The sequence below is a fragment of the Euprymna scolopes genome, chromosome 3 (assembly GCF_053919585.1).
Source record: "Euprymna scolopes isolate OS-2025 chromosome 3, ASM5391958v1, whole genome shotgun sequence".
Taxonomy (NCBI): Eukaryota; Metazoa; Mollusca; class Cephalopoda; order Sepiida; family Sepiolidae; genus Euprymna; species Euprymna scolopes.
This window is the reverse complement of record NC_136484.1, coordinates 122,643,575-122,715,663: the sequence shown is the minus strand read 5'-3', so window position 1 is coordinate 122,715,663 and position 72,089 is coordinate 122,643,575.

Genomic DNA, 72,089 nt, shown 5'->3' with positions numbered 1-72,089 from the left:
GGGAGCGGTATATATATATTATTTTTAAAATGTAATTATCCACTGACACGTGTTTCGTCGTTCACAACTCATCAGAGTGGCTGTATCAAGCGAGATTCGAAATTGGGACCCAATGGTAATGAGCCTGAACCCTTACCTCTGGACTATCTCGCCAGCTGTCTGGATATATCGCGATTTACTTAGGTGTTGTTTTGTTTTGGTTTTAGCGATATGTTTTGAATGAATTCAATTATTTACGAAAGTGCACTTTTAACGCGCGCACGCACACACACACACACACACACACACACACACACACACACACACATATATATATATATATATATAGCTTGAGTTCCTTCAGCTATAATTGAAACTGAAACCAAAACTTATGAAGAATTCTTGATTAAATTATTTATAAAATAATAGATTATTGGGGTGCCATAGGCTATAATCGAAACCGAAACGAAAACTTATGAACAATTCTTGGTAAAATTATTATAAAAAATAAATGGCTTAAGTGCCATCAGCTTTAATCTAAACCGAAACTAAAACTTATGAAGAATTCTTGACAAAATTATTTTTTACACGAAATAGAAGTCCATAACAATTAAACGACAGTCACTCGGATGTACGCGTGACACACACAAAAATGGATAACACACACGCTTTCCTATTAATATATAGATTAGCATGCCTGTTTTGTTAGTAAGAAAGTTTATGCTTAAACTTGTGTGCAAGAGAGTTTGGTTAGCAGCGTGCATATGTTATTGCTATGCTTAGTATTGTGTGCGTGCTTTCATCATGTGTATGCTAAGTGTTGATGGTTATTCGACCCCAAAAGATATAGACAGAACGCGTTGTAGGCACGTCTGCTGTCTCTGATACAAAAAGGATAGGAACAGACAGGGAGAAAGCTGTGTGTTTGGATTTTTATAGTACGCGTTATTTTTTTGGCAGGGAAAGTCCCGTTCCTTTAGTTAGCAGAAAGGGATTCTTGATTGGATATTTCGTTTAATCGATGGTCAATACTTAGGAACAACATTTACTTTCGGCATTGCTTCTAATAGAGTCGCCAGTTTCCTAATTAGTAAAAAACGCATTTTAATTCTGCTCAAATAAAAGGACGTGTAATAAAATAAAGTTAACATTGATTCATGGCATTGTGGAAAGCATTGTTATATAAAAACCAGACTTGATGGACATTTCTTGCTTGAAAGTAAAAACCCTAAATCGGAAACAATCACGTAAAAATCATTTTAACAAAAATTACGCAAACGACATGTACTCACATAGTTATTCTAAAAGACAGTCTATCTTGTAGGTATGCAGATATCTTTATATATTTGGTACCTATTTTACATCCGGATTATCGCCATATAATAACATTTTATCCTTGGAACTCTTTTACCCACGTCACGTAGTCACGTTAGTCAAGTCACATGAAAATTCAACCTGTTCTATTACCTGTAAATTTAAAACGATGATCAATGAGATTAATATAAAATATATGTGCTTTTATTCACTGCATACTTGGCGGCCACTTGAAACTGCAACCTGTTTTTACAAGGGAGTCGCCACTTATCAAGGCCCGAAGACCAGATAGTATAAGAGTTAATTAGTTGTCACTGAGACAAAAATGATCATTAGTGGTAGAAATTTGGTAGAATTTTATTAGTGAAGAAGGCGGGATATCGAGAACCTGATTACATTTAATTGGAAGACGACCATGTTGTAGTAAGCTGGGAAGCAAGCTAGCGGAACAGAGTTCCACAGGTATGTAGTTCTAGAAAATAATCTTTGTTCATGAAATTTGCGTTTAGATTAAGGCACATGTAGGGAGTGGAGAGAATTGTTGGTAGTGGTTGTAGAAAGATAGGTATCGTTTGTGGAAGTTTTGTAGGGACATAGATTCAACATCAGACGAGCAGTTACCATGAAAATAACGATAGAGCAGAGAGAGGCTAGCAACGTTTCTTTTCTACGAAAGAGGTCATAGGAAGGAGAAAATGGCATCACCTACTAGATTTCGAAGCCGGTTTTGAACTCTGTCAAGCCATGATAAGGCCCCAAGCAGCTTTTGCCTAGATGTGGCAACAGTATTTGATTTTAGAGCGTATTTGGCTTTTATACATGTAGAGGGGGTTACGTCGGGGGTGAGTTTCGACATCTAGATCGATGGTTTGCGTTCTTCCTACTTTTGTAAGCAACATTGTCTCACAACGAACATTCCAGCGCTGCTAAGTCTCAATTTCGTTATCATTTTTTTCTTAAAACATCAGATTCAGCAAAAATTGGTTACAAATCCCGTACATCATCATCATCATCATCATCATCATCATCATCATCATCATCATCATCATCATCATCATCATCATCATCATCATCATCATCATCATCATCATCATCATCATCATCATCATCATCATCATCATCATCATCATCATCATCATCATCATCATCATCATCATCATCATCATCATCATCATCATCATCATCATCATCATCATCATCATCATCATCAAAAAATGTCTGTGAACAAATAACGCACGTGTATTCCTTCAAGTACAACATTCTTCAAAGTTTTTGATCGAAACATGGTATATAAAAAATTATCGATAGTTCATAAAGAGTGAAGACGCGTTTTCACTCTTCTATTTGTATATACATTTTGACTTCGTAAAAGAAAAAAAAAAGAAGAAAATTTCAGTTACCTTTGCTGTAGTAAACCGCGCGCTTGAGAGAAAGAAAAGAAAACAGTAAAATCCTTTTTACACGAACCCGTTACCGAACGCTCGTACCAAAAATATTCTCGACACTTAAGATAATCCTTCCAATTCCCTAGTAACCCTTGCCAATAAAAAAGTACTTCCTTGAAGATGATTCGAATAAATATCGTAAACAAGACAATTTAAAAGAAAACTCACTACCTTCACCCAACAACGACACACATCAATTGACGACTTGAAATCTCAAAGAATTAACAATTCAAATTTTGAGAGATTGATTACAACGGTTCTAAAAATATAAATTTGTATACGGTCAGCTTATATTCACTCAACCGAAATTTTCCCCCTATAAATCAAGAAAAAACCCCCAAATAAACAAACTAACAAACAAATAAGAACAGTCACTAACGGATATATTTAAGAAATAAAATCATTTCTCTTTTATTTTGATAAGCTTTTGAATTTTCAAACGAAAACAACAACCACAAAATAACGATGTTAAAAATATTTCGTTGAATTGAATGCTTGGTAATGATTGGAGCGAATATTAAATTTCGATTGGTTTGCTACATCAGGGTTTTAACAATTCCTCCTGTGAACCGAGCATCTGTCCGAGAATATTATTTAGACAATGCATCCTTTCTGTTCAATAAGTTGGCCAAGAAAAGGCCAAGTTGACTAGCTGACTCACGCCACGAATAACTTCCAAAGTTTTTATTAGCACACAAACGAAACCTGCCTTTAGCCTCTTGCTATTAGTATGTACACCTGGGCTTACTTTCTATAAATGGCAACTGTTAGGAACTGCGACTTACTACCTGATGATGATGATGATGATGATGATGATGCGAACTCTGCCAGCCCCAGGAACTAACTCAGTACCAGCTGCTTACACAGGCTTATAATACCCTCCTCTGATGGATTCTTAATATCATTTCCATTGTTCTGACTCCAGGATTCCTGGTAACCTTTTCCTAGTTCACATTTATGGATGTAAAAGAACATTTTCTTCGTCTTGACTTTCGAACTTTTAACATACACTTCCTCACAGGAACATTTAACCTCCTCATCACAGACACCTTTCTATTATTTACTGAACGAAAACTGCAAATAAAGTTGATAGATGTGGTCCCGTCAGAATAGTACAATACTAAGCGCCATTAAAAAAACAAAAAACACACACAAAAAAAAAAAAACGTCGGAAAACGAGTTGAAAGTTTTGCGACATTGGTACCTGTGTATCTCACAAACTAATAGAGGTATTCGTTTGGGGTTTATTTTAAAATGAGATGAAACACAGGCTATCACATCATATCATGTTCATTTCAACAATGACGATAGTTGTGATGTAATGATGATTATTGTCAGAACGGTGACAATAAAATGCGTTATTATTGCCTGTAAACAGTATAAAGTTTAACCCGATCAGGTCTTTAGGCCAAGATGAAAGTGAAATATAGTTCTATCCTAGATCGAAGAAGTAATCCTTCTGAATTAGAGTAATTTATTATTTTTGTCCCACCCAATAGTTTTATTCTTCGACGTTAATCTAAACGTGTGTTAACACCACCCCATCATAAGCAGACAGTAAATAGCGATCTACGAGACGTCCCGATGCCTCAGTCTATAAAAACAAAGAATACCCCTGTAGGTGCAGCTGCCTGTGTAATCCCCAACACCTCTCCTGAATCGACACTGTTTGAGTTCAGTGGCAAGGAGAAGTCCAGGACGACTGGAAACAATGTTGAAATAAGCGGAGAGCACATACAGCACCTGGAAGTCTTAAATGGTCACCCATTTAGTACTGGCCAGGTTCAACGTTGCTTAACTTCGGTGATCCAGCGGGAACCGGTGTGTCAACGTGATTATGCCGGAGGCACATAATCACATAATCCTGAGACGTCCAGGCTGATAAATAGACTACAACTACTACTGCTGCTACTACTACTACTACTACTACTACTACTACTACTAGTAGTAGTAGTAGTACATATTTTATTTATCTCTTCCACAGGAGGTTAGACCCTAAGTCAAGTGTTTGTTTGATGAAGTGTTTCTGTAGAACGAACTGGATTCGAGCTTAGTATACCAAATTTTGAGTTCATGTTGTTAATCACTGGGCCACCATTACTCCTCCGTAAACTATACATAAAAAATAATACCGGATGTCACACCTATCGAAAGGTTGCAGAAGTATGAATATAAATATTGATTAAGATAATCGTTCGAAGAAAAACACTGTAAACATATGAGAAGTTATTTATCTCTCTTTCACGGCGGGATGATGTAACACAAGGGTCAACCAGTGGCCTAAAGGAAGAGCACTTTGGCGTGCAAAAAATGCCTGGACAGTCCCCATTCGCCAATAGAGACGCCTCAAGCGATTAGAAATAAACTAATCCCTTCCCAAAGAGAGAAGGTAAAGCGTGGGAGGTCAACAGCGAAGTTGAGAGAGAAGTCATCTCAAGTATAGCTTAGACCCTACTGACTTTGGTGCTGAGTGACCCTCCCACCGGCTTATGGCAAGTGTACATTCATAAAGCGCGATCAATTCGTCAAGTAATTCAAACAGTTCGTCCTTCAAAATCAATACATAAAAAAAAAAACGAATATGATCTATCCGTCTATCTGTCTATCCACATTTCAAGCTTTTCATCATCCAAAGCAGATCTAAACCCCATAATAAGTACAAATTACTTTAGCCTGAGGATACTTTATGTAAATTTCTTTCCGTTGTGACCTCGATTGATTTTTCTACTATCCTGTGAGATCAGACTAATAATAAATAAGGGAGATAATTCTTCCTTTAGACTCTTTCCTTTCAGTTATTATTTAGTAAATATTTATTTCTCAAATCAAAATTTGTAAATTTACCTTACAGTTCAATGGAATAAGTTTTCGAAAAAATCACGTTTGTTTCATATTAAATATATTTGACAACCGGATAACGCTGGGTAAAAAAGTAAAGAAATGTATCATTTCGCTAATTTGAATTACAGATGTAATAGAGTTAAATTGATTAAACGTCTACGAAATTAAATCCATCAGAATGCATTTCGGCTTATTCATTAACAAGTCAGCAATTTTAATCGTTGTTTAATAGATTAATTATAAATCACTGTGTCTAGTTTATACTATAAATCTCACCTTTCTGTTTAAATGTATGTATGTTTGTATGTCTGCCTAAAACTTTCGACAGAGGCGACGGATTTTCACGTGATTGGAGTCGTTTTGAAGGTAGATCCTTCGGACGACAAATATCGGAAAATTGTCTAAAAATATTAATTTTTTAATCCTCAACTAGGCAATTTTCTACAAGGAGGGGTCGCTTTTTTCGCCGATATTTTTTTCAAAAGTCACCCCTTCTTTTTCATTGACTAGCCTTAATTTAAACCTTCGCCAATTCCGGTTTTATGATGACGCAACGGCAAAGACGTCACGTTTTTTATAACGTTCTTTCCCTCCTTTGCGGTACGGGTCCGAACCTGCCTACTACCACTTTTTTTTTGCTCAACAGACACCTCTAAACACTCGGCCAACGCCGAGCACCTAGGCTAGTCTATAATACAAATCTCACTGTCTGCTTAAATGAATGTATGTTTGTATGTCTGCCTAAAACTTTCGACAGAGGAGACAGATTTTTACAAGATTTGTTACGTTTTGTAAGCTCGACTCTTCAGATGACAAATATCGAAAAATTGGCTGAAAACATTCAACTGGGCACTTTTCTACAGGTAGGGGTCGCTTTTTTCGCCGATATTTTCGAAAGTCATCCCCTTTTTCGATTGACTAGCCTTAATTTAAACCTTCACCACTTCCGGTTTGGCGATGAGCGCAACAACAAAGGCGTCAAGTTTTTTTCCTACTTCACCGTATGGGTTCGAGCCTGCCTGACTTTTACAACTTATTTTTGCTCAACACGCATATCTAAACGCCTGGGCAACGCCGGGCACTCAGGCTAGTGTGTAATATAAATCTAACCTGCCTGTTTAAATGCATGTATGTATGTTTGTATGTCTGCCTAAAACTTTCAACAGAGGTGACGGATTTTCAGGAGATTGGTATCGTTTTGAAGCTCGTCCCTTCTGACGACAATATCGAAAAACTGGCTAAAAACATTAATTCTTTCACTCTAAATTTAGCACTTTTCTACAGGAAGGGGTCTTTTTTCCCCCGATATTTTCGAAAGTCATCCCCTCTTTGTGATTGACTATCCTTAATTTAAACCATTGTCATTTCCGATTTTTCACGTTTTTTCCTCTTTCGCGGTACGGGTTCGAGCCTTCCTGCCTAATACCACTTTTTTTTTTGCTCAAAACACACATCCAAGCACCCGGGCAACGCCAGGCACCTAGGCTAATATACAAAGAAAACATTGAGACTAGCATGCTAGCCGTTGTGATATTGATCCATTTTTAATCTGGCTTTAGTATTAATTCCGAGTAAGGAAGATACTTCTCTCTTTTACACTTTCCGCTAGAAATGCATTTTCTTTTTGTTTTCTTTTTCATGGCAAATATTTGATTTTTCGTTTCTGATATGAAAAATCAAATATTTGCTATGCAAAAATTTTGATACGAAAAATCAAATATTTGCTACAAAAAAAATGCTAAGAAACTACATTTCTACTGCAAAGTGTAAAAGAGAAGTACGTCCCTTACTCGTAATTAATTATTTAATACTCCTATAAATTATTGAACAATGGATTATTCAATCCGCGGGGCTGGAAATATTATCCGCGCAAAAATAATAGCATAAACAGAAATCAGTATGAGAAAAACAGCTTAACACATAACATATTGTATATTGTTGGAAATTAATTCCCAATGCTAAAAAACAGCAAAATTTGTCGATTTATTTTACGATCTAATTTAATATAGGAATAAGTTTCTGTTGCTTTATATTTGTGGCGCTGGCCTTGGTAGAGTAATTTTGAACGTCAATAATGTCTTTGCGCATTGTCGAGAACAACACTAACAATTAAGTTATGTTAAAACGAAGCAAAAACATGAAGAATATCTACGGCTGTGCATGCATATTAAAAATGGAAATAAACGAAACATCATTAGAGTAAATAGTTAGCAAGTGTTAATTAAAACGTAAACAAAGTTTTGTAAATAAAGATTAAGAATAAACCATAGATTATACGAGAACATTTTTATATCTAAATTTTATAAGAATATAAAAGTTATTTTCAGTCAGCAAGTGTTCATTTGTAACGTAATGCACACAGTTACATAAAAGATCCACACGTTTCATGCAGCCTACGTCGCAAAAGAGACCAAGACAATGAATAGCTCTAACTCACTTTTTCGTGTTGTAACAACGGCATTTATTTCCGAGTACATTCCCGAATAAACTTGTTCTATCGAACATCCTAACGTACTCTCGGACATACTCTAGAACACGATCCATGTCTCTAACGTGATCGTCCTCTCTAACATGCTATCTCTACTTTTTGTAGTCTTTCTTTTTCCTTACCGTGACGTCACTTTACACACGGCTCCATATTTGCATACGCGTGTCCGCTCTGTTACATACAAACTCATATTTGGTAAAGAAAGTTGAGTAAGTAGTCACAACACTTAGCGATGTGTATGTCGGTATGTTCATAGTATGAATAATATGCGCATTTAAGTAATAGGTAGTATGGAACTGTGTATGTGTGTTGGTTTATCTTGTTCTTGTTAGTGTGTATGTGTATATATATATATGTGTAGAGCTGAGAGTAGCAATTCCTTTTTGTTTGCCCGACCCTCACTAACGAGTAAGAGTGTGTGCGCAAGATGAAGAAGGCTTGTATGTGTGTCATTGAAGATTACTATTCCGTGCTGCTCTATCCCCGGCTAAAAGCATGAGAAGAGGGAAACTTGTTGAACATACAGTCTTGAGTTCTGTTCGATGTGCAGCCGGTTTGGAAACTCTGATTCCACTGACCAGGTTACTATTTTTATAGGGTGGGTTAATTTGACGTGTGCCTCTTAATTTTGGTCTGGAGACAATTTCCATTTATTGAAAATGTTTTGAGCTAAAACCTTGTGTGTAAACTAATTTTTATTTCGAATTGAAATGGAGAGTGAATACATATGAAGTAGAGAAAGAAAGTGGGTAGCTATTTGAGACAGTCGTATTTTAGCGTCAGTTCGAATCATCTCGATTCAGTCACTACATAGTTACCATATTTGACAGTCGGATAATGCCTGAAAGTCAGCTAGTATTGCTACAAGAATAATAAAGAATTAAGTAAACTTGTTATTTTGCTATCTGTTATATATTCATTATTTAAATAACAATAACGAAAGAAATCAGAGTTTCATTTTTTATTTATTTTTTTATTAGTTTTTGTTTGATTTTTTTAAACAAATCATTTTTAAAGTTTTTCGTATGGATTATTATTACATCTAACCATAAGTCACAGAGTGCAATCTACAAAATTAAGACAACTTAATACGGTACATTATTCTGCCCAATCGCCGTATTATTGTTAGTTTTATTGTATCATCATTAACATTAAAAATATTCAATAGTTTCAGGTTGGGGAATGAGATTTTTTCAGTTAATCTTATTTCCCGAACAACGCCAGGACACGGATCAACTAGTAAAGAAATAAATAGACAATATTTTGCTATCTATTTCATATCAATCTTTTGAATAACTAAAACGATGAAAGAAATAATGAATCTGAAAATAATACGCAATGACGAAAAGAAAAAAAGAAAGTTTTTTTTATATTATTTTTTATATTTGCTTTGAATTAAAATCCTTTCTGTTGTATTTTTTTGAATTGATTAAATAAAGTTGTGCGATTGTGATCAACGAGTGAGGTTCAAATAAAACAGACGCCATGATAGTTGACTATTTGGGTTAGCATTCTCAGGAGATAGAGACGATTGAGATACAGATTTGTTGACTGAAGAAATCGTTGGTTGTTGGCCTGTGCCAACGATAAACAATAAGGCAGGCATAACCCATCTAAATATATAACACTAGCAGGGAGACTCGACATTGTTCGGAGATTGAGGGAGGATCGACGAATCTTTCGCACTCTCAATTGTCATCGAAATCGGCGAAATCGGCCATTCGTCAATCAAATCGATTGATTGACTGCTTTAGATGAGAACTTGAATTCAAGTTTAAAATAGAAATAGTCAAGTATCATGGTTCCACGGTGCTCTAAACAGAATCATTCATTTCGAACGCGCCTCTATTCTATCAAAGAACCTACTGTTGATTTTATACACCAGGCCTTTCTGCTTGTGTGGTGATAAAATTTCTCAAGTTCATTTGTGATGTTAGCCTGCATAAAACTGATGACTAAGCGAGCACATGTCCGTTTCATGATGTTTGAAAATGATTGCAGTTGACAAAAGGAGTAAAAGTTGTGTTTACGGGTATTAAAGTAATACCAGTTTGATTCTGGCTGACAAAAAATTAGTTTTGAATAGCCATGAGGGAACGTGATTCGATTTCAAACCTGAGGTAGATGGGCCTCAGCGAAATCAGTGCCGCTCTGCTTTGTTATCTACGCCCCATGAATCTACATCGTTATATGATCTACAGCTCATACCGCAATAAACATGATACAAGAACAAGGAAAACACTTCTAATTGGTTTCGAAAGCATGGATGGTTAGAAAGCCCGGAACCCTACCCCAAACTCTAACTCCTAACCTTAATCTTCATTTTCCCGCAAATCATTAACAAAATTTCATATGGATATAGTTTCCTTGTAAATATTAAGTCAAAGTAGCACCGCAAACTCTATGGAAACCCATCTAGAAGAAGGAAACTGATGTAAAACATATATTTTTACCTTGTACGATCAATGGGTTATGGTTATTGGAGCTGAACAAGTGGTACTTTTATTGTACAAGCGTTTGTTTTTATAGTTAAATGATGTACAGATGTTTCTTTGCGACTTCATTTATCAAGCGAACGTATTAACAGTTGTATTGCGATGGATAAACGAGGAAATGTGCAGATATAACACATTGGAAGCACAAAGTCACATTTTCGAATATAATGTTTGCTCAAAACAACAAGCTACTGCAACAGGGCTGACTGGGAAGCCATTAGAGAACACATCCGAGATGCCCCATGGACCGATATCTTCTCTCTTCCTGCTGAACAGTGTGTAAATGAGACAACTGAATGGTGCAAAGTGAGCATTGATACACACGTTCTCACACGGAAGTAATATACCAAGCCGCACTCACCCCCATGGCTCACTGCAGATTGTGCAGCTGCCATTGCACAAAGACAGCATGCATTCTGCCAGTTTGTACATCATAAGTCAAATACAAATAGGCGAAAATTCATAGATGCTAGAAATCATTGTAAGAAAGAAATAGCGACAATCAAAAGAAAGCATGCTGAAATAATCAGGGAACGCATTGAATCACAAAAGATAGGAACTCGTGATTTCTGAAAAATCTATAATAGTGTTGTGATTAAAGGACAATCAGTAATTCCTCCACTGAGCAACAACCAGAAGGTTGTATGCACGACAATGGATAAGGCGGAACTGCTTGCTCGGCGATTTGCCTCCAACTCCACCTTAGAGCCAACAAACAACTCCCTCCCAAATTTCCCTATGCGGACTGAAACCACATTAGATGATGTAAAAATCACCCCTTCTCATGTCCGCAATATCATAAAAAAATTACACGCCTCAAAAGCGTGTGGGCCTGATCTCATCTCTGCATTACTAATTAAGAAATGTTCAGCCGAGCTAGCCCTCTTACTTTCCAAGCTCTACAATAAATGCCTTGCTGAATCTTGCTTCCCTAATAGCTGGAAGATGGCCTCTGTGGTACCAGTGTACAAGAATTCTGGTGAAAGAACAGACCTTCTCAATTATCGCCCCATTAGTCTCCTCCCACTTTTCGCTAAAATTTTGAGACCTTAATTAATCAAGCACTAATTCACCACCTCGTAAAAACAAATCTTCTCTCTGACAAACAGTATGGGTTCCAGCAATGTCGTTTTACTGCAGATATTTTAACAGTCATCTCTGAACGCATTTACCATGTACTGGATAAGGCGGGCGACACCAGGGTTGTAACCCTCGATATATCCAAGACCTTTGACAAAGTCTGGCATAAAGGGCTGCTGATGAAATTTAAATCGTACGGTATAACTGAACTTATACTAAATATAATTAGATCCTTCTTAGACAATAGAAGCATACAGGTTGTCATTGACGGACCTACATCAAAGCAGCATAACATTAATGCGAGAGTGTCTCAGGGATCGATCCGTGGACCATTATTATTCCTGATATTTATAAACGACCTCCCTGATAATATTGTCTCCGAGATGGGTATATTTGCTGATAATACAACGCTCTATAACATGCATGAGGGAAGAACAGATGTAGACAAATCTAAGACAATGGCAGAATTGTTAGAAAATGACCTCCAGACTATAGTGGAATGGAGCCGTAAATGGATGGTAACATTTAATGCTAGTAAAACTAAGCTGCTCTCCTTTAACAATTACAAGTTGCCTCTCCAACCACCTATATCCATGACAAATAGCACTCTACCTGAGAATTCTACCTTCAAACTCCTCGGTCTAACATTTGCGGGCAATATGAACTGAAAAAAATACATAGAGGACATTACAAATGCTGCTGCAAAGAAGGTGGGTTCCCTCTATCGAGCTAGAAGATTACTCACGTCTGAGAGTATCCCGTACCTTTACAAGACCCCCATTCGCCCATGCATGGGAAATTTTTGTCACATCTGGGCTGGCCCATCTTCCACTAGTCTCTCCCTCTTAGAGTCCATAAAAGAGTTGCTAATTTAATCGGCCCCACTTGATCAACTAAGCTCCAGCCCCTGTCGTATCGCTGCAATGTTGCATCACTGTGCCTGTTTTACAAATATTTTAATAGAATGTGTTCTAATGAGCTTGTTTCACTTTTACACCCCTTTACGCACATATCTCCGACAAACCCGCTTAGCAGTAACTGTTGTTGTCCCTAAATGCCAGAAAGCTTTCTATTCTAATAGTTTCTTCCCTCGAACAGCTAGCCTTTGAAATTCCCTTCCTACTGCCTGCTTCCCTGGCTGTACTGATATGCAGAAGTTTAAATGTAACATAAACAAATATCTTGTTAATCTTTCCTAGAAATGGCCCCAAATAGTAGCCCCTTACGCCCAAGTGATGATATGCTTTGTAAGGAGTGAACATGAGGAAAAAAATTATTTTAGTTAGTCTTAAAACTTACTTAGGAAGTAACTAACGCGAAAGAGATGACCGTGGAGAAACGTTATAGTAAACATCTTTGAAAATGTAGGAGGGTTGGCATACTCCCGTAATCCACCTATTCTAAGGCTCGTACGACTAAGCGATATGAATTCTGGAACCTTGGTGTGCGTTCCATAACGATAATCGGTGGTTCGCACTAAACTTGGCATTAATATAGATTGTCATATAGAGCCCAGAGAGGACAGGCCAGCTAAGGCGGAAACACAGCAGAGAAAAGAAACCATGTGGGGCTCTTCAATAATAGGTGTAAACCACCTCGTTAACCATTATCATCATCATCATCGTCATCGTCATCGTCATCATCTTCGTCATCGTCATCATCATCATCATCATCATCATCATCATCATCATCATCATCATCATCATCATCATCATCATCGTCATCATCATCATCGTCATCATCATGATGTCCACCTATGACTTTTACAGCTGAGCAACTACAGAATTGAAATTTGATTTACCGATGAGCCTCATTAAGGTGTACAAAGATATGCAATTGGGGACGTCGGCAGTGGCCAAAATACTGTGTGAGAAGGGCTTGCAGTGTTTATTGACCAGTTCTATTCAAGCCAGTAGAAACAATTGCGGCGAATCTAACCTCCATGTAGCAAGCAAGCATGATGTTTGTGGGTTTGATCTCAATTCTATGAGTTTTCTAAACATTAAGTCCTACTATTATTCGGACTAACTTTATACACCACATGGTCACGCGCAAGCTACTAATGTAAGTGACTATCGACTTCGAAATCCATTTCTATACGAGTCCTTCTAACACAAAAAAAAACAAAAAACATTCTTCTGTGACTTCGTGTGTCTAACATCAAAGGAAATTTTCATGCACAGAGTTTAACTAGAAGGACTTTTTATATGTGGAATACGTTTCCACAATATTGCTTCCCTGGAGGCCACTACGTGGTTATTTCAAAACCTTACATAAGTTAACACCTGTCATAAACAATTCTGATAAGTTATCAGTTATCAAGTTTTATTTAGTCCAATAATTATTTTCAATCCGTTTATAATATTCATCATCATTCAAATATCAGTTGTTTAAGATAAATAAAGAAGCATAAAGAAACAATAATATAAACTTAAAAAAATTATTAAAGTAAAATAAATATATTAGTGAACATTAAAATTTTTTTTTTTATCCGTTTTTAATAAAAAAAGGTGATAAATAAGTGCTCTGTGCGGCACCTCTCCAAATGTATCAGTGGTATAATCCTCCATAGAGATACCTGTTTCTAATATCAATTTATTAAGCACAAATCAACAATATTTGGTTGTTCTTTCCTTTCTCGGGAGTTTTAAAATCTTTCTTAGCGGTTTCGTGACACTCCCAATCGAGTTAACAACAAACTATTTCAAAATGCCACTCTCGCCTAAACATGTGATATTTTTCGACCAATCAGAACCCTTTTTTTTAATTTAAACCTTTCTGTACACTAACAGCTTTTATACTGGAATTTCAGCTGGAGAGGTAGTTATGAAGTTGTGCTTCGATAGGTAAGGAGTATATATTGTATGCTTCTATTTATTTGCCAACATACGGAGAGTGCTAGACGCAATGTTATATTTGAAGGATACTCGGTTGATTTCGACGTATAAAGTCCCCCACAATAACTTATTTGTTTTAAAATCAGGCCAGATGATTTGTTTAAAGTGGTAAAGGATTTGTGTATGAACCCTTCATACTTTTTGCTGCAACTGCTAATCTCTGTTGTAATGGCTGCCACAAGGCAGAGTATACTTCAGGTTTTTTCATCAAAGTTTTCCTTCTCCGAGATGCATTTCTTAACGAAAATTTAGGGCGCATCTCTCCCAGTGGATTAAACGCGCCGCCAGATATTAACCTGGAAATTTTTACGTCCCGGCGTGGTACATACAGCGCCTAGCATTCCCAAATGGTCACCTATTTAGTACTTGCCAGACTCATCCTTGCTTAACTCCATGGTCTGGCGAAAACCAGTGTGTCAACGTAATTATGACATACATTTTTAATATCTTATTTTGGTTATATTTAATGTGTAGAAAACCCGGGTCCCAAAAAGGGGAACGGGAGATCAGGACAGAAATAAATAAGACGAATACTACCCTTTGTTCTTAGCCAAAAGGCCAACGTAAGATGTGGTTACAGCTTTTGAAAGGTAACTAAATTATCACGTGGAAAGTTTTTCTCATGTTTCCAATAGGATCTTTAAGTCTCAACATCTTCTTTCACTTAGCTCCCCACAAAGGCAAATTCTCAAATAAGGAGACTGTGGATCAGGAACAAAAATAACCTCTATGGTCCCATGGACACGTCCTCAAATAGTTGAGAGCAAATTATCACACATACTACTTTTTTAAAACTACTAAAAAATGCACAATTCAAACCCAGCAGACATGAATGATCCAGGCTATGAAATAATTCGACAAAAATACGTCTTGCATTATCCGAAAGATAAAAAGATCCAGAAAAGACGAATCAAATAAAAATGTGCCATGCTATTCAATAATGTTTGTCTTATATATATACTAGCAGTTCAACCCGGCTTTGCTCGGGTCCAATACATACTGTTCATAACTTTATTTGCATATGTATATGTATATATTTAAAAGTTTGACTCATGTTCAGGCAACCTACATCTAAATTTTCAAGTGTTTGGACCCCAAAATGGCGGAGGAGTTTTATAGAGTTTGAAAAGGTCAACTCTTTTGAACTTTGACCCCTTTGTCGCAAAATGTACGGTCAAAAACTGATTAAAAAGCTTGCACTATGTCTGAAGACATTTTATGTAAAATTTCAAATGTTTAGACTAAAAATTGGCTGAGTAGTTTTGTAAGGACCGCGAAGGTCGATTTTTTTCAACTTTGACTCCAATTTTGATCCCTTAACATTTATTGTTTTGGGCTCAAATCAAATTATAAAGTTAGATCCATGTGCAAGTAACGTATATATATATATATATATATATATATATATATATATATATATATATAATTTCAAGTGTTTAGACCCAAATTTGGCGGAGAAGTTTGGTAGAGTTTTCAAAGGACAAATCGTTGAACTTTGACCCCTTGATAGCCAAAGTTCTTGCCAAAAACGGATTAAAATATTTTCCCAAATCTCAATACCCTTTATATCAAATCTCGAGTCTGTAGACTGAAAGTTGACAGAGTAATTTGGTAGGGAAATGTACACACACAAACAATTTCACTTTTAGAGATATATAGAAATATACTGCAAAATTTGAATTAAACTTGAAAATCCTATTTAAAAAATATGGCACGGATGCACAAGTACCAGATTCCTCACTTTAAAAGCTAACCGTGTGTCTAACCCAGCCCTCGTGGAGATAATAGAAAAGAATATGGGCGCTAACCCATACGGCTACCTCATACAATAAAGCCCCCCTCCCCACAAAAAATGGAGGAGGTAATTTTCGGGTGAATGGCTTCCGAAACTGAACTAATGCACTAGAAAAAAAATGTGATCATCAAAAAAAAAAAAAAAAATGCTTGTAAGGGGAAGGGCAAATCTTACGTAACCATTTGCCCACTGCTTGATAATTGGATGAAATTGCTGACGTTGTTTTTCATACATGATAAAAAACGTAGTCTTTACTTTTCATCGTGTATTTGTTCATTTCATGTTGTTTGTGTTTTTAAAAAAATTTTTTTGACGCCATCTTTTATTTTATGAGAGAACGGCGTCTGCCATTTTGCATGGAATCTCTTGCATTTGTAAAAGGGCCCAAAGGAAATCTAGCAAGCATGATTTAATTGCTTATTTATGATCTTTTTTTTACAAAAAAATTTTACACTTGTCTGAATGGATTTCACGTAGTTGTGGCGAAATGACATAGTCAATAAAAATGAGCATAAAAAGAACGAAAAAAATAATAAGTAAAAATATAAATAAAACAAATAGAAACATAAGACACAAAAGATACACACACACACACACACACACACACACACACACACACACACACACACACACACACACACACACACACATATATGTTTTAAGGAGTGGCGCGACTAACTGTTACTATTTTTAAGCTTTGGTAATTTTAATATCTTGTATTTTAGTATTTTTCATATTTGATATTGTATCTTTTATGTTTGATATTTCAGTATTTTTAATTATAAATATAAAAAAGTAGAAAATAATGAAATATGAAAATGAAATATACTAAAATATCAAACAATAAACAAACCATAAAAATATAATAATTGTTGGTAGCCCTACTTTTAAAAAAATAATATACGCTTTTATCTCATTAGAACCATACTGCCCTGTACCTTTTAAATACGTATGCATGTATCTACTAGGAGGGCCCGTGGGATACTCGACATTAGCAAGGTAAACGTAAGGGAAACAATAAACTTCTGTTCCTAACCCCGAACATCATATTACTATTATTGTTTTGTAATTTCTGTAACTATTAATTTTCATCTTATAAAGAAAATAAAGGAAAACGTTATCTTTGCTGCTTATATCCGGTGTAAATGCAAACCATAATATATTATTGTTAGACACCCAATAATTCTTGTTACTGTGTTCGAGGGAATAAACAATTTTATTATCTTAAAAAGGCTTATCGAATAACCTGTTATTATTCTATAAAGGCATTAATCGTAGTAGTTCGGTTCGTTGGAGTAACTGTTCTTTTTTTTTAATAATTTACAGTACTGAAATAGAGTTTACATGCTCTGCAGTAACTCCATCACAAATCCTAACTCTAGGATGGAATAAGAAAAAGAAAGATTGAAAGAGTGTGCATGATGTTTGCAAGACGAAACTCTTCCAAAATTTTTATTTCTAGCCTAAGGAAAAGTCAATTTAACTCCAAAGTTGGTTCTTTTGACACCCTGACAAGGATGAGATCACATCGGACGTCAGGAAGTGAGCTCATCCTGGTTTTATGATCGGTCAAGTTGGTAATACCCGGGAAGAATGCACCTCGCTTGCATTTGAACGTTGTGATGTATTATAAGCAACACAAACGTGCGGTTCTTTGTATTCTAGCCATAGTGTACGCCTAGGAGAGTAATTATCTCACGAAGCAGCAACTTTATGGCAACCTACCTGCCATATCTAATACCATCAGGGAGAGACGCCTGCGATTTGCCGGTCACTGTGCCGGGGGGGGAGCAGGCATGAATTGGTGAGTGATGTGTTGCTGTGGACTCCACGACACGGACGCGCGGACAGGGGACAACCTGGATCAACGTGCGTCCGGCAAGTGACACGCGACGCCAACTGTGAGCATTGGGGTCAGGAGCGGCTGGTGGGGGAGAGGGGGACTCTAGAGAGAAAGAGTCACATTGGTCCAGGCAAGAAGCCCGTCCAGATGATGATAATGATGATGATGATGACGGGAGAGTAATTATGGCTAGTCCGCATCGTGAAGACATTTCTGGAAGGGCTGTTACGTCCTGACACGACAACCAAGATAACATGATCATTTACCGGGGTGAGTAACTTGGTTAGTCCGCACCGTGGAGACATTTCTGGAAAGGTTGTAACGCCCTCGATACGGCAATCAGATCACCGCGTGTTAAACGCATTAAATCGATAGGCATATCCTCTTTAGATCAAGATGTTGATATTACGTTTGTTACATCCGGTCGATAGGTTTCTCTACAAGGTCTCGGTATCAATAGGTGTAATTAATTTTATCCTGAGAATTAATCAGTTGGGCAGGAATCTTTGGCGCTGGAATTGAACACTGTATTAAATAAGTGAACAACGCGTATTTTTATAAAAAATATTTTTTTATTTTTATATTTGAAGACGCATTTTAAGAATTCAAAAGTTGATCTAGCATGCGACTATCCGCAACGAGTCGCACTTTCAAATCTTTTATAACCGATTCAAACGGATTCCAAGCGTCAACTGCTTAGGATTAACCGTCGATCCAATACTAGCTGATTATCTCTTTACCTCGTAATGACAAAAATAAGAGAAAGAGAGATGGAGAGAAAGAGAGAGAGAGAAAGAAAGAAAGAAAGAGAGAAAGAGAGAAAGAAAGAAAAAGATAGAGATAGAGAGAGAAACGGAAGATAGATAGATATATAGATAACACTAAAAACAAAGTAAATTATTATCATTGTTTAACAAATGCTAGCGTCAGACAAGAAAGTCTGGACTTTTGGCTTTATCAACTCTGATTGCTTTTACATGGCTGAGATTTTATAAACATATGTTTATCTGAATCGAACTAAAGATTGCTGTCTTCGCCATGTTTTCCACAACACATTTTTCAACTATACTAAAAACCCGTTATTATTGTGTCACAGCTGAACTGGAAATAAATAAGTAAATTTGTACATTGAGAAAACAATAAAAGTGCATTTTGACCGCAAATTCCTGCTCACATCTGTTGGCATTTCGTTAATGAATGATAACGATTTGGGCGTAAGCAATAAGTCCACCTCCCGCCTTCAAAAGGAAGTAATAACGCCTTAAACGAAAATCTGCCTTCTATTGTCGTTATTTAAAAGTACAAGATATATTTAACAAAAGAATCCATTGAAGTGCTGCACATGTTTTCAAACTACTGAAACAAAAGGATGATATAAGTATTAAATATAGATACTTGAAACAGCTCACTCTTTATAAATATGATGATAATCTAGGGACTTTAACATAACATCCCGCAAGGAAATTATAATGCACTTTACAATATAATATAAAACATTCCAGGTTAAGAATAAACTGCTACATTAATCCTTAAATAAACGTAGTTTTTTTTTACTAGAGGGTGACTGCTTATCAAAGCCGTTAATAAGCTTGTGAGACAACAACATGACCAGTAATAATGGAACTTAGGTAGGAATTCATTATTTAAGAGGACAGCTCAGCAAGAACTCTCGTAATGCCAAAATCAAGAGAGAAAGAAAGAAATTTGAAAACGACCATGCCATAGTCAGCTGGGAAGCAGCTACCTGCTATTGAGTTCCAGAGACGGACAGTTCTAGACAAAAAAAAAAAATCTTTGTGTCATGGAAATTTTGATAATTTTAGACATTGATAAAAAGTATAGGAAAATATCGACAGTTGTTATAGCTAAACGAGTATTTGTGCAAATGTTTTGGAGGGAGACCGCAGTCAAGGATTTGCCATTAAAATATCGAGACAACAGAGACAGGCTAGCAACATCTGTTCTGTGATAAAAAGTAAGTAGGTATTTATTTGCTTCCTCACTGAGCAAATTAGGCACAAGGCCATTTTTTTAATGTGGAAAGTGAAGGAAGGGGGACCCTTTCCTACGAGAGGGAACTGAATAGTGACAATTGGTATGGAGGATTTTCCCTAGATTGACCAAAACTGATTGCTACAAGAGCAATGGTCTGATATGTGGGGTTGCCCCTACATATGGTCTTTAGTGCAGCATCTGTCTGAACAGATACTACACCTTTGATCTTTGATCCCGGGCCAAGAAGGCCCGGGCGTTACCTGATGGCAGGTAAGTCTGAGAAAGAGTGAGTAAGGAGGCGAAAAGACTTCGCTAACTAAATTTCGAAGACAGTTTTGTACCTGTCAAGGTAGGAAAGAGTACTCTTAGCGGCTCCTCCCCAGATGTGGCAACATTAATCCATGGTTAAATTAGGAGTTAAACTAACTAATAAATAGGTAATTTTATTTTATAAACCACAGTGGAAGTGACGTGGACTATGAAATTTAGTAGCTTCATCGGGTTAGATTATATTTAGTAATCAATATTATAAATGAATTGCGAATAATGAACAATAGACTGAATAATATCTAGCTCGTTTCTACTATTTTAACACGGTAATGCATTAAAACGTGTTAGATTTCAAATTTTAACATTAATTTGTATATTCGTGTAATCATGATATAGTTGTGTAGCATGTAATTGCTATGTTTAAAAATGATCAAACTTTTAGGATTATTATTTATTGAAACAAGAGTTTTTGGAATATTCATTTATGTTTTTATTTTTCTTAGCATGAGATTAATAAGTTTAGTTAATATCGATTATAGTTTCTAATTGGCAGATATTAAAACTGTCAAATATTGTAAGAACTATTTTTTCCTTAAACTTACTTATAATCTTCTTCTTCTTCTTCGTCTTCTTCTTATTATTATTTGTTTCACACAGGTCATCAAATATCTCTATATGAAGACAACCTGTGGTGTTCCCTGAAAGCTGAGTGACAACAAAAGTCTCCACCTCTTTCGATAACATTTGCAAATGAATTTGCTTACTAGTGATTACTCGCTAGCAGCGGCCATTGGTCTACACTGAAATTTCAGTGGCAATAAGCCTCCACAAGATCTCAGTTCTCTTCGCACTTGCCCAGCAGAGGTCTGGTCAGTGCTCTCGGTCTTTCCATCCTCCTTGACCCTTCTCGTCGGGGTTGTTTCTAGTGCTCCTACTATTATATATATTATTTTGATTTTCTTCAACTTCCATTTCTTTTCAGCTCTCCGGTTAACTCTGTGTATTTATCCGTTTCTCCTTTTCTTTGATATTCACCCTGTGGTCATCTGTAACAGCAAAGTCTACGAATTGACAGGACTTTTCTTTCTTGTTCATTATTACATCTGATCTTCTTGCTTGGATGGGTTTATCAGTTTGTATGTCCATATCCCATAGGATTTTGTAATTCTCGTTTTATAGTACTGTTGCCGGCTTATGTTTGTACCACTTGTCCGTGCGTTCGAGATGCAGGTGTTTGCATAATTCCCAGTGTACTGCCCTTCCCAGTTGGTCGTGCCTGTTCTTGTATTCCTTTTGGCCTAGTTTGCTGCATTCATTTACTATATAGTTTATCATTTCACCTTTTGTCCACAGAGTCTGCATTTGCTGTTTTATTGTTTTGTTGATCTTTGCTTTGATGTGGTTGGTTCTTATCGAGTTATCTTGTACTGCGGTTATTAGGGATTCAATTTCTCGGCTTATGTGTCCTTTTCGCATCCATGTCCAAGTGTTTTGGTTATTTTCATCTTTTGTCATTCTTCCGTGTAGTTATTTTTCTTCCTATTTGCCTTTTCTCTTCTTATCCTTTATCTCTCTGTTTTCTGTTTTGTCGATTTTTTCAGTCTCCCGCTGCCACGATTATCCTTTTTTTCCTCCTGTGTTGCGTTATGCATTTTTCAAATTCTTTTTACGTCATGCACACAGTGTTCTATACAAACTAGTCCTCTCCCGCTTTCTTTCCTTTTCACGTAGAGTCGGTCAACATCTTCCTTTTGGAGTATTATTATTATTATTATTATTATTATTATGATTATTATGATTATTATTATTATTATTATTATTATTATTATTATTATTATTATTATTATTACTAATTTGCATATACGTGTTATCATGGTGAGGCTTTGACGAATGTAAGTACCAGATATAGATTTTACTGATTTTAACTTGATAAAATTATCATTTTATAACTAAAAATTTTTAAATAAGTATATAAAACAAAGCCATTTTTTTCTTTCTTAGTATAAAATTAATAGATTTAGTAAAAATGATTAAATCTTATAATTATCAAGTCTAAGTATAAATTTGCCTATTAATAAATTTAATTTGAGATGGATGTTTCCTTTAAGTTTTCTATAGTTATACTAACTCAATAATATACATGCAAGTAAAATGGTCGAATTAACGAGTACATACTATTTCTCTATAATAGATGTATGCAAGTATTTAATATATGGTGGGATGTATATACATGGTGTCCAAAAAGTAGCTGAAGAGTTTTGAACTTAAATAGAAACTTTATGATAATATCTTTCTGTAATTTTAACACAATCTGATTAAGATATTGGGAAAATTTAAAAAATGCAAAATCCAAGCAATCTTTATTTATGAAAAAAAAATGTCTTTTAAATGTTGTCCATTTTTTTTTTTTTTTTTTTTTTTTTTATTACATATTCACCCCAAACAAGGCACATTGCCACTTTAATGTAGGGGGCTACTATCAAGGGAAACATCTACTGGGGTACTATGTAGGGATTAGGGCAGCGAGATGTTGGTTCACGTTGCACTTGAACTTATGCATGTCAGTACAGTTGGGGAAGCTTCGCATATTTGTGCTCTTTCCAAAACATTATTCATGACAGATTACAGAATCTCTGGATTACGATTGAACTTCCTTATTTCGTTCCTTATGTTTTCCTTCAATTTTTGCAGCGGTTGGTGTTTGTTAACATAGACTCTTTCTTTAAGATATCCACACAGGAAAAAATTGGGGCTAGTCAAGTCTGGGGAACATGGTGGCAATTTGATATTGCCATAGCGAGAGATAATGTTATCGTCAGAAAATTGCCTGTAAAGTTTCATGGTGTCTCTCGCCACATGCGAATGTCGTTTAATGGTATACTTATCAATAATTTATTTCCAAAATATTATCTGTAAAATATTTGAAATAGGGAATAAATATTCATTAATGATAAAATGACAACGATTTTTAAACCCTTCAGTGACATTTTGGACACTCTGTAGAATAGGTAGTTTACATATGTCTAGATGATATGCGTGTACACATTTCGAGTTGATTTGAATTACTGGTAGTAGATTTGAGTATATGCATTTTCTGAGCATTTTAAGGTGAAAGGAAGAGGGTGTAAGAAAATCTCATACGTCTCGCGTTGCTTAGGTGCTCGTCAAAGTACTTTGTCTACTCGTGGGATAAAATGAATAACATGTTTAATGAGGTTAATTTCTGATTAACCGATTTTATTCTGTATAATTTCTTTTATTTGATGAATTAGTTTATTTTTATTTTAATTTATTATTTTATGTTTTCCCTAGTAGGAGTGGCCGAACAATAATTTGCTACAAAAAGAGGTCCGAATAAAATCCGGTAAAGTATCTTCTTTACAAGGGAGTCACCTCTTATCAAGGTCAAAAGGCCCTAGAGGATAATGGTTAAGGAGTGTACGGATGTTACGGAGATAGCAGCGTAGTGATCATTAGTGATGTAGATTGAGTCGAATTTAATTATTTAAGGAGATGGCTCAACAAGAACTTGTTTACATTAGACTTGAGGACGATCATATTGTAGTGAGATGAAAAGTAGGCCAGTGAAACAGTTTCACCTTTTTTACATGCGGGTCACCACTTATCAAGGCCCAGGGGCCACACGAGGATAAGGGTTAATAGTTATACATTTGTCATTGTGATTTTAGCGTAGTAAACATTAGTAGGGATTTTATAGCTTGGATTACTTAGGGGGACAGTTCAATAAGAACTTGTTCACGTTGGACTTGAAGACAATCAGATTGTAATCAGTTGGAAAGCAGGCAAACAGAATAGAGTTCCACAGGCGAGCAGTTCTAAGAAAGAAGCCCTGTTCATGGAATCTACGTTTAGGTGTAGGCACAGATAAAGAGTGTGGGAAATTGTTGATAGTGATTTTTGCTAGACGAGTGTTTTTCATGAAAGTCTAGCGAGAGGGGACCATAGATTGAAGTTCAGATGAGCATTTGCCATGAAAATAACGATAAAGCAAAGACAGACTCGTTACTTCTCTTCTGTGGGAAAGAGGCCGCAGGGAAGAGAAAAGGGCATCCCCCTACTAAGCCACGAAGTCTATTTTGAACTCTGTCAAGACAGGATAAGCTGCTTCTAGCAGTTCCTGCCCAGATGTAGCAACAGCACCCCAGCATTGGCCGAACTTGGCTTTTATATAGGTAGAGAATTACATCAGGAGTAAGATATCTACTGGAGCGATAGAAGGATCCCAAGCTTTGGTTGTGGAGTTTGTTTAGATTTAGCTACAGATATAGAGTGGGGGGAATTGTTGATAGTGGTTGTAGCTTGACGTGTGCTTTTTGTGAAGGTTTGGCAAGGAGGACCATAGATGAAAGCTCAGAAGAACACTCGCCATGAAAATAACGATAGAGCAGAGACAGACTCACTGTCTTTTTATGGGAAAGGAGGTTGAAGGAAGGAAATGAGAGCGTCCTCTACTAGGTTTCGAAGCCGGTTTTGAACTCTGTCAAGGCAGGATAGGTGCTCCGAGCGGCTCATACCCAGATGTTGCAACAGTGCTCTATTTTAGGATTTATTTCACTCTTGTACATATAAAAGATTGCATTGGGATTGGGATACTTTTAGAAGCGGTAAAGTGACGCAACCATTTTTATAGCAACATTGGCAACATATTTAATACAAGCCTTCTATTTCAGGTCAGGAGTGAAAGTTAGACTCCGAATCTTGAGATGAGAGCTATTCTACCAGTTGAGATCAAGGAATCAAGTCTTCTGTAGTGAAAAGATAGAAACTTTATTTTGAATGCGTTAAAGTTAAATAACAACCTTTTGCCCACTTGCACAACGTGTTCAAAGTCGAAATAAAGAGACTCAGAGATATTTTGGTCGTTACTTGAATTTTAAGTGTTGCCAGATGGTGATGTCGTTTGCTCGTATATCGACGAATGAACTCAAAATGTGATCTGGGAAATCATTGTTGAAGATAAGGAAAAGATTTAGGTCCAAAATAGATTCTTCAGGCACGCCAGCGTTAGTACTTTGAGTATCGGATTTTTACCCATCGATGGCCACTTGTATAAACCTATCAGAAAGAAACGATTTGATGGTTGATAAGACATTTCTATATAGTCCATAGATGGAGAGCTTTTGAAATAGACCTTGGTGTCAAACTGTATCAAATGCCACTAATATGTCAAGAGCTATTGCTCTAAAAAGGAAACATCCCTTGATAAATTCACTTATCATATCTGAAATTACAGTCAGTACATCAGCTGTAGATCCCGCAGGTCGTAAACCATATTGCCTATCTGAGTAGGTTGTTTCTGATGAGGTGGTTGAAAATTACTCTATTTATCACGGATTCAACCAACTTGCTCATGACACACAAAAGACTAAGATGTCTGTATTGGGATGTAGAAACTGATATTCAGTATTTTTTAAATACTGGGAAAATTAATGAGTTTTTCCAAGGTGTCGGGAAGCATTTCTCTTTTAAGCATCGAGTGAACAACTTTGCAAAAATAGGCGCTAGTTGAGTATTGACTGGAATATTGTCAGGAATCTTTGCTTTGCTGGTGTGACAATATCACGAACAAGCAGTTTATTTGTCTGTTTTTTTTTTATGGGACGCATAACTGAAGCATATTCTATAATTACACTTTGAAAAGATTGCTGAGTCAAAGTAAAAACAGAATTACACTCCCATGAACTGTTTTCGCCTTCGTATACAGCTAACATAGGAATTATCATTCAGCCGTAAAAATCGATAAGTCCGGTTGATGTATACGATTAAATATCGATACTTTGCAATTGTGTTCTATGGGTTCTTTTATTGTTCATTAAACCGGAAAATATGTCATTTTTATGCTGTAGAAAAGCAGTGACTTCTATGTTCAGTCCAACGTACACACACACACACACACACACACACACACACACACACACACACACACACACACATATATATATATATATATATATATATATATATATATATATATATATGATGAGAATAATGGAAATAATATTCCAACAAAATCTATATATATATAAAAATGTAACTTTTGGTTCGTTCGCAATTAATTGTCTAAAAACACCACTGGACGGATAGCTTCCACGTTTTGGTATAATATGTTAACTATATCAATGTGTGTTTTTATATATATTTTTTTAATTATAACATTATACTTAATTTTTCTATGATAAATAGGTCTTTTTCTTTGTACCGATAGGCGATTTTTTTTTATTTAGGGACAATTATTTATTACGGCTTCCTGTCACGTTACCAGTGTTTCTAATTTAGCGGTTTTCCTGCTAGATCTGGAGATTTCGTTTACAATCTAGCAGGAAATTCTAGAAAATCTGGAGATATTTCGCACCCACACACCCGCAAGCGCTTGAAAATACTTTAAAACATAAAATAAACTCATTCATGTAAGTAAAAAAAAAGTAGCATTTATTGCCTTTGGTAACAATTATTTATTGATTATTTGTTTTGTTTTTCACCTTTTTTTCGGCTAACCATTCTTAAATCTCGCTATAAAATCGATTTTTCCAAGTACATTTTAGGTGAGGGGGCCTTATAACCTTCGAAGTTTAGTTTAAAATACGAAATTTAGAAGTATTTAGTCGAAAATTGTAAAAAGCAAGAAACAACAGCAAAAAAAAAAAAAAAATACCAATACAGTAGAATTTAATTATCTACCAACCTAAATACTTTTAACATGCTAAAACAAAGTTTTTTTTGTTTTTTTTATTTTTCTAATTTCAAAATATGTTGCACCATTATTGTGATGTTTAATTTGCAGTATATTTCAATTTAATTTTTATTATAAAAAGTTTGAGTTTATGATTTCTTTCCTGCAAAAAAAAAAAAAAAAATACCGTCTCTGAAAAAACAGGTAAAACTAGCTGATAAAATACGGGAGCTAACCGCTTCAATATAATTCCAGAACATATAGTGAGAAAACACGGAACATTTTATATATTGAATATACTATATTTATAATTTTTTTATGGTAGGAAGTGAAAATAGGGAGTTTTTTTTTTGGGGGGGGGAATTAGCGATTTTTGAAAATTTCAGATGATAAAAATAAAAAATCTAGCGATTTTCGGGACATTTCTTTCTCCTGATCTCGCGGGTTTTTTTTAAAAATCTCAGTTGACAACATTGCATCACTAAAAAAACACTACAGGCTTAATGTAAACAGAATGTGTTTACAATATCGGTAAATTTTCAATGGGTTTAATTACATGATTATTGATAATGTAACCATTTGATTGAAATTTAATTTAAATTAACCACACCTGGTCGCTTGGTAGGTACACACAAAATGAATGCCGACGCTCAAAGTGTATACACATTTTGACTCCTCCCTTTACTTAAAAATTCACCAAAAATCAGGAAATTAACGAATTTTAATGAAAATTGCAGTATTTTTCAAATAATGATCGCAGAATATAATGAACTAATTATTTTGACTTAACTCTTAGTGAAAATGTTTTATTTTGTTTAAACTAAAAATACCTTTACTAAAGTTATGGTTTTCAGTAGTAAATAAAAAAACGCAAGAATTTATTTTTGCTTTTTTTAAAGCATCGTAATTTGTAACAATAAAAAATAATTTTTACAGTAACATTACGAAAAAAGCCCCTAAAGTCCGTATTAATGAATTCGATATAACTCGAAGAAAAATGAATTCTCGCATACAATGCAGGAAATTAAAGATTCAATTAGATTCCTATTTCAGTCACCTAAATTATTGGTAAATATCCAGATACGCTACTACAAAACGCCGACCACTCTAATTTGTTTTTTTTATAGGTAATTGAGGTCGCTGACAACGAATCTGATAGTCAAACTCGGGGAAAATTTACCGTTTGCATAGTATTAACCCCTGAACCCACGAACTACTGTCCACCATGTTGAAGCTCCCGGTTACGCTACGCGCGAGCGCGCAGTCCACCATTTTGCAGCTTCCGGTTACGCTACGCGCGAGCGCGCGTTGTAGCAATCTACGCTACGCGCATTCTCAGATGACGGAAAATTTGAAATTAAATATAACAGTTGGGGGGGTAATTATTTTTTTTCGGTAAATATCCAGATACGCTACTACAGAACACCGACCACTCTAATTTGTTTTGGGGGGATGTGATGTTGGGGCGCGTGCGCGCCCACCTAAATATTTTTTTTGGTAAATATCCAGATACGCTACTACAGAACACCGACCACTCTAATTTGTTTGGGGGGGTGATGTTGGGGCGCGCGCGCGCCCCAACATCACACCCCCCGCTCGCGCCCCCAATGTACAAAGTAAAATCTTCGGAAAATGTTAAATGGTGTTCTAATTGGTAAATGTCGGTGCGTTACTTATGTAAAATTTGAAAATTCTATGTTCCAGGTAAAAAAAACCCCCAGATAAATTACCCCCCTACTCCAACTTGGTGTGCTTTCCTTTTCTTATTTTATTTCTTTTTCAGCTAATTTTAAATTTTCCACCCAAAAAGCGCTATAATGTATTTTTGAAAATTAGAAAATTCTATGTCCTGGAAAAAAAATCCCCTCCCCCCAACGTAGTTTGTTGGTGAAGCCGTCGTTTATGCTACAGCGTGCATGCGCGTAGCATAAACGGAAGCTGCAAAATGGTGGAAAGAAGTTCGTGGGTTCAGGGGTTAATACCATGCAAGTTTGACTATCAGATTCGTTGTCAGCGACCTCAATTACCTATAAAAAACAAATTAGAGTGGTCGGTGTTCTGTAGTAGCGTATCTGGATATTTACCTTTTTTTTTCTTGCTTAAAAAAATAGCATTAATACAGTAAGTTAGGTAAAATTTGCATAGAATGCTCTGCTTTACGGTTGTAAAAATGGAACGGAAATTTGAATTTCGTTCCCTTTTAAATTCGGTACATTTTTACATTACGTCCAACTCATCGTTCACATTCGACACGTCAACTTTTATAGCTTTTCGGGTATTTTGGCAAGGTTAGGGGTGTCTATTCCGAAAGCCGTTCTTAACATGGGTAAATTGGTAGGTGTGTAAGAAATTTCGTGAAAAATAGTGAATAATTCCACCCCGTCTTTCCAAGCTTATAATTCCTCAAAAAATGTAACTCAAGCCCTAATTTTTTTCCAATTAAAGGAGCAAAGACCAAGGTTTCATTAAAAAACAAAACAAAAAAAAAAAAAACATGTTTTAAAAAAAAAAGGTTTTAACTTCGGACTTTACAGGTAAATTTCTAAAAAAACACTACTTTTTTGTTTTAAATTTGAATATATTATTTATTGAACTTTTCTCTTCAATTTGTGATATATAACACTTTGGTGAATAAATTATTTACTTTTTAATAGACATTTCAAAATAGGAGGCGTGAATTATTCTACCCCCTGTCTTTCCAAGCTTATAACTACTCGAAAAATGTAATTCAAGCACTAATTTTTTTTTCAATTAAAGGGGCAAGGACCAAGGTTTCATAAAAAAAAAACAAAAGAAAAAACAAACAACGTGGTTTAAAAAAAAAGGTTTTAAACTTCGAACTTTACAGGTAAATTTCTAAAAAACACTACTTTTTTGTTTTAAATTTGAATACATTACTTATTGACCTTTTCTCTTCAATTTGTGATATATAAAACTTTGGTGTGTAAATTAATTATTTACTTTTTACTAGACACTTGAAAATGGGGGGGGGCGTGAATTAAAAAAACCGTTTGTCAAAAATATTATATTCGGTTTATTGTAAAGAGCATAAAATTTCACATTGACCCTGAAAATATCGTAAAAATAGAATCAATAGAAAAATTTTGATAGACTTTTAAAGTTTAAAAATTGAAAAATATTGAGTTCGCAAAATTCATTACTGTTTAAAAAAAAATTTCTATTACTTTTAAAACAACTTTAATAGTTTATTTTGGAAGTATAATCCATAAAGAAAATAAACAACCCACTTTTAAAAGAGAAATTACGAGTTTTTATATTTTATTCGCAGTTTCGTGATAGGGGTGTAAAAAATTCCTACAAAAATTCTGATACATCTACTAGATTGGAGTGTTTATTCATTGTAAACGTACCCGACAACCTATAATTGTCGACATTTCCAATGTGAATGGTACGCTGGACTTATGTAAAAAATAACAAAAAGATATACCAAACTGACTTTTTCGTTTAAAAATGGAATTATTTCCCTTTCGTTATTAACTTTTTTTTTCTTTTAAAATAAATATTTTGTGCTTTATATACATAAAGTACAATTGTTGAATATTACTGTTTTGATTATATTCGTTTTGGGGGAGCACAATTAAAAAATTAAGAAAGATTAAAACGAAGCGAAATTTAAGTTTCCGTTCCATTTTTACAACAACCTTAAAACAGTGCATACTCAGCAAGTTTTATCGTAATTTATAAGCATATTGAAACACTAAATCAACATTTTATTTATTTTTTGCATAATTAATGATGGAAGTATTTTTCTGTTTATTTTCTTAACATCTGTTAAAAAAATAAATAATTTGTACATTCTCTTGAAAAAAAGAATCAAACTTTTCTCTACTTTCACATGTGTTCCATTTTAACAAACTGAGCCACAGCAACGCGTGGCCGGGTACAGCTAGTAGATAAATAAAAAGGGACAGACCGAGTTATGTATTCACCAACGTTTCGTCTTTATTTCGATTCATCCAGAGGAAGTCTCGAAATAATTACAAAACTTTGATGAACACATAACTCGATTTGTTCCTTCTTATTTCTCTCTCTCCCCCTCTCTCTGTATATATATATATATATATATATATATATATATATATATATATATATATAAAGAAAAATCTGTTACATATGTGTGTATATGACACTTTGTTTAAATGAATAAATATCGAATAAAATATTTTGGTAGAGATAGAGGCAGGAATTTCCTGATGTGTGTGAGTAAAATAACAGACTATTTTAGGATTGAAACCGCCTTCTTTACCACATTTAACTGTTTGCATATTTACTCTGACTCTGTTCAATAAATGCTTATTATTTATAAAGTTTCATAACTCAAACGAAATATCGAATAAAAAGAAGCAGGACTCCGTGTGAATTTTTCCTGTCCTATTTAATTTGTTCTTTACTTATTAACTCATTACTATCTATATAAATACTTATCTATGTAAGTAAGTCTATGTGCCGAAATACTCTATAACCAATCACATCTCAGTTGCCGATAAGCAGAAGGGACAAGGGACAAGAAAACCTATAACGATTAGCTGATTAGCAGCATGAAAAAAAAGTGTTGTATAAATCCAAATAGAAATCCAATGCTATTCAACGCCTTATCTGGCGACGGTTTTGTCAAAAAGTAATGTATAAGCTGAAGGAGTTGAAGTATAATCAACGAAAACAAAAGTTATAAAACCAAAATTGGATCATAAAACCAAAATATATGTTAAACACGATTCTTAAAATTGTTTTAAACATAAAATTACCTAATATTTTCTATATGTTATAAACCCAGAGAAATGATCGAGATAATCTCATAATAATTCACACATAACCTAATTATTAATACAAAAAACATCATTAATATTAATCCAAGTATACAGCTTGCAGAAAAATAGATTTGACATCTAATTTAATCAACTAGATCATTAATAATATATATATATATATATATATATATATATATATATATATATATATATTTCCATTTTACAGTCCACAATTTGTTTTAACGCAATTTGTTACATCTATATTGGTTTAAAATAGGCTACCCTATACTGTTTTATATGAAGTCAGGTTTGTATACTTTCTTGTTTTTTATTAAGCAAATTCTCACTAGATGTTACTATGTAGAAACGTTTGCATAAATTACATTTTTTTCTTGTTAGCGAAAGACGTGGGTCTCGTATGTAACTGTACAGCCATGTGAGGATCCATTAGTAGCCGAGAGAGTATTGTTATTATACGACAGGTAAGATTAAAGTATTAAATTCTAGGCTATTGGGAATGATTATAACTAGATTTAGAACAGAGGTAATATGCATTGCTGTTAGTAATATGCATGGTTGTTAGTAACATATAAATATATATAATTTGATGTTTCACACTTCTGTCACATATAGAAGTTCAGTAACATCTTTTATTCGCTACTCGTTTCTGCATTTGATCCTGGCAGACTTTCATTTCTTTCTTTTTGTTTCTGCTTTCCTTTTAAGTGTTTTACGTTTTCTGACACATATCTCTTTGAATTGACAAGGAAGTATTTTTTATGGAAATCGCTCCAAATTTGAATCTACTTTGAATCCACCTAATGCAATCGATTATTTAAAAGAAAAGATATTACTTCAAAGTCAAAAATAGCGAACGATTAGATGGACAGATTTTAATCCAGAAAATAGCAATTTCTCCCCCTTTGTTATAAATGTCACTAATGCAATACGAGAACTAAAAGAAAAGTAAAGGAAGCAAGAGTTACGAAGCTGTCGAAAGTAAGCAAATGGTTCACTTTCTAATAATAAAATAACAGATAAAAACTCAACTGTTAATAAACCCTGCGTATCGCTTATTGCAGGTCAATATTTTTTTTGTGATTTTGAAATTGCTATGAAACGCAAAAAAGTGAAATTTGGTACACTTCAAGAGCATGACAAGGTGCCTTATTTCCCTGATTTTTGTAGAATCTGAACAAATATATTTTAAATATTAAGCTAATTTTTCTATTTTCTGGTAATTTTAAGTGTGTATCATTTTATTAAAGGTCTCCCAAAATGCATAGAAAATGTCGATTGACAGCCAATAAAAAGGAACATGCTGTTGCAGACCTTACAGAAGGTTTATCTCTCGAAACTCTAGTCAAGGTTGGAAATCCAAACATCAAGCCAAAGAAGTACAAAACACAAGAAAGTCAGTTTCTGCTCGTGATGTTAGAAAAAAAAATCGCCATCAACTTATCAAGCAGCCGGGCAGCAACAGTGCTGCTTTATTTGATAAGGCTGGAATACCTTCCTTGTCCAGAAAGACACGCTGCAACGTCCTAAACGAAATTGCAAGAAGCATGGCAGAAGCCCATAGCAAGACCTGTTTTAAAACAAACTTATAAGGAAAAAAAACGTTTGGATTGGGCTCGGAAATACATGAAAACCAGCTTTGAAAACGTTCTTTTCACCGATGAGGCCAGAACAACCTTTTATGGACCAGATGGATGTGCCAAAGTTTGGAGTCCTCTTGGATTCATCGATTCCGTTGATAACAGGGAGGTGTCATATCATGTTTTGGGCTGGAATAATCTGCGATTAACTAATTGGACCATTTCGAGTGCCAGAAGGTGTCAAACTGACAAGCCAGTCTTGTATTTTATTTTTAAATGAGCATTTGCTACCATGGCTTGATGACCTTCTATTGGCGCGTCACCGCAAATTGATTTTTATGCACGACAATACGCCATCCCACTCAACCAAGGCTACAACATCCTACCTAACGTCCTTATGCAGTAGTGAAGAAAAGTTGATGACATGGCCACCTTATTCTCTAGATATAAAGTCAATTGAGCAGCTCTGATCAATAATAAGGATGAAAGTTTATGAAGATGTTCAATTTTCATCCAAAAACGAACTTTAAAACTATAAAATGACATCATCTCAAACCCGCCAATTGACACCATCAGTTGACAAGAGGTTATTCAAATTTATTTTGAAGAATGGGAGTTATGTTGATACATAAATATGTTACTTTTATATATGATTTCTGAATTAAATCATTGATTTATATATATATATATATATATATATATATATATATATATATATATATATATATATATATATAAGCATGTTATATATCATTTTTAAGCATGCTTTTCACTCTATCGAATCGTATTATTCGTTACCGGTCTAAATCTCTTTATTAGTTTTTGCGGGCTTTTCGATAGCATGGAAAAATCCAAACCCGCAAGATTATTTATGCTCCAGTTCAAACTAGACCAAAAAGCTGCTGAGACAACTTGTGCTATCAATGATGTATTTGGCCCAAGAACTACTGACGAATGTGTGGCACAACGGCGCTTCAAGAAAATTCGCAATGGTGACGAGAGCCTCGAAGATGAAAACGTTTTAAATTTGAAAGACTTGAAGCCGGTCCTCGCAAAACCATACGAGAAATTGCTGTTGAACTCGAGGTCGACCACTCAATAGTCGTTCGCCATTTAAAGCAATTAGGAAAATCAAAAATATTGGATAAATGGGTGCCGTATGAATTGAACGATAATAAAAAAATCGTCGTTTTGAGATGCCTTTTATGCACCTTCTGCGCAGCAAAATCGACCCATTTCTCGAGCGAATTGTAACGTGTGATAAGAAGTGGATCCTCTACGACAACCGATGACGTTCGGCACAGTGGCTGAATGCCAGAGAAGCTCCACAACACTTCCCGATGAGGAAATTACACCCCAAAAGGTTATGGTGACTGTTTGGTGGTCTGCGGCCGATTTCATTCATCACAGCTTCTTGTACCCGGGCGAAACGATTATGATGGAGATGTACTGCCAACACATTGACAAAATGCACCAGAAGCTCATGTGAGATTCTCTATGTCAACGCTCGCCCGTATGTTGCGCAATTGATCCTGCAGAAGCTGAACAAATTAGGCTACAAGACTCTGCCTCATCCGCCATGTTCACTGGACATCTTGCCCACCGATTATCACTTTTTCAAGCATCTCGACAACTTCCAGCGCGAAAAATGCTTCAAAAGCCAAGATGATGCCGAATGGGCCTTCAATGACTTCATCGCCAGAACTCCGGATTTCTATGCTAATAGGATAATAAAACTTGTTTCTTGTTGGCAAAACGGTGTCGATACTAGTGGTTCTTATTTCAATTAATAAAGTTTATTATGGAAGGAATTATGATCTTTTGAAGTTGAAGGTCAAAAGTCGACATTATGTTTGCACCAACCTAATAAGTTATTTAGAATACTTTGTGAATGTGAAGGATTTAAGTTGTTTATATATATATATATATATATATATATATATATATATATATATATATATATATATATGCTAGGTGCCTTCAATATGTTTCTAGACTTTTTTGTATGGGCACTTTTATTGATAGTACACGCATAAAACTCTAGTCCCCTTAGAAGTAATCTCTTTCAGCTGCAATGCACTTGTGCCGTTCCAAGAAATCGTGAAAGGCCTCATGGATGTTTTGTTTTTACATGATAGTCACCACTTATCAAGGCCCGGAAGCCACTTGGGGATAAGGGTTCTTGTATGTACAGAAATCATAGGATAATATCGTAGTAATCGTTAGTAATGGAGATTTGATAAAGTGTCTTACTTAAGGGGCTGTTTATCAGGAATTTGTTTATGTTTGACTTGAAGACATCCAAGTTGTAGTTAGGTCGGAAACAGGCAAACGGAAAAGAGTTCCACAGACGTGCACTTCTAAGAAAGAAGCTTTGTTCATGGAATCTACGTTTTGATTTAGGCACAGATAAAGAGTGGGGAAAATTATTGACAGTGGTTTCAGTTGGACGGGTGTTTTTCGTGAAAAATTGGCGAGGGGCGGGCAGATCAGGAGTAAAGGTCAATCCCAGAAGCTTGTCAAAACATAGAGCCTCCCCAAGACGAAAACCATCCATTTCAATTGATGCCAGATGGGGATCAGAGCGTTGATGATGTAAAGATAGTAGCTTGGTTTTAGATGCATTAAAAGTAACCAGCCATCTCTTCCCCCACTGTACCACGCGCTCAAGATCAGAGGAGGAAAAATATCTTTATCTGTTAGCGTTTCAGTGACCCTCGTCACTGCCTCTTTTATCTCCTCAATTGTCTCATAACGACAAGGTTTTCTTTGAACTTACTAAATAACCAAAATGTACGACTATAGAGATCTGAATTGATCAGCCCGACCATCCCCCTGTTGTCATGACGTCTTTCTTTCTGATATTCTCTCTGCCCCCTGTGTACAAACTTCGCTTAAATCTTCCGTATCTTCAGTTCCTCGTAAATAATTTTTCTGTCCATTTCCCATATTGACATTCAACTGTGCACTTATTGCCTCTATAGACACACGATGGCCCTTATCCATGAAATTCTTTATTTGGCCCATGAACTCTGATATTCAGATTTCCTTACTCCTCCCACACCTTTCATCATCCTTCACAGACTCCCTGCATACCTTGAATCTTTATGCTGCTTAAAAACTAATGCTGGATTCATACAAGATGGTCTGAAATCAGCCTGAAGCACGCCACACGTTTCTGTGGCATTTTTCCAAAATTTAAAACAGAATTCTATTGCATATCGTTCTTCTGGAGTGTTCTCACGTCCTGATTGAATTTTTGCAATTGGCCAACTGTGACAATCAAGCATTAGTAAAATGTATTCCAATTCCTGCTGTAGCTGTTCCTTTGTGCCTGAAATCATACAAATTGGTCAATCATCTTATAAGATATATAGCAATAACATGCTAAATTTTCAAGAGTCTTTGACAATTTTAAATTGCTCTCTAAAATGTCTGGAAATATATCGTCGTTTTAAAATAAAACAAGGCCGATAGCCATTAGTCGCGTGCTCTCGTGTAATGAATGAATGCGTGAATGTAGTATTGACATGAAATTCTTAAAGATAAACTAAAATGACCGAAAAATGGGCTGAAATGACTTAAATAAATAAAAAGTAAATAACTTAGAATGACTTTAATGAACTAAGGATGAATTGAATGACCTTAAGAATGACTTGATACGCTTAAAAAATAACTGGAATCCTTCAAAAACAACTTGAATGATCTGGAGAATGACTTGAATGGCTGTGAAACTGACTGGTTGTAAAGTGGGTTATCATTTTACATTAAATTAATACAGAAAAGTGATCCCTCACTTTATATCACAAAGTTACAAAGATAAGTACAGCATGTAGTAAGAACAGATACTACACTTTGATCTTGGCCAAAAGGGTATTTATTTGCTCCCCCACCGGGCAAATTAGGCACAAGGCCGATTTTTAATGTGAGGAGTGAAGGGGAAATGGGGACAAACTCCCCGGCGAGTAGGGGAGCTGGATTGTGACAATTGGTATGAAGAGTTGGCCCTACATTGACCAAGGTCTTATATGTGGGATTGCTCCCACATATGGTCTTTGCTTACAGTATCTTCCGGAACAGATACTACACTTTGAGATATTAAATCCTTTATTCATGTTAAAAATACATTGAAAATCAACAATGAACAAAAAACTTAGGCACATGGTCAACTCAAAAGGGGGGGATATTGTGGGTGTCGTTGGTCATCCTTGTTACTCCAGAACTAAACAAAATCAAAAGTTTCTCCCAGCTAGTATCTTTCACCATAATATCGCATTCACCCTTTCATACTGGGAGACATCCTACTTAACTCCCAATTTTTAAAACATTTTTTATTGACGTGTAAAAACAAAAAAAATATAACAATAAAATTGGTACAATAATTCATTTGAGTCAAGGGCGGGGGAAAAAGGGGGGAGCGATTAGTAGGACCCTCCCAACCTGTCTAGTTGATAGACTGCTTGTTCCACTAGATTTGTAAAAGGAACCTGGCTTCTGCGGGTCAGTCTCTAAGTGGGGATGCCCTCTAGATGGGGGTGAATGGGGAAAAGAAAATTTTGTGGGTAAGGAATGGGGGTTAGTTTGTATTTCTTTCTCTCCAAGATGAGTGAAATTTAGAGGAGGGGGTGAAAAAATATTGCAAGAAAGAGGGGGTGGGGATCTTGGAGGCTTCCTAATCAGGGAGGGATGGAACATACACTCAGCTAGCTGAGAGGCTATTTGTTAAATTTTACTTTACGGAACTGCGCGTTCCACACCTAGGCGGGGAACACGTATTCAAATTTGGCTCCTCTTCGTACACACAGACTCGCTACCTGTATCCATCTTCTGTCAAATGCCGCACGATGCAGCCTTCTTCTATCACATCTGATCTTCACCCGCAGTTGGTGTTTAAAGAAAGCGATCAGATCCTGATGAGTAAAAGACAACACCCCCGGCAACCTTGCAGACGCGACGTCCAAATCACCATTCTCGCCATGGCCAGGATTATAACGTAGACCATTTGTCTTTCCCGGTCCACGACATTGGATACGGTAATTGGGCGAGGATGCTCAGGATCGATGCGAGCCGTCACCTCACTGACATACGACCAGTACCGGCGGAGTTCGCGGCAATCGAAGAAAGCGTGATCAGTCGTTTCTACGGCCGTGGTCCCACACCGGCACAATCAGGCGACTCCAAGAACCCGGAACTGCATTGTACGTTGTTGAGTGGAAGTGCATTTCGGGTCAATCGCCAGGTCAGAGAGAACTCCGAATTGTTCAGATGACTCGAACCTGGTGCCTAGCTCCACGTGGAGCGGATCTCACTCTGCTGCCAACCCAAACGCGCGCATAGCGGGTCGTCAGCAGCCCCCTTCACTAGATCCCTGTGAAGTTCCCTACGGGTAGCAGTCACAAGGTCGCTGGGCCGTGGTAGTCGTTTTAGCGCGGCTCTTTCATGTAGGCAGATTCTCCCCGCGGCCTGCGACGGCTCTCGATAAAAGGGTCAAGAACAAGGTCGGGGAAGGCGGCAGTAACCACGGGGTGCCACGGTTGGTCATCTTGCATATAGTGGCTCAGGAAGGCTAGCCTCTCAGCGTCTCGATGACACTTCAAGTCCGGCATTTCTAAGCTTCCCTCACACGGACGTTGAATACAGACCTGTCTGCTCACCCAGTGTTTTTCTCTGTCCCAAAGAAGCGAGGACAAGAGTTCGACAAAGGCTGTTAGGTGTTGTGCAGGCAGGGGAAGTACGGCCAGTCGGTAAAGGATGAGAGGAAAGACGTAAGTGGCGCACGCCTTAGCTCTGCCCTTTAAAGAAAGTTTCCTAGGAAGCCACGAATTGACTACAGCCTCCACCTTTGACCGTACCCCCAACCAATTTTTGTCAAGCTGGAGACCCGGTCCGAACCACACGCCGAGGATCCGAACCGGGCCATCTGTCCAGCTGAAGGGCGCCGGGAGGTTGGCGTTGCCACTCCAGGCGCCCAATCGCAGTCCTACCGGCTTGCTGCGGTTTATCTGGGTCCCTGTAATTCTTTCATACTGAGCGAGCGCCCCCGACACTTTGATCTTGGCCAAAAGTCCAAGAAACGCTTAAAAAGCTAAGAACAGCATCTATTAACAACAGAACTTTGATCTTAACCAAAAAGGCCAAGCACAAAAGTGTTACGGCCAGACTGACCAACAGACCGACAAACCGACCGACCGACCGACCGAGTGACTTATAGAGTCGCTTGCACGCGACTAAAAATATCAAACCTTTTAGAAAACTTAAAAATAATTATCAGAAGCAACGGCAGCGACAGTTACAGCCAAAACAGAAGCAGCAGCAGCAGCAGCAGCAGCAGCAGCAACAACAACATTGTTGATCATACGGAAAGTCAAACATTATTTCGAATGCATCATAATACAGCACTCTTATTCTTTATACTCGTATACTATAATTATTACATCAGCATCGAATCCGGATGATGTACAAATTGCAATATTATATAGAAACACCAGCAATAAAGTCATTTGTTTCAGAGTGTTTCAATATACTAACTAGACATATTGGTTATTACATAACCGAAGAAAAATATTGCTTTTTTGCAATTCCTGCACATTAAAGCAATTCTCTATTATTTATATCTCATGAGAATTATGAATTATTACCCCTTATTATACTACAGAACTTCAGTTCTATTAAATTCTCCTACATCAAACGTCAAATAAATATTTTTGTTAATTTTAGTCCTATATTGATGAAAAGTGGAGAAAGAAAGCTACGCTATTTATATATGACCGACTCAACACGCCCTTATCCACGCACACCGTTCCTTGGGAAAGTGTGCTCTCTTGATAATCCAATATTGTTACTTCATATCCAAAAGCAATAATCAATAACAAATTTCCACAATATAAGCGAACCCGAATAAAGCAAAATGGCGACTGTAAGTTTTGGTAAAAAAAAAATATTCTGCTAAAATGAATTATACTTTCTAATTTTAAAAGATGCATATTCATAGTAAAGGTCATACTTGTGTTTTTTTTATTTGGATGATAATAATTTTTCCCCTTCTTTTTTTAAATGTGATTCTACTTCACTTGATTTATGTACACCTAAAGTTAGAAAGAAGCGTGGAGTATGAAGAAAGCATCCCTGTATTTAATGTCCACAGTTTACGAGTTTGTTTAATGAAAAACGATATTAATACAGGGGGAGATAACTCTCACCCCCGTACATCGTTTTCAGAATGCATGTCCGTTTTCTAATAGAAATTTTAGTTTTTAATATCTATTTATTTATTTATCTATCTTTAATTCAATCAATCTATCTATCTATCTATCTATCTATCTATCTATCTATCTATCTATCTATCTATCTACGTATATATATATGTATATATATGTATGTATGAATTTGAGTTTTTAATATCTATCTATCTATGTATCTATTTATCTATCTATCTATCAATTGATATGTCTACTAAGGGTGTTAAAAGAAGGACTTTTGCGTCCTTCTATTTATTATTAATTTATTACTACGTAAACGTTTCTGTTACGTTTGCTTTTACGTTTTCTTGTTACTTTTACGTTTACTACCACTAAGAGTCCGTGTTCTTACATATATAGGTGTGTGTATGCTCTTACGTATGTTAAGTGCAGTTCACTGTTATATGCGCGTGTGTGTGTTCTTATCCTTACACCGTTTCTTGCCTCGAAAGTTTTCGAGACATGTATGTGCCATGTATAATGCGTACATACCTGGTTGCCTTTGCCAGCGGATGATATCTTCTGGTCGCTGGTCTGCCATCTCGTCGGGAAGTGGTCACTTCAGACAGATTCATTAATGAAAACAAGATGGATTTGAAGCTTCAATCTTTTATTTCAAGACAAGTCTATCATCTCGAACCCTGGTTATTGGAGAGCCTGAAATCTCCGATCTGCATTCCTCTGCCGCGTAAATCACTCTCTGCCCATGTGGTCGCCAACCCGAAGCCTACGACCACAATTCCCGTGTCACCCCTAATTTCCGGTGTATGTCACCCCTAATTTCCGGTGCATTCTCTTTAGGTTGATATCTGTCAAACCTAACCTTTTGTGACCCTGCCAACTCGCTGATGGGAAATGAAATATACTTACATAACTTTCTATTTCTAAAACTACCTATATAGCATTTAAGCTGAGATTCCCAATACTACAAGTGTAGTTTTTAATATTTACCTATCTAAAAAGATATTGAAATAGAGTTATGCAAGCATCAGCACAGAAATCCCCTTTCAGTGGAACGCTATCATTCCGACAGGATGCTGTAGTCGCGTTCTCCTTTTTATGCACTTCTCGACCGTTCTAGTTTATTGTATATGTGATATTGTTTTCAGTGACATTCAGTAAAATTCCATTTTTCTGTATGATATTTAAAAAAATCAAAGCAAAACAACTCCAAATATTAGTTTATATCATATTGACGTGCAGAGGTGGTGCAATAAACAAAGATCATCATCATCATCATCATCATCATCATCATCATCATCATCATCATCATCAGGGAACTTTGTGTGAGTGAGTTATTATCCTATAGACTCCACAACGGCTGGGCCGATTTTTATGAACATTTTTTACAAACGTACTTTATGTATCTGGCAGGGTTCTTAGGCTTTATATCGGAATATCTTCGATAAGTATCGATAATCGATAATCAAAAAAATCTGATGAAAGAAGGAACAGCCATGTTTTACCAAAGTTGACACCTTATACACCCTAACATCACAAATGGATTTTTATTATCACACAAGCAGAAAAACACGACACATAAAATCAACAGTAGTTTCTTTTATACGACAGGGCGTTCGAAATGAATGTTTTCTTTAAGCACACTTGAACCATGATACTTGACCTTTTTATTTTAAACTTAAATTCAGTCATTTTCACCGCACAAGCACAGGCATATAAAATCAACAATAGATTCTTTTATATGACAGGGGCGCATTCTAAATGAATGTTTCTGTTTAGAATACAATTAAACCATGACACTTGACTTTTGCATTTTAAACTTTAACTTCAGCCGTTATGTGTACAAATTTATAAAATCAACAGTAGGTTCTCTAAAGTTAAGTGTAGACTACAATATATTTTGGACTACGTCACTACCGGGAGGCATGTGAAGCTTCGTCCCAGTACACTGCAATGGGTCCTTTACTAAAGCAGACAATCAATCGATTTGATTTTAAAATGGGCGATTTCACCGTTTTCGATGACAATAAAAATATGGGAGTGTGAAACATTCGTTACATCATCATTCAATCCCTAGCAACGTCGGGTCTCCCTGGTAGTATCGTATAAATCCGAAACTTCTATTGTTGGCATTAATTTCCCTAATATTTTTCTAGTCATAATTTTTTCTAGAATGACATCGGGTAGTTACGGAAGAGACCACGTAAACTTTGTCAACATCTTAACTGATAATGATTTCTTGTAGAAAGAACTGGATTCGAACTTGGAATACCCAGATGGTCAGTCCGTGTCATTAACCACTTGACAAACAGGTAAAGGTGCTAAATATAATCAGTTACCAGTGCTAGTCTTCTGTAAATTAGAGGTTTAATCCTCGTTATATACGAGGGGCGACCCAAATTTAACGTCTCCTATAATTGGATCCTTGCTTTATCTTCATATCTTCTTGGCTGCCTTTGTCACGTTTTTTCTAACCTTCATCGCTTTTGTGCATCTGCTACGTTGTCTCTTACATTTTAACACAGACCCGACGTTGTGTATGAATGTCTTGCAAAGAAACAAAGAAAAGATTCAACACGTGTTTTTTTTTCATTTGAGAGAAAAATCATTTGTCAATCGTTTCCACATTGATCCACCTGACACGAATTTTCCAAGCCAATGACAATATGGTCGCATTCCTGCTTTTCTCCTCGGCGTCACACATCCCTGGCAAGGGTTGCTTTCTTAGAGTTTAACACCGCCAATATCTGCAACAGAGAGATGAAACTTTCGGTTCATGAATGCATGAGTTCCGTCATCATAGCAATACAATTTGCAATCCCCTCTGATCTATTCGGGCTAAAAAATATTTTACCATTAATACTATACAGTATTAATTAATACTATAATAACAGAATACTTGTACTATAATAAAAATTATTTTACTATTAATATTATACAAACAAAAAATCTGCTGAATATTTCATCTAACATTACGCCTTCATTATTTTATTTTACGTTCATTTTAAATTATGATCATTCATATGTAACAGAGCTCGGACGCACGTATGGCAGCTGTATGCAAATGACCGAGTCGTGTGCGAAATGACGTCACGACACTGAAAAAGGAAGAGATTATAAAAAGAAAAACGTGTGCACAGACCGAGGATCACGATTCCGATTACATTAAAGAGGTAGAAATAAATGTATGTCATTTAAACCAGAAACAACAAGTTGAATTTCTTTCCACTTCCTTATCTTATATTCATTGCGACAGAGTCTAACACGTATTGGGTCCTGCGTTCTCTCATGCTAGCATGTGTGTTTACGTGTGTAACGTTACACATACGCTAATGATGATATTACAATGATCAAAGTAAGGTATTGTTAAAATAACAACTTGTGTTCAATAAATCGTAGGCAAGACATATTTCTCAATAAGTGGTTTGTCAGCATTAAAGAGTGCTTAAGTGCTTTTAATGAAAATATTTGATATGCCGTAAAATATGCGCACAGGAATCACACATTTTAAATGGAAAGACAAAAGCGTTCGTAATTCTTTGTAGAACTTAATATTCAATTACATTTAACACAAATTTGTTGTGGCACACAGCATAAACATAAACCTACTGAAGAGTATTTGAATGCCTATTAGACACTATCCTCGAGTGTCTAAGGTTTTTCTATACAGATCATTGCCAGGAGAACCTGGCATGAGAATACTTTTCTCTGCAAGTAAGCTCTGACTAAATATTCAAAATTACAAAGTTGCGGCCTAAATAAAATAGCCTCGGTACGACTATCTAACACTGGCTTTTACGAGGAACGGTGCACGTTCTCCAAGTGATGTTACCTCAAGTAACAACACGAACCTAGATACGTCATCAGATAAGAAGACTAAGGAACCACAAGAAAAATATACTATAACATATTTAAATGGTCAAATGAGGAGATTTATGTCCCCAACTTCTTCGATGTTCAATAGGTAAGGGAGAACTTTGCTGGAATATTCGAATATCTATGTTTCTTATATAGAGATAAAGTGTTCGCCTTGAGAGGGGGGCGCCTTATCTCTGAGAACTTTTACGGAAGTAAAATGACACAAGATAGAAGCTCTTTTTATGGAGACCAATCCAGACAAGACATAAAACTACTTGTTGTAAAGTAAAAAAAAAAAAACTTTTTTGAATGGCAAAAACTTGCCAACAAAAAATGTTAGATATATTTCGACCTAATAAACATCAATTCTTCCCCTTTGTCCTTTTTTTTTTGATATAGGGCGTCGTGGAGAGATAGGAAGCGATAATTCGGCTCTCAAACTCGATCAATCTTAACTCCAACTTTAAACTCCAAACTTTCAACTCCAAACTTTCAACTTCCAACTGTTTCTTGACTCTGCAATGATTATATATGTCGGGGCGGGGTGAAATTGGGTGGCTCCTTCAACCAATCCACCACGACAGTGTCAACTTTCGCCATGTTTTGATTGGTCTCCTTAGAATTATCACATGAATTGCACCTGCAAGGTTGCAAGCGGTTTATCAGGACTCCAGGGTCACACCCGCCATTCCAGGTCAGGTGAGCTGTCCTCAAAATGTAAATATTCATTCTCCAACATATGAATTCTCATTATTTGCACCGGCTCACCGAATATTGTTTTCGCTCAACCTTTAAAATGACATTGTTGTTGATGGATCAAACAAAATCATTTATTATTTTGTCCTTTTCTCTCAGCAGGGATTTTTGCTGTCGCCCGGGCGAACCATATTTTATAAGGGTCACGTTTGCTCGTTTTCTCAAGTGAATTTTTAAGTTTTCGCTCTCTCTTTTGGGGAGCTCAACCGCCCTCTTGGACGGTCATGTCACACAATGGTTAAAAACTAGCCAACGATATTTGTCATATGGATAAATTCCAATCCGGAAAACAGCAATTCATCCCCTTTGTCTGAAATATTGTCCTCGGAAAGTGAGAACTAAAGAACAAAATAAAGGAAACGAGAGTTATGAGGATGTCGAAAGTAAACCTAACATCCATTTTCTACTTTATTGTATTTAATAAACGTGGATGTGCACATGTCCAGCTCGCGCCAATAATTAAGTATGCAGGTTTATTTTGATAAGGAAAGATAAGGGAAGCTTCATCTTAATAATAATTGATAGTAATAAATGAATACGGATAGAATAATCACTTGTGTAAATTTATTTTTCATGAGAAAACATATTTTTCTCAAAATTAAATTACTTTTAATTTTCATTAAATTATTTTTTGCAGTTTCTATTTTTAATTTATTTTATCTTCTTTTGTTCATCGATTGATTTCGTTTTGATAATTTCAAATAGTGAATAGAAATTTATATTTATGACAAGTAAGCTATATAAAAATGTTCATATCTCATTCCCATAAGAAATCATCAGTCTGATAATTTTTTCCGGGAATGAAAAATGAACGTCTGTATATATATATATATATATATATATATATATATATATATATATATATATATATATATATATATATATATTACCTAAATGCGAGTTGGGAATAATTTTCCCTTTGACCAATTTGGTATTCCCAAATGGGGAGCGGCATATATATTGTTTTTAAAATATAATTATTCATTGACACGTATTTCGTCGTCTAGGACTCATCGTAGACGACGAAACACGTGATAGTGGATAATTATGTTTTAAAAACAATATATATATATATATATATATATATATATATATATATATATATATATATATATATAACGGTTTCGAGTTCAGACTTAGCCACGTTTATAAGCCATGTAGACCGCAAAAGACGTGCATTCGTGGATATTTAATAAAAATAATAGATACTTCAACAGATGATTAAACAGGTAACAAGGAAATTAAATACCTATATACTTTTGACAAGGACGTTTATTACGTCAAAGATCCAATATTTTAAAATAAATGATTATTTTATGAATCAAAAGAAAACAACAACAAAGTATTCTTCCAAATAGTTATTGCATCAAGGGTATATATTTTTATCATTTAACAACCCATCGTCATGTTACAAATATCGGCATTCACACACCACTCGTCGAAACGGCAAAAAGGACTCCTGTCTTAGCAGCAACAATATGCACAGAACCAAAAGAATTAAAAAGTAGAAAAGAGAAAAGAATAAATAAATGGAAAGAGGTTTTTCATTTCGAAGGATCTCAAGACTTTAAAATAAATAATTTATTTTATAAAAAACAACAAATACATTGTTACGGCTTTCAAAAAGTATTCTTACACGCTCATATATATATATATATATATATATATATATATATATATATATATATATATATATATATATAAATTATAGACGCTTTTTAGTATTTACTAGACTTGAAACATCAAACGGCCTTAGTTTTCTCCCTTTAACTGTTATAATTACTGACGACCTGTTTTCCACATAATTTTTCAACTAATTTTTAGAAAATTTATAACGTGGTGGGTTATCTCCCTTCGTAGTTAAGCTTTCCCAACTATCATGAATCACAATAGATTAGAACGAGTGAGAATAATAAAGTATTAAATAATAATAATAATAAAAAAAAATAGCATAGGTTCCCTAACTTGGAATGTTTTATGAGGATTAATAAATATAAGGTAATGTCATTCTTTATTTCCCTATTTAATGAAATATTAACCTAAAACTGGTCTTAAGATAATCGATATTTTCTAAAAATTGAAGCCACCATTGGATGAATACGAAACTAAAAATAACTGTAGCGTTATAGCTAGGTTGTTTTGTCCTTATTATAAATATAAAAATAAAATCCAAAAATTTTTTAAAAAGAATTAATTATGTGAAATAAAGAAATATAGAAATCTAATTAAGGAATTCAATGAATAGTATTATTAAAAGATATTAAATGGTTACGGGTTTTTGTGGAAACTTCTGATGACAGGTTTTTAAATAAGGATACGAAAATTAGGTGATATATTAATATTTAAATATGCTCTTGACAAAAGATGCGTCCAGGATAAATGTTTTCGCATGCTTCATTTCCTTAAAGGGAAATATATTTAAATAATGTTCTATTGTTAAAGTGTTTTCTATTCAAGAAGTCTGAAGAAAGGCTTGTTATGTGAAGATTTCCAAACGACATAATGCTTGAAATTGTCCCACCGGTATTGAAACAATTGTAACTTACAATGAAATACACATTTTGTTGCTACCAATTCCTTTTTTGAAGTCTTGGTTTTGTTAATGCAGTATATATATATATATATATATATATATATATATATATATATATATATATATATATATATATATATAGTGCCGGCAAAGAGAAAGTGCGCACTTGTAATTTTTTCAAAAATTGCAAATTTAAGCTGAATTTAATATCTCATTTGATTCGCCTTTTATTCCTCTACAATTTCACCTGTTCTTATTTGACTTTTAATTTCCAGTGTTCACGTCAATTTAAAAAAATAACTTGAAATTAAGGAGGCGTAAAAATGTCCGCAGCTACAAATTCGCTTAAAACCAGCTTAATTATTGCCCATAAAGCAGTTTAAAATATCCACAAACAGGCAACAAAGCATCTCTAATCGTAATTGTTGTTGTCCCAGGTTATACAACGTAGCATTTAGTCCATATGCCACGACTTTCTCTTAGTGATTTATCTCCACCTTTCTGGTGTATCCAATCGAGAAATCGGCCGCAGATTGGAATGTGATGGAAAAACGGTACGAAAGACTATGCAAAAACACCAACACACCGGCAATGTTCGTGATGCCCTTAAATCTGGTCGTACTAGCGTTACTTCTATCAGGGAAGACAATGCTATCAAGATCGGCAGTCTAAGAAAAAGATTTGAAACGGCTCCCCCAAATCCAACAACAATTCAGTCTTGTTAAAAAGTGCTCTCTTTCTACTGTCAAGAACAGATTAAAGGAATTTAATTTGCGAGGATATGTTGCAAGACGCAAGCCAATGATTTCTGTAGAGAACAGAAAGCGCCGCCTGGACTTCGTCAGATGCAATGAAGATGATGATTCTTCATATTGGTCAAAAGTGCTTTTTAGCGACGACAGCAAGGTCAATAGGCTGGGCATTGATGGTAGGCAGTTCGTCCGTCAGGGGAAGGACGAAGAATTTAATCCTACGTGCTCAGTTTCAACGCTGCAAGGTGGTGGAGGTTCAGTTTTGGTGTGGGGCGTTATTAGTGCCAATTGTCCAGGGCCTATAGTTTGTTTGCAAGGTCGAATTAATTCGACCAAGTACATTAATATGTTGACTGAGCATTTTCTACCCTACTTTGGTGGGAATTTGAATGATAATCCCACTTTCATACAGGATAATGCTCCCATTTACACGGCTGGCAATCTCAAGAGGTTCCTGGAAGAGCATGATATTCCGTGTTCGGATTGGTCTGCACAATCTCCAGACCTTAATCATATCGAAAACGTATGGCATTACATCAAACAACAGCTATGCAATGATAAAATTTCAAATTTGGAAGAACTTTGCACAAAAATTAAAGAAAAGTGGGATGCCCTTTCCCCGGAGTATTGCTGCAGTCTAATTCAAAGAATTCCCCCAAAATTGCAGGCTGTCACATTGCAGAAGGGTTATGCTACTAAATATGTACTAGTTCATTGTTTCGCTGCTGTATTTGTGTTGCATTAATGTCCTAAAGTTACATTTAAATAACAAATTGTGCGGACTTTCTTTTTGCCTCTTCAATTTGAAGTTATTTTTTAAAATTGACGAAATGAACACTAGAATATTTCAATTAAAAGTCAAATATAAACAGGTAAAATTATAGAAGAATAAACGGCCAATCAAATGAGATATAGTTTGTTTAAACAGTTACATTAAATTGAGCTTAAATTTGCAGTTTTTGAAAAAATTACAAGTGCGGACTTTATTTTTACCGCCAATGTATTTAAAGTGGTAAATGTCTGTTATTATATCCAGCTAAAACTTAAAAAATACACAACAAACACTCCCAAAGTTGGCATTTTTAAAAGCTGTAACTTCGGATGTATAATAACTAAAATAAGAATATTATTTGAAGGTGAAATGACCATGTAATCAAGATGTACTCCTATTTTTTAGTGTTGTCATGTAGAGGGAAGTAACTCTTATTTTTTTCTTCAGAGAGTTATTTCCTTTGGTTTACTTGTGTGAGTATTCCAGAGAGAGGAATTGGCTGGGCGAAGAAGAAATAAAGGCTGGGTGTGATGAGAGGAAAACGGGAGAAGAGTAAAGAGAGGAGGATAGAATCGTGTTAGACTTTTACCCCAGGAAATGCCGGTTAGCTCTGGTAGTTATAGATAAAACAAAAACTAAGTAACAATCCTCATATAATGTAGAATGTTTTTGCACGTTATTTAAGATACCGGATGATTTCAGAATCAGACAGTAGAGCAGGTTGTAATTGAGAGTTTACCTGATATTGTAGCAACTCAGTTCTGTCGATGGTGACTCGAAAGTTTTCGGCCTTTGTGTGTGTGAAGTTAAGCCGGACATCATAGTTTGTAGTTCACGTTTATTATTCAATTGCTTGCTCAATATCAGCTGGTTTCTTATAATTCCTCTTTAGAAAGAAATAGGTTCACTTTTACAGCGGATTAAAGTCGACAATTTGCGCTAAGACGAGTAATTAAACTAGTGTATATCTAAATAAATTTATTGTGATCGTTTCACTACTTGAAATCTATACAGCATCCCAGTGGCAGAAATATATAATGCAAGTTGTCAAGTGTCAAGCTTAAGAGTTTTACGGTAGGAAGAGAAATAACGTTGGGTGCTTGAGGGAATCCTTTGCACATAGCAGATTCATTTTGGATAACATAAGAAGTCAAGAGCTAACCGTTAGAAATGAACTATGACCTCAAATTCAGTTTAACAAATCGTTTTGGATGCCTGATTGGTTGAGATATAAAAAACCTACGGGTTCTTCTATTGTTACCACTTACTGGATTAATCACAGTTAAGCTATCATACAGAAACATGTGTTGTTAGTTTTGCAAACAGTTTTAAAAGTCGACAATAATTCGTTCGACTTTTACACTTTTGACTCTTGTAGAATAGTTGATGGTTACAGAAAATATCAATTGGGAGAAACATGATCGATTTTTAATGTAAATATTCGACGTTGACCTCAGAACCAACCATTATAAGGACCTTCTTTAATTCTTAACAAAAGTAGTTACTTTTCATTTTTTGTAATTTATAAAGTACTTAATTTTTGGATACTTTCGGACAATCAACATTATATTCAATATACTCAAATATTGCTTCACAGTTATAGTTATGTTATATTAGACGTGTCTTCATATTTCTATATTCTGAGTGATCCTTGTAAGTCTGTCAGTCAATCGAACTGTTATGCTTAAATTTGAAATTTCACTCACAATTAAAACAAGCAGATTAAATGAATGCGTAACAATACTCGTCTTTCTTCATAAATAATCTTGTAAAATCGTCTAATTTTTATTATTTATATCAACCGTGCAGGCGACTTCGAAAGATTTATTAGAAACAATGCTATACCTTTAATACGTACGGATGCTTATTTGCTGTCATCTCCCTGGCCAAGGTCTGTTCAAACGGTTATCGAGTTGTAGAACTGTATCACTAGATATAATCATGCCACAAGTATTTACATTGTTATATGATAATTATGTAGGCCATAATTATGATCATCTGATAGACAGAAAGAAAGAGAAAGATCGAGTGAGAAAGCAAGAGTGTCGTGTGTGTGTGTGAGAGAGAGAGAGAGAAAGAGGGAGAAAGAGAAATAACAAGAAGAGAGAGTCAGTTTGTTAAGCGCATTGATTTTTAGAATAAAAAACTGTAAATCTATTTTTAACACAAGCGATCATTTAATCGCTTCATCCAAAACCAACCGATTCTTTCACTGAAATTCCCTGCCCTCCATATTTAACGATGTATTCGCTTACTGGCATGATTGACTCCTATCTTCACGAACCTATGTATAATAGTCCTACTCTTGACTCTTTGATTTCCCGTTTTCTATTCTAACTATATATATATATGTGTATATGTATATGTATATATATATATATACTCCTGGTCAAAATCATAATACTCCTGGTCAAAATCATTAGACCACTTAAGAAAGTAAGCGATTACGCATAATATCGAATTTTTATTCAAACAAATGGTTGAAACCATTGCCAAAAGGGAAAATATGATGGAAAAAAAATGAAATCTGCTTCATTCAAAACCTTAACCCTGATCTAATAATTATTTTTTAAAAAACAAACATTTTCACCTGGTCAAAATGATAAGACCGCTTTAATAAAATCGGCTAGTTTTGAAAAAATGAATACGAAAAGCTTTCTATGTTACTAAAAGCAACTTGTTAGTGGATAAAAAACATCTTACTAAATTATAAATGGCAAAAGGGAAACCATTATCAGAGTTTGAGAAAGGAAGGATCTTTGAGCTTAATAAGGGTGGACTCTCCCGTAGATCCATTGAAAACGAAGTGAAACGTAGCAAAACGGTCATCACAAATTTTTAAGAAATCCAGATCAATATGGGCACAAAAAGAGTCCAGGTCGACCAAAAAAGAAATAACCCCATCACTGGATCGCCATATCAGAAGAAGTCTAAAAAAACTCCAGTATGAGCTCAAGTCGATTGAAGAGCCAAACAGCAGCAGAATGTAGTCTTAAAACCATCAGAAGGCATCTGAAAATGAAGGGTTTCAGTCATTTAAAGCGACTGCAGAAACCACCTCTGTTTGAACAGCACAAAACTAACCGACTTAAATATGCCGCCAAATACCAGACTTGGGATGAAGAGAAGTGGGAAAATGTAATTTTCTCCGATCAGAAAAAGTTTAATTTAGATGGTCCAGATGGATTTCAGCACTATTGGCATGATAAAAATTTGCCCAAAGAGACTTTTTCAACTCGGTATAGTGGAGGAGGGTCTATAATGATCTGGGGTGCTTTATCATCAGCTGGGACCCTAAAGTTGCAAGTAGTGAAAGGCCGGTAAACATCATTGAAGTACATTCCAATGCTTCAAAGTGCTTCTATCAGGACTGAAGATCCACGTCTGTGTGGAAGAAATTGGATTTTCCAGCAAGACAACGCTGCGATACACACGTCTCGACAAGCACGAGAATACTTTTCTTCAAATAATATAGAATTATTAGACCATCCAGCATGTTCTCCGGACCTCAATCCCATTGAAAATCTTTGGAGATGGATGGCAAAAGAAGTGTTCAAGGAAGGAACCCAGTTTGATTCGATAAAGGAATTTTCGGATTCAGTTTTCAGTACATGGGATAAAATTCCTTCGCAACTGATAAAAAACTTAGTCGCAATCATGCCGAAGAGAATTTTTGAAGTAATTCGTAATAATGGAGGCTATACTAAATACTGAGACGCTTTTTAGTAATTCATAATTGCCTTTTGTTAGATAAATTATCAGTGGTCTTATCATTTTGACCAGGTGAAAATGTTTGTTTTTTAAAAAATAATTATTAGATCAGGGTTAAGGTTTCGAATAAAGCAGATTTCATTTTTTTCCCATCATATTTTCCCTTTTGGCAATGTTTTCAACCATTTGTTTGATTAAAAATTCGATAATATGCGTAAACGCTTACTTTCTTAAGTGCTCTTATGATTTTGACCAGGACTATATATATATATATATATATATATATATATATATATATATATATATATATATATATATCTACTCTACTATGAAACACATATTGACAGTCGGTCAGTTAAGCTTATTTTTTTAAGTTACGAGCTAGTACAACTAAATTAGAAAAAGAAGTCATTGCTTTGTTTTTTAAAAGAAAACTTTGTTTTTATCAAAGTTATATAAAAAAAACTATAACGAAATAAACATTTGTCTCCATATGAAACAAACTAAAATAGAAAACAATTACACGATTAACACGGAATTAAATTAATCTTGTATAGTTTAAAACATATTTTTTACAGAGATCGTTTTCGTGAATCAAGTTAAATCAAGGCTAACTATCCACTTCCTAGATTTATTAAATTAAATTAATTTTGTAGTTAATATAAATTTTGATATTACAATGTATCAGATTTAATTTATATTTTCATTATAGTTTTGTGGAAGGTGACGGTGATCTACAGAGATTGACAGCTTGCGTGTCCTAAGTTCGGATCCACTTCGTTCCACAAAAATCACTTTTGCTTAGGATGTTGGCAACCTTCATGTAGTCTCTCTCGATGTCTTTCTAGAAAGGATTGTGACGAGAAAGATATCGGGCCAACTAATGCCAACAATAGAATCCTTGGATTCATACGATATGATGATTATATGTTTGTGAAAATAAGATTTTGTATTGAACCTTCTAGATCAGTGTTTCTCAACATTTTTACCTTCGCAGAGCTCCTGTATAAGAAAAATATTTTAGAATTTTATTTATTTTTCTCCTTTATAATGCAAATCAATATATTTCTTTTTTATAAAAGGTTTAGGAAAAAAATGTCTTTCTCTAATTTATTGACAATTTTGAAAAAAAAAAAATCAACATATTTTTCTTACAACTTGTAATAATACGTAACTCGATCCTTTTTCTCAGTTTGTTTATAATTTTGCACATGTATACGAAAATTAGGTTTGACAACAAAAAAACCAAACAAACAAAAAACGAAAACAAAAAAGAAAGACAAAAAAACAACAAAAAACAAAAGACAAATCAAAAAACAAAATACAAACAAAAAAAACCCTGAAAAACAAAAAAAAACAAAAACCAAGAAACAAAAACAAAGATAAAAAACAGCAAAAAACAACAACAACAAAAAAAACAAAATAAGAACAAAAAAAACAAAAACAAAAAAAAAACAAAAAACACAAAAAACTGTACATATGTGCATCATAATCATAACATTTTGTTTTATATCGAGATCCATCAATGAGCAGTGTCCCAGGTATACTTTAAGTCCGCATCGGAGCACGCCTCTTTCAGGGGACAGTCCGTGAAATTGTGTCATGGTATGCACGTCGTTGCCGCAGAGATACCGAGTATTCTGTATATATACCTATTTTTGCAGGTTGTCCTGTCTTTTGGCAACATTCGTTCCGGGCTCGTCTGAGTGTTACTCTTGTTTTCCAGGAGAGTTAAAAGCGAAGAATCTAGTTGTTATTGTCTTCGACAGACCCATTTCACCGATGCAAGCGAAAGGACGCTGGTGTTGTTCCTCCGAGGCCTCAGACAAGCATATGCACAAAGGCATAATAATCTCGGCCTGTTTATCAGTATCCCTATAAAAACTAATAGCAAGCTCTTAACGAATCCCAGGGTTCCGCATAACCCTGGTCGGGAAACTCTGTTTCAGATGAACGTAAATTTATTAATGTTACGGCATTAAAAATATATGCTGAGAAAAACTTGTTTATAGATATGTTCATTAAAATTTATAACTTGGCAACTATTTATTATGACACTCTTTATTATCTTGAAGGTGAATCTATTCATAGATATTTTCATTAAAATTGCAAACATGACGAAACTTTGTTGCTGTTAAGGTCTTGTTCTAAAAGTTCTGTTATGGAAATAGTATTTATTTCTAAGGATATTTTTATTCAACCTTTTTTTTATTGTGCTTATATTTATTAGTGTAATATCATTGTTTACAAAGAGTATATTTTATAGAAATTTTCTTAAAACCTCTCAAGCTTAACAAATGTTCATTAGTATTATAGCAGTGCTAACTATATTAAGAGATTATTTGTTTATTTATATTTTTATTCAACGTTTTGTTAGGCGAAAGTTAATTAGTATCATAATTGTTTTTATCATATTTAAAAAGTATTTTTAAATAGATATTTTTATTCTATCTTTTATTAGACGAATATCTGTTAGGAACTAGCGAGGGGCGTTCGACCTTTCCTGGTGGAAAACTACGCTTAAGTATATTTTACTTCATGCAGATTTCGTATCTATTATTACAGAGTCACTTTTATACTGAATATTAATTGTACCAAATATACAATACTGATTTCAAAAGTAAAAAAAAAAAAACAACCTTTGGTGCCATCAGCTAGATTCGAAACTAAAACATTTAGCGCTCCAGCCGTGCTCCCTACCGTTTGAGATCGATAGCTGATAAAAACATAAAATTAAACCACTTCAAGCTATGAATTAATTTGCGCACGTGAAAAAATAATAGAAATATGTCGGTAAGTTGAAATGACCATTTTGAATTACAACTTGCCAACATATTTCTGTACGCGTTATTCCTCCAGCTAAACAAAGATTTTACTCATAATAAGACATCCTTAGTGTATGATTACTATTTCCTATTAATTTCAGTTTTATGTGATCAGTAGTTTAAAAGTTTATCAGTTAAATATTGTCACATACATGATGATTGCAACGTCTTGTCAGACGAGTGCCACTCCTTCAGACATTTAAAATACATGAGCCCAAATGCCTGAGGGAGTATCTATACAAATATGATGTTACAGAGTCTTAGCTTTGTACGACAGCTAAGTTTCTCTCTCGGTTCAAAATGTTGAGATCCAGCAACAAGCAATAGCAAGATAGGGCGAATGAACTCTTTTTCTGGGTCAAAGGGCGAATGAACTCTTTTTCTGGGTCAACGGCCAACTAGCACCATGTATATTTGTGTGTGTGTATATGTGTATTGGGGTGGAGAGGGCTCCTGTAAGCAGTGATGAAGGCAACCTTTCTAGGAGAAGCAAATCTCTGATTTAAAAAACCATAAAGCGGAAGACCATTACCCGCATTAAGCTGGTCTGCAGTTTGTCACATACATACATACATACATACATACATACATACATACACCATTTTATTTATACAGATAAGGAAAATTTTACTTTATAAAATGTTTTCATTGAATGTTTTGTTAGTCGAATCTTCATTATGTTATATAGTAGTGTGTATATAAACAGCATCAAGACGGCGTATTGTCGTTGGGAAGAGATGAAAGGTGTGTACGTGTGATGAATGTTATGAAAGGTGTGTACGTGTGATCGTCTATTCATGAGTGCTTTTGAAATCGATATACATTATAAATGTTGGGATGTAAAAACATAAAACAGGATCATACCTTTTTCCAACGGTTTCCATGTTGGCTGTCTTAGCTGCTTGGATCATTGGACTGAAATAAATACTTTAAACTTTTTTGAGAGAGAGACTAACCCGACACTTTGATAATATATACATATAGGTCTTTATTATGGAATCGTTATATCTCCTAGAAGTTACAACCACTGTTCTACATCACATTTCTAAATTTGTTGCCTCGACCCGCTTCCTCGGTCGTTTTAGAAAACCCATCTTATCTCGTTGGTTCCAAAAGTTAGAATCAGCTTAAACTCTCACTAACCACGTATCCTCCCAAGACACACGTCCGCTTAAAGTTTTTGTGGGAAAACAAATTGATATCAATCGATACCCGGTTATACTCGTATACTGGACTGGTGGCTGAAGGGTGGTGTCTGCTCACATGCTGCACCCCATGTCAAATTGTTCGAGGTCAAGTTACTTTAAAATTGTTGTTATTCCAAAACTTATTTGTTTTTATTATTTATCTAAACATTGGCTCTTCTAGTTTATTCCAATATAAACATTTATCTCAACATTAATTATGATTATCCGGAATGGTCCTGGATTGCTTTATATAACAACTAGCATGTGTGCCCGGCGTTGCCCGGGTGTTTGGAGGTGTATGCTGTGCAAAAAAAAAAAAAAAAAAAAAAATACAAAAAAAAATAACAAAAAACGGTCAATTTTTTAAACTTTGACCCCTATTATGACCCTTTAAAATTTATTGTTTTGGGCTCAAATCAAGTTATTAAGTTAGATTCATAAGGAACCTATATTTAAAATTTCAAGTGTGTAGACCCAAAATTATCGGAGGAGTTTGGTAGAGTTCTCAAAAGTCAAATCGTTGAAATTTGACCCCTTAACAGTCAAATTTCTGGCTGAAAACAAACCACAAAGATTTTCTCAAATCTCAGTACCCTGTATATCAAATTCCCAGTCTGTAGACTAAAAATTGACAGAGTTATTGCGTACGGAAATGTACACAGACAGACACACACACAGACACGTTCACTTTTATAGATATACTAGCATGGGTGCCCGGCGTTGCCCGGGTGTTTGTATGTGTCTATTGAGAAAAAAAAGTGGTAGTAGAAAGGCAAGCTCGAACCCATACCGCGAAGGAGGAAAAGAACGGGGTGAAAAAAAACTGACGTCTTTGCGGTTACCACCACAGCCAAACCCGAAGTGAATCCTGTTAACATTTAGGCTAGACAATCGAAAGGAGAGGATGACTTTAAAAAATATCGGCGAAAAAAGCGACCCTCCTGTAGAAAAGTGCCGAGTTTAAGGTGAAGATATTAATGTTTTTTAGCCAATTTTTCGATATTTGTATGAAAGGTAGAACTGTAAAACGACACTGATCTTGGTAAAATCCGTCGCCTCTGTCGAATGTTTTATGCAGACATGCAAACATACATAAATACATACATTTATTTTATTTTTTTATATATTGGTACCTAAAAATTTTCGACCCAAACCAATGAAAAAGCTTGCCCTATCTCTGAATACCCTTTATGTAAGATTTCAAATGTTTAGACCAGAAATTGTCTGAGTAATTTGGTAGAGACCGCAGAGGTCAAATTTAACAAAAAACTTTGACTCCTATTATGACCGCTTGAAATTTATTGTTTTGGGCTCAAATCAAGTTATTAAGTTAGATCGATGTCCAAGGAACCTATATTTAAAATTTCAAGTGTTTAGACCCAAAATTGTCGGAGGAGTTTGGTAGAGTTCTCAAAATTCAAATCGTCGAACTTTGACCCCTCAACAGCCAAATTTATGGCCGAAAACGGCCGAAAACGGACCACAAAGATTTTCCCAAATCTCAGTACCATGTATATCAAATTTCGAGTCTGTAGACTTAAAATTAACAAAGTTATTGTGTAGGCAAACGTACACACACACACACACAAACATACACACACAGACATACAGATACGTTCACTTTTATAGATATACTAGCATGGGTGCTCGGCGTTGCCCGGGTGTTTGGAGGTGTATACTGAGCAAAAAAAAAGGTCAATTTTTTTAATTTGACCCCTATTGTGACCCCTTAAAATGTATTAAAAAAGTGTATTGAGTTATTGCGTAGGGAAATGTACACAGACAGACAAACAGACAGACACATTCACTTTTACAGATATATAGATTAGCACTACTGACTTATCTATTATGTCCAAACAAAGAATGTTTAAATCAATACTTTCATTCAACTTTTTAATTGTACGATTTCTATTCGTATTATGGCATTGAAATATGATTTACTATTGGCTTTTTCAAATTTATGAATTAAGATTGTTACTATGCTAATCATTTTATATTATTCGCTAACAAAATGCGACCTTTATTGTATATCATGTGTTGTGAAGAATTGATCTAATAAGCTATAAACTGGTTTAATGCTAAAGTAAATAAACAAAATTATATATGCATATCTATCTATCTATCTATCTATCTATCTATCTATGCATACATATAAATTATTTTCGCTTTTTTTTAAAAAATAATTATTCTCTTTGAAATGAAACTATTATCCCACTAATTATATTATAATAATAATTTAAATATTCATGCATGTTTATGGATTTGACTGTTACATGATTAGTGTAATCTGTATACAAGTTGTATATTATTCTTTTATGGATACAAAACAATAACGCATTTACGTTAAGTCGGTATCTATTATAATGCTAAAAGAATTTGAAAACATGTTTTCAAGAATATCTATTTGGGGAAACTGTAATGTTAGCGGTAACACAAGATGGTGTCAGAAGTGGGATGCACAAGACATATTAATAAGAAGCAGATAGATTTACAACTTAGAAGTAGTTTTAATGATATAGTAAGAATAGTAAGAAGTAAAAGGCTTTTCTATCGCTGTTCAGAAACGTGAAATCAAACCGAATACCCTGGCTTAACTAGCATAATAAACATTTACCGATCTATTACAACCCAAACCCCAAAAACAACAACAACAACAACAACAACAACAACAACAACCACCTGAATCACCTTGTTGATATCACATGCTTAACACACATGGATATGCCTATTAAGTAAAAAAAAAAAAAAAAACAAAAAAAAACCCAGCACAGTTCCCGTGACTTGCCGAAAATTTTTTTCATTCATGCTCAAAATAACTGAAGCATGGAACAAACTGCCTGCATCATTTTTGGTTGCTGCGGCACTGCATCCTTTAAGACTCTGACACTTCCTGAAATTCGTCAAAATTACGCATTATAATTCCATTTTTCGTTAATGTGTTTCTGTGCAAATAGGTTTTATCATATTTATCTAATATTTTCCCATCCTGATGCAATAAAAATATTTAAACACATGCTGTTATATAATTAAAGGTCGCTAATAAGTACAAGCTTTAGAGCTTTTTTTCAACTAACATTCATCATTCCATTAACATTATGATGTAGACTCTCCTCATATTTCTATAGATTTAATATATTTCAATATAACTGATTCCAAAACATAATAACAAATTCGTTTTAACCCGAACACTTTCATTTGTATTATCTTCTTATATCTTGATAATGTTCAAGTGCAACCAAAATGCACGTATTAATTCATAAGTATTTTATCTAATCATTCGTTATATATATATATATATATATATATATATATATATATATATATATACACATATATATATGTATATATATACATATATATATATGTATATATATGTGTATATATGCATATATATGCATATATATACATATATATGTATATATATATATATATATATATATATATATATATATATATATATATATATATTCGGAATAATGAAATGCAATATATCTACTGGTATGCAAATCCAGTGATTATCTGTCTTACAAATATTATTAGATATAATAATTTATAATCCCAGCTAAATAAAATTGCTCAATATACAAGACAGAGCAAATAAATTATATATCAGGTATTTAAATTTTATGATTTGAAAAGGGTAATTTTCAAATATAGAATTTTTATTGTTTGCAAACAAAGAATACAGTTCAAAAATATATTTCCTTAACCCATGAGTTTTCGATGCTTGCTCACCTCCTCAGAGGAAAAATATCAGCAAATGTTATTATTGGTTTGAACCTTGTTTGCTTAAGACAATAATCATGGAAAAATTAAAAGTTTTTAAAGTTTTAAAATCATTTTAGATACACAGAATAAAGGAAATTTGATACCGAGGCAGAAATAAAAAGATATTTAACTACAAATCCAAAATGAATGTTATTGTTTAAAGCACAACTGCACCATGATATCTGATTTTTCATTTTAAGGGCTAATTCAAGTCATCATTACTGAGGAGGTGAGCAAGCATCGAAAACTCATGGGGTAAGGAAATATATTTTAAAACTGCATTCTTTGTTTGCAAACAATTAAAATTTTATATTTGAAAATTAACCTTTTTAAATAATAAAATTGAATTAACTAATATATATATATGTATGTATATATATATATATATATATATATGTGTGTGTGTGTGTGTGTATGTGTGTGTGTGTGTGTGAATCCACGGAAGACAAATTCCTCACCACTGCATTGTAAATGTCTCCTTTTTGCGACTGAGCTGCCCTTTTAAAGGACAGCGATGCTCCCCCAGATTATGGAAGAGGTCAAGAAATGGTAACCTAAAAATCGTCTGTTCCTATTTTCAGCTAGTCAGTTACCTGCGGCTGTCGATTGTTCATTTGTGCAGGGGAAACAAAGGAAAAACAATGTGATTTATTCAAAAAGAAGACTAAATTGAATATTGCTACTTGGAACGTAAGGACATTTCTTGATACGAAAGAATCGGTTAATCCAGAGCGAAGAACAGCTATCCTTGCCAGAGAATTTGCTAGATACAACGTGGATAGTTTTGCTTTATCTGAAACCTGTTTTAGTGATGAAGATCGATTTGCTGAAAAAGGTGCAGGGTATACGGTTTTCTGGAAAAGCAAACCCAATGGAGTAAAAAGAGAAGGCAGTGTTGGTTTTGCTATCAGGACAAACATCACATCTCAGTTAGCACAACGTTGAAGAATTAGTGATCAAATCATGTTACTAAGGGTACCTTTACCTTGTGAGTAGTATATGCTCCTACCGTGGATAGTAGGCAATAGGTATAAATTGGGGGTTTATTAGGATATAGGAAATTGTATTAAGGGGATACCAAAAGCAGATAAAATTTTGTCGCTTGGAGATTTTAATGCACGGGGTGGAAATGATCTAAATACCTTGGGGTCTTAGAAAAATATGACCCTGGTAAGATAAATGATAATGGGATTCTTATTTTGCAACTCTGCATTGAACATAATCTTGCAGTATACAACACCTTCTACCGACAAAAACCCATTCACAAGGTAACTTGTATATACCATAGAACATGGTCATATCCTTGATTATGTCATTATGCGCAAGCGTGATCTTCAAGATATGTATACTGTAAGAGTTATGCGGGATGCAGACTGTGAAACTCATCACAATCTTGTCCGTGTGCCAAACTTAATTGTGTATAAGGAAAAGAGCCAATGGAGTAAAAGTGCCTAAACGCAACGGTGTCTCCAAGTTAAAAAATTAGGAAGCGTCTAAAACTCTAAGGCCTTCATTTATTAATATCGTATTTGACGGAACGTGGGCCGATTCAAGCCACAAGTATATTGCAAAAGAGCAGAAATTATTGGCTTTAAGAAAACCAAACGTAGATTGGTTTGATGAAAATGACTCTACAATCATCAATCTTTTGGAATAGAAAAAAAGGCTCACAAGATATGTTTGTGTTCTAATGGCTCAGTTAAAATAACTGCAGAGAAAGTGCATAAAGAAGCAAAATTAATAGTACAGCATAAGACACGTCGAATAAAGAACAAGTGGTGGGTCAATTTATCAGCAAACATCCAGACAGATTATGACCGCAAAAATTCAAAGATATGTATTACAGAATCAGACAAGCTTTTGGACCACAGCCTCCAACATTGGTACCTGTGAAATCCAAAGATGGTTCTGCCCTTTTCAACAATGTTGAGGAGGTCATGAAATGATGAACAGAACATTTTCGAGATCTGTTTGATAATCCATCTAAAGTAAATGATAAAGTTATCGATAGTCTCTCTCAAAAGGAGGTCGTTGATGAGATGATGACTGATCCCAGCATTGATGAGATCAAAAGCACATTAACAGAGATTAATAAGGGAAAAGCATCCGGACTTGATGGGATATCTGTGGAATTATTGCTATTTGAACGTGCTAGCGTTATCAACGCACTCTATATAGCCATCCTCGCTGTTTGGCACGGTAATGCTATCCCTCAAGATTGGATTCATGTAATATTGATCCCAATCTATAAAAGAAAAGGGTCAAAATCTGAGTGTGGTGATTATAGAGGCATTAGCTTGCTTGAAGCAGCGGGTTAGGTTTTAGCAAAGATGTTGTTAAATTGTTCGCTGAAATGGATTTGTCCCTCTATCATCCCAGAGAATGTGGTTTTAGATCTGGCTGCGACACAATGGACATGATAATCTCTGCGCGAGAGCTAATGAAAAATGTTTGGCGCAGTGAGTGCCTTCGTATCAAGTTTTTATCGATCTGAAAAAGCTTTTGATATCATTAATCGCAATGCATTCTGGAAGATTCTTATGCTCCCTATCTTGGGTTGAACATATTGGGAAGTGATATACAAACTGCCATTAGCGTATTAAGTAAACAAATCGAGCTTGAGCAAATGAACGATGTCAAAACATAGTTCATTCACTACCTGCATTGCAGCAGCCGAATAGCTGTTGTTTGGGCAGTCGGGTTTCGATCCTGCCTTGAGGAAATTACCTGTCTAGCCGCTCTGATGAGCCGTGATACAGCGAAACAGTACATTATGTGAATGCACATATATATATAATATATATATATATATATATATATATATATATATATATCATAATTTAGGAATTTAAAATTTGTGATTTGAAAAAGTTAAATTTCAAATATAGAAATTTTATTGTATGCAATATACACCAATCAATATACATCAATCAATATACAATTTCCCTTATTCTATGTAGCTAAAATGATTTAAAAACTTTAAAACATTTAATTTTATATGTTTATTACCTATAGCAAATCAGGTGCAAACCTTTTATAATATTTGGTAATATTTTTCTCCGAAGAGATGTATAAACATGGAAAACTCATGGGTTAAGGAAATATATTTTACTATACTGTATTCTTTGTCTAACATGCAATAAAATTTCTGTATTTGAAATTTTAAGTTTTTCAAATCACAAATTTTAAATTCCTAAATCATGATTTATTTGCTCTATCTAGTATATTGAGCAATTTTATTTAGCTGGGATAGTTTTATATAAAATATTACATCCAATAATATTTTGTAAGACCGATAATCACTGGATTTGCACAGCAGTAGATTTTTTGTATTTCATTATTCTGAATAAATTATATATATATATATATATATATATATATATATATATATATATATATATATATTAGAGCAGCACCTTAAATAATTCCAACTTGTGTGAGAGCTCTTCCTGTATACAGATCGAGGGCTTACACATCGTAAGAAACAAAGCTTCAAAAATATTCAGTAAATGTTTAGAAATCTGTAGGCAAAAAGAGCTCTCATACAAGTTGGAATTATTTAAGGAGCTTTAATATATATATATATATATATATATATATATATATATATATATATATATATATATATATATAACTACTTCATTTACTCACATAAAATAACACACGAAACTATAAATTTATGCGTAAGCTTTAAGTATTTACTTCAACAGTGCTCAATACGTAGGTAGTGCATGTTAGTAAGTTATAAAATATATATGGCGATTAAGCTACACTGAATATTCCGCGTTTCATCCACTTTAGGCATAAGCCTGAAGAATCCTAGAGTGGATGAAACGTGGAATATTCAGTGTATTTGTATATGTGTATATGAATTATCTGCCTACATAACTATGCATGACGCCGCATATATATATATGTATGTATGTATATATAACCATCCACACAGTACTATTTCGTTGTATCACAACTCATCAGTGCGGCTAGACTAGCACCTTTCTCTAGCTGTAGAATGTAAATTACAACCATCGCGTAGATAGTCGGTGATTCTAAGCTCATCAAATGCCCATTAAATAAACATTCGCCTATTGCTTTTACTGTGCTCGAGCTGCTAGTTTATTTACAAACAAACAGCGAGAGGCACACTGAAGCCAAACTGAGGAGATGTTATACAGCGAAACAATATGTGGATGATTATATAAGTTCCGGGTCGAGCATGCTTAATAATTGATATCGCCTGCTCTTGCTTAAACCAAATCTCTTTGTAAATAAACAAATGGAAAACTGTGGCACTGGTGATCAATTTTTTTTATAAAGCACTGTTAGATATCATTGCCGACGGCACCTTTATAAGTGGTCTGATGGATAGAGCTACTGACTATCAGCACAATGGTTGTTGATTCGATTACAGGTTTCAGATAGGTGAGAGCTTAGTTACACTGAAGACATGTGATACAGCAAAGCAGACTGTCGATGACTATATATATATATATATATATATATATATATATATATATATATATATATATATATATATTATATGGAAAAATGCGCGCATGAAAAGTAATATTCTTAAGAAAAGTAAAGGACAAGATATTCTAGTAAAGTAAAAAAATAAGAATTTTTTAGACTTAAAATATTGCAGCTAAAAATAAAATTTGAATATTGATAAATATTTTATTTATTATTTGCATATGTTGTTGTTTATTGTTGAGTTAGAAAGGGTGTCAGTCGCTGGATTGAACTTATTTCCCCCCTATTATTTGCATATATTTATGTATTGAAAATTGTTTGAATAAAATTAATTCATTAGTTAGTTAGTTAGTAGATGGAATTCATAATTTTATAATTTACATAAAAATTAATAATTTTATTATATCATAATTAGGATCATTTAATTTTTTCTAACGCAACAATAAACAACAACATATGCAAATAATAAATAAAATATTTATCAATATTCAATTTTTATTTTTAGCTGCAATATTTTAAGTCTAAAAAATTCTTATTTTTTACTTTACTAGACTATCTTGTCCTTTACTTTTCCAGGTTTAATAAAATCTTAAGAATATTACTTTTCATGCGCGCATTTTTCCATATAATCCATGATTTTTCCAGGCATTGCTATTGTATTAATATATAAATTTATAATATTTATTAATGATTGTCCAAAAAAATTAGCTCTCAAACACACATTTATGCAATATTTATCATTCAATCACAGTAGTTCCGAGCCAGGGTCTCTATCGAGACTGCAGTTCATGAATTCGTGATCTATATAGAGCGTAAACTAACAAAAAAGAAGATGACACTCGGTGTCTTTTTAGATATCGTTGGAGCTTTTGACAACATACCCTTCAGTAGTATGTTCAAGTCGCTACGAGAACTCAATGTGCCACCAGTACTCATCCGATGGATTGAGTATATGGTGAGGCACAGAACAGTTCAAGTAGAACTACTGAGGGCAACTGTTAAAAGGGAAGTAGTTAAATGAAACCCCCAAAGTGGGATTTTATCACCTTTACTATGAAACTGTATGCTGAATCCTCTTTTAAAGGAGTTTAAAAATAGGAATATTTATGCCCAGGCTGATGCTGATGACATCGCAGTGCTGGTCGCGGGTTCAAAAGCATCATTGGTCAGACGCATTGCCAAAATGGGACTACATTTTTCATCAAATGTGATAACGAAAAATTTGAGTCCATTCAAAGAAAATGTATATCATAGAATTCACTAATATTTTTAATCGATAAATTCACCATTTTTTGCTATAAAATCATAAGGAGAGTTAAAAAAATTAGTTATTAAAAAAAAGTTCGGTTTTTTAATTATAAAAAAAAAACGATACACGGGATTGAACCTAAAATCTTTCCACCAACCCCCGGTACTCTAACCGTTACGCTAACATTTCATATTGGCAAAATCGCAGTAAAAAATATTTATGTATAAAAAAAGTTATGCAAAATAAAAAAGCGTTAGTCACTTATGTACTTACTCTCCTGTTTGTGAACCCACATATTTTGTTGTAACTTTTTTTCTACTGAACCAATTTTCGAAATTTTTTTTCAAAATGTAGCTAATGAGGTGTTCTATCCAACTATATAATCTGTTTGAAATTTGGTTGCGAACGGAATTAGTGGTGGGGGTTTGAATGTGTATCGATTCATTCAATTTCGGACTTAAGCATATATTCAACCACTACTGTGGTTGAATGATATTCAACCACTACCGTGGTTGAATGATATATATATATATATATATATATATATATATATATATATATATATTATGTGTGCGTGCATATAGCGGGGTTTCAAAAAGTAATGCGTCCTATTTTTTATTCCGTCCGAATGGATCAGAATGGATTGCAAATTGAATTGTTATGATGATTTACCTCACGCATTCATAATCTGCAAGTTTCATCTCTTTGTTGCAGATATTGACGGCATGAGACTCTAAGAAAGCAACCTCTATCATGGGCGTGCATCAGAAGCAAAGATACGTCATAGAATTCCTGGTAAAAGCGTATAGCGAATGGCGGTAACTATGTAGAGAAATAAATTATGGAACACAAAAGATCGCACGTTTCAATGGTATTACTCTCGTTTTGGCAGCACTTCAAATTTTGGAGTCAAAAATAGGAGACTTTACTTTTGGAATGACCTTCGTATATATATATATATATATATATATATATATATATATATATATATATATATATATATATATATATATATGTGTGTGTATGTGTGTGTGTGTGTGTGTGTATGTAGTAAATGCATACTATCGTGTACAAGTAAATGCAATTTGTACATTACGTTTTTATGAATGCATTGACTGTAACTCGTGTTTGCATGCATAAAATTAAGAAAATAAAACTAAAATATTCTAAAAACTCTATAATGTTTTATTCTAAAAATAAAAAAATGAAACAAACAATGAAAATATAAAAATAGAATATACATTTGAGATAGTAGTATTAAGAGTACTATTTGATAGAAAAAAAAACAGTCTGCTTAATTGTATCTTAAGTAAACTTCAATAGAAAACCCCCCAAGCTTATTCGTGACATTTCTACACTGACACACACATCAAAAAGGGACAAAAACCATAAAAATCTGATAAAAATATTGACCAAATAGACTGAACACCTCCCCACCCACCTAATGAGCTTAACTCTAACCAATTGAACCCATGAGCTGCCCTACTGGGGACACAAAGTCTAAGATTGGCATTTCTCTGAAAAACGCAATCAATGCTGGCAGAGATGATATGTTTTCCAAAAAGAAATTCCACAAACTTTTAACTAAAAAAAAAAAATTATACAGAGTTGAACAAAGCTTGAAATGCGTTATAAAAATATTTGAAAATATTAAAAAATGACAAAAGTCTAAAAACCTACAATTGTTTATGGCTACGCTCTTTTAAATATAGACCTTTTCTCTCGTTAGAACCACACAACCATCTATTCTATATATATCTATAAAATAGTAGCGTTCGTGTGTGTGTTGTCTGTATGTACAACTCCCAATGATCAAAGAAATATAAAGGCCATATGTGGGGACAGCTCTTCCGGTCAAGAAATATTAACGCCCATGATAAGATAATTTTGTCAAAGGAGACATTATATTTAATGCGTAATTTCTATATATAGCATTCTTCAAACCACATCTACATTGAATGTAGTTACGGTCATTAGCATATCATATTAAATTAAATCAATTTAAATAATTAGCTCGATGATATTACTTATTCGACATAATAGCTTGGTTTCGATTGTACTAATTAAAAAAATAATTATTTAGTTTATTTAAATTTCAATTTACATTTGCTTTAACTTATTTTATCTGAAATCTGGAACCGTTTACTTTTCAAACCAGAAAACAAAAGGGGAAATAACTGTGATAGTTTAATTAAGAAATTGTTTTAAACGGAGCACGTTATTAAATATTTTCTGTAATAGATTTGTTTTCATTTCGAAATATTCTTCTAAGCTGAATTATTATTTTTATTTTTAATTCAGAGGAAATTTGTTTTCGCTTTTTCTTAATTTTTGAGTTACCCTTTTAATTTGTTAGAGACAAATAATTAAAACTAATGTCCTCATTTGCTTGCATCCCCACGAGGGCAGAGTTAGTCAGACACAGGGCCAATTTTCCATGTTAGCAAAATCGATCATCACATACATTATCTGCTCCTTTTTTGTTTATAAAATGAAATCGGTGTTACCCAGGATTTATTATAATAATTGTACCATAGAAAGTGTGTTTAATTACCTGCGAAACAGATTTTCTTTATAATTTATTTAATATCTTAAATTAAAAATTGGCTAGTAGCAGTCGTAACGGTTAATACGTGCGAAGCAGTTTGTGCCCAGTGGGGAGAGTGGGAGTGTCCGGTTTTGAGTTGATGGCAGGCCCAGAAAGGGAAGGGAGTTATAACTATCGTAATTTTTTTGATAACATGAATTGGTTTTCCTAATTAATCTGAGCCAAAAAACAGATTTTATATCCAATATATTTTGTGTTTTTCTTTTGTTGTTTTGTAATGTTATGACCCTTTAGGCTGTGATCATAGCGTAGTATCTGTTAACTGTGGCAAGCGGGAGCAATGGTCAAAACATTATTATTATTGTTATTGTATTCTTATTAATTGATTTGGGCGACGGATGGTCGCTGGATCATTTATTATGATTAGAAGAATAAACAATTAAATTGAGTAAGAAATGATTGACGTGTAAATCGCAAAAGGAATGCGAAAATAGAAAATAGATGTAAACATTCTTTTGGATTTGGATAAACAAATAACTAGATGGAAACATTAGGTTGGTCTGAGACACGTAATTAGGTGACGTGGGAGAACACGTGATGTAGTTCGTTTTGGAGAGATTGAAAGAGTTGAGGATTGATCACCAGAGCGGACAGACGTCTATACAGGGGTGGACAGACAGCTAGGAGCGGGCTGTATGAACAGAAAATGTAGACTAACTGCAGATCCTGTGAAAGCCATTTTGGGACAACTGTAATAAATTTATACTATAAAAGTATAAAGAGTTGTTTTAATGGTTTCACAAATAAGAACAGTTGTCTCAATTATATGGTGCTGATCGCTTCACGGTTCGTCACGGAGCAGCGGGAAGATACAGAAGAACTTTTCAAGAAAAAAGGTATGAAGCATATATTATTCTTCTTACATATGAACTGTAAAAATATCCCATGTAATTAGTCTCATACAACATGATTCAGTTTACACGTCAATATCATGTCCTCCTAGCTAAACAACATACATACGATTTATACGTTTATTATCTGTCTGTTAAAAGAACAATATCTCACATCCACTAGATAACGCATGATACGTTTTAATATATCATCTCCTCCAATATAAACCAATATACAACAGTTTAAGGGAGATAATGTTTTATAAACATTGATGGGGTTCCATGATTTAATATATTGTTTTGTTTTATAATCCCTGTAACATTGTTTCATGGTAAACAACTGACGATCCCTGAAAAATTAGGACTATTGTGCATTCGAGAAGCCAAGTTGAATCAGTGATTGCAGGAGATTAAATTGCTTACGAACAAAATAATTGCCGAACAAAGGACTAAATATTGAAAAAAAAAAATTCATACAATTTTCAAAGTTAAAAACTTTCATAACTATATATATATATATATATATATATATATATATATATATATATATATATATATATATATATATATATATACGTGTGTGTGTGTGTGTGTGTGTGTACGGAATGTGGAATTATGGGTATTCCTGTATCCAAAAGTCTGGAGCTAAAATTACAATAGTCGTTTCAGGAGTTTCATTTGATTAATTAATGTTTAAGCTTTTATCTCTTCTATCCCCCAAATTGGAACCAGTTCACTACCACACTTTCATTTAGAAAAGGAACAGATTCGCCTCCTGTTTCGAGAAAGAGTGGATATCTCACATGCTCTATCTCTACATTCGATAACCCGTTAAATAATAATAAAAAACAAGCAAATTCGAAACAGTTTACTTCATAGTTTCAAAATCATTATTGTTAGAGCTTTGAATCTGAAAAGTAACCAAAAACGAGGAAAACCGTATCACTCAGTAGCACCGTTTTTGCTATCTATTCATTTAATTAACTTATTACAGTAAACATTAAGACTCAGAGAAAGAAACGGCATTGGCGCTAATTTTGTTAAAAATGAAGTTGCTCTCACGTGTCCCTACTGGAGAAATATATATATATATATATATATATATATATATATATATATATATATATATATATATATATATATGATAGTTAGTATTTAACGTATCTACATAAACTTTCATAAGGAAGTATATATATATATATTATTTATTTCAGTATTTACTTCAACAGTGCTCAGTGCGAGAATAAAATTAGGTAATAACGAATGCTCATGAGAATGGAACGCGAAAAAATGTGTATTTTAATCGCTATATATATATATATATATATATATATACATGTATACATATACATACATATATATATATATAAACAACAGACATTTATTTTCAGGTACTTCCAGAGTAGAGCCTTGCTTCTTGTTCAAATATCTTCTAATACTCCAATGTGCTTAATAAGACTCTATCATGTCGAACATGTGGTACTCTTTCTTTTCCCGGGCATGTTTAGGACACGTTTTTCCTTGTCGTTCTCGGGTTACGTGTGTAACACGTCTATTTATCTCCTTTTTTGAGAAAATTTTCTTTTTATTTAACATTTTTTATTTCCTTCTTCCTCGCTGTCAAGTCACCTCGCATACGGATTGGTCAGATACATACGTTGGCGGTTGCTACTGTTGAAAATAGCTCGTCTGCGGTCTGTTACATGCCCAAAAGGCCGGTTTGCTCCATCAGCTACTGGCTATAGAGAACATACACGTAACACGAGGTATCCCTGTCAACTGGCAAGGGGAGACGAGGACACAACTAGCTAAAAGTCGACCTGTCTATATGCGTAAATGATACTGCTTCGTCCAGTTTATTCCTTATCTCTCTCTCTCTCTCTCTCTCTCTCTCTCTCTCTCTCTCTCTCTCTCTCTCTATCTCGTACATACAAAACAAAAACCGAACCGGCGTCCAGGTGTTTCTCGATCAACATCCATAGTATTGACGAAACCTGGGTAACGTCCAAAGATGCAAGCAGATATGTAACATTCTTATGCACACATGTGCACGCATTTTTGATCATACGTA